The sequence below is a fragment of the Lactuca serriola genome, chromosome 6 (genome assembly GCF_051521515.1).
Source record: "Lactuca serriola cultivar US96UC23 chromosome 6, Lser_US96UC23_V15, whole genome shotgun sequence".
NCBI lineage: Eukaryota > Viridiplantae > Streptophyta > Magnoliopsida > Asterales > Asteraceae > Lactuca > Lactuca serriola.
The window spans coordinates 184835014-184907102 of record NC_136413.1 but is presented as its reverse complement, the minus strand read 5'-3'; the positions used below and the strand labels follow the sequence as shown (position 1 = coordinate 184907102).

General features: G+C 38.5%; 1 protein-coding gene and 1 long non-coding RNA gene across 2 annotated transcripts; both read right to left on the bottom strand.

Moving 5' to 3' along the window:
* Nucleotides 1-42834: 42834 nt before the first annotated feature.
* On the bottom strand, nucleotides 42835-44686 carry LOC145059217 (uncharacterized). The gene is made up of 3 exons (XR_013686707.1): nucleotides 44544-44686; nucleotides 43927-44090; nucleotides 42835-43127 (listed from the first exon to the last, which is right to left on the bottom strand). It is a non-coding gene; the product is annotated as an uncharacterized LOC145059217 (long non-coding RNA).
* Nucleotides 44687-61820: 17134 nt separating this feature from the next.
* LOC145060474 (uncharacterized) lies at nucleotides 61821-62647 on the bottom strand. Its single transcript, XM_079008129.1, has 2 exons — nucleotides 62265-62647; nucleotides 61821-62160 (listed from the first exon to the last, which is right to left on the bottom strand). Exons 1-2 carry the CDS (start codon nucleotides 62645-62647, stop codon nucleotides 61821-61823), a joined length of 723 nt encoding a protein of 240 aa, XP_078864255.1.
* Between the last annotated feature and the right edge of the window lie 9442 nt (nucleotides 62648-72089).

Genomic DNA, 72089 nt, shown 5'->3' with positions numbered 1-72089 from the left:
GGATTTTGATCCAACATATCTACCACTAGAAAAATGGACAAGAAATCATACAAAAGAACAAGTCATTGGAAATCCACATGATGGAGTATTGACAAGAGATCAAATTCATGCAAAGAATGAGGTACTTAATGCTCATCAAGAGTTTTGCATGTTTAATGGTTTTATTTCGAAAATAGAGCCTAAGACAGTTAAGGTTGCAATGGAACACTCCGATTGGGTTGTTGCTATGCAATCTGAACTAGCTTAATTCGAAAGAAACAAGGTTTGGAGATTAAGTCCTAAACCTGAAGATGTTTCAATTGTTGGTTTAAAATGGATTTTTAAAAATAAACCCGACAAATATGGCAACATTGTTCGAAATAAAGCTAGGCATGTAGTTAAAGGCTATTCGCAACAAGAAGGTATCGATTATGAAGAAACCTTTGTCCCTGTCGCAAGACTAGAGGCTGTTCGAATATTTTTATCCTATGCAGCTCGCACGGATTTTGATGTATATCAAATGGATGTCAAATGTGCTTTTATCAATGGCGAACGTGAAGAAACAGTTTACATTGAACAATCTCCAGGCTTTGTAAATGAAGAATATCCTGATCATTGTTATATCTTAGATAAAGTTGTTTATGGGTTAAAACAAGCACCAAGAGCCTGGTATGCAACTCTTACCAATTTCTTAAAATAATCGAAATTTAAACAAGGATCAGTTGACCCCACTTTATTTTGAAAGAAAGTTGGGAATCATCTAATGCTTGTTCAAATTTATGTTAGTGATATTATTTTTTGGCTCTACTCACCCTACTTTGTCTAGTGAATTCAAAAATTTAATGAAAAGTCAGTTTGAGATGAGTATGATGGGAAAAATTAACAATTTTCCAGGGTTAAATATTCGTCAAAGCAAAGAAGGCATCTTTATCAATCAAGAAAAATATACCAAGAATTTGCTTGAAAAGTTTGGATTGACGAATAGCACAAAGCTAAGAGTGTCAATGGCGGTTGTAACAAGGCTTACACCTTCGTTAGATAAACCTGCTGTTGATCTTACTTTATATAGGAGCATGATAGGTTCGTTCCTTTATCTTACTTCTAGTCGACCTGATATCATGTTTTCTGTTTGTAATTGTGTTATGTATCAAGCAAATCCTAGAGAACCTCACTTAACTGCTGTGAAAAATATTTTTCGATATCTCAAAGGAACAATTTCGTTAGGATTGTGGTATCCTTCGAAATCAGGCTTTTTCATTCAAGCATACTCAGATTCAGATTTGGGAGGTTGTAGTCTTGATCAAAAAAGTACAAGTGGCGGATGTCAATTATTAGATGAGAAGCTTGTTAATTGGCAATCGAAAAAGCAAACATGCGTTGCAATTTCAACTGCTGAAGCAGAGTATGTTGCGGCTGCTACTTGCACTTCTCAAATCTATGGATCCAAAGTCAATTACATGATTAGGCAATAAATATGAAACAAATTCCATTGTATTGTGATTCACAAAGTGCAATACGCATTTGTCATAATCTAGTACAACATTCGAAAACGAAACACATTGCACTTCGTTATCATTTCATAAAAGATCATGTGGAAGATGGAAATGTCGAAGTTTATTTTGTAAAGACAACTTATCAGCTAGCTGATATCTTTACAAAACCATTGGATGAAAAGTCATTTGTTAGAATTTTAACAGGTTTGGGAATGATAGAAACAAGTTCTGTTCCATGACTAATTTCGAAAGAATGAAAAGCTGGTGTTGAGGAAAAATGTCGATTCAGAGGTAATGGTTAATCATTCAGAGGTTACTAGGGTTAATCATTCAGAGGTTACTATTCACTTTCAGCACTTCGACACGCTTCACTTTCGACATCTAGAATGAAAAACTTTCGCAAGTTTGGTATATTTAAATTTTCGAAATTTCTTTGTTATTTTTTTCGAAATAGTTGAAAACCACAAAAATATTTTCGTTATTTGTTCTTTACTATTTTTTTGTTGTTTGTTTTTTATTTTCGAAAAATCATATATACCAAAAATATTTTTTTGTTGTTTGTTTTTCTTTTCAAAAAATCAAAAATCACAAAAATATTTTCTTCTTTAATTTCAAAAATATAAAATACAAAAAGATTTTTGTCGTTTGTAGTTTGTTTCTAATTAGTTCATGCAGATTATAATGAAGATTTTCAGGAATCATGCTTGCACTTCTGGGGTAAGGTATTCTTTAAAAAAAATTTGAACTAGTTAGGTTGTCTCTAGAAGCATGTTGCAGCATGTCGATCCAAGCCTCCATTGACTCAATGTGTATTTTCAAAAGCCTTACTGAAATTTTTCCTTATGAAAATTTCTTCCCAATTAGACTGTATTCACATTAGTCCCCGAGCTACCTTACACTTCTCAATGGAGTTAAGAGTTTACTGCTTGGTCCAAACATAGCAGAGGTACAATCGCTTCGAAAACCAATCTTTTTCATCCAAAATTTCTAACACATTTACACACAAATACATATGTCCAAGAGATCTTTGATCGAAACCAATCAAGATTTAGACATATCAAAAATATGTGTTTATGATCTGGATTCATGAGGCCGTGATGAAAGTGAAACCCTATATTTTGAAATTTTTAAGGAATTAACGGGGAACTTTGTTCCAGATTTTCACGAAACACTTCTTTCAGTACCAATTTTCGATACTCAAAATCATATTCTTTCGTTATGAGTGATCTTGATCAAATGTTCAAAACCCACGACATCTGTTTCCCAACAGGATCCAACTAAAGTTTTGTTTTTTCTGAATATGATTTCTGTATGAGTATCATTCGTTACTTTGTCACATTAAAATGTTTTCCAAAGCATACTTGTCACTGACTACACTGGTCAAACAATTAATTTCGGTTACAATTGACCAACTTATGTTTAGTGCTGAAATGTAACGAAATTCTTAACCACCCATAAAGCCTTATAAAAGAATCCCTTCGATACTTCTTTACAAGTATTCGATTGTAATTCATGGGAAACCAGAAAAGCAGTTGAGTATCTCTCTTGATAATTAACGAAGCAATCTTTGCCTGGGATTTAACTGCATTTATGTCGAAATTTTATTGTCGACATCACAGATCCAATTTTTTTTATTATTGCTTCTTATCTTATTTCATTCGCACACTGCACTCACGAAATCCTTAAGGTTCTGAGTACTACCAACTCAGGCTGAAGATTTCGAAAGTCTGGCATATGACTTCGATTCTAAACCCAAAAGCGAAAGATCCCAACTTCTATGCCGAAGGTTTTGGTTCTTATCTTCTTGGTACTCACGAACAGTCTGATGTGACCGTTTGGCAACATGGTGCGAGTTTCAAGGCTGCTTTATCTTATGTGGCGGTAAAAATGGCTAGTGGTGCAAGTTTCAAGGAGAGACGTGGCTAGTTCTTTGATTAAATCGTTTGGTATTCAAATGAGGATACATATAAAAGGAAATTGGTTTATCATAAATACTTTACGCGTTCAAAATTCTCTCAGACGATTTAAGCCCTAATTTCTCTATGTTCTTCAAAGCTTTCAAAACCCTAATCAATGACTGCTGCTCAAACTCATACCACCGAAGATGTTTCATCTCTGCCAATCATGAAGCTTCAAAGCACTAATGAGCAAGTTGCAGATGATGTTTCAATGTACCCATATGAACTCAAGATGTTAATTGTCTCTCTCAAACACCTAGGCTTGTCAACTGTGATGTTCAACTATTTTGATGTTCCTATGTCCTGACTGTCAATTACGGGTTCTAATGCGACTTATAGCAAGGCCATGGATGTCGTTACCTTCAATCTGGTAAATGACAAGAAGATTCGTCTCACCAAGAAGTTGTTCACTCAAATTATTGAAATCTCTAATTCTCTGCCATTCTACAAGGTTACGAATTCTCAGGTCATTCATATGTTCAATGAGATGGGTCATCAACCACCTCTTACCAAGATCAATGACTTCAAGAAATCAAGCCTGTCCTGTATCTGGAACTTTCTCTTCGGCATTTACATTCTATTCTTAACTATTTGAAGTGTAGGGCTTGACAAGGGTCGTTTGGAAGTATATGCTATGGTGGCTGGAATATACTATGATCTGAATGTTGATTATGCTTCGCAGATGTGGAAGGAGTTTCTTAAAAGCATAGAAAACACGAATGTGGTTCAAGATATCATGTGCTCGGTATTGGAGTTTGATCATACGTTATGCTTATGAGAAGAAAGGAATTCAAGTTCCAGTTGATGAACCCAAAGCAGAATTCTTGAAGTATCATTTTCCGAAGACAATTGAAGAGAATGCAGAGGTATTTCCAAATATTGCAAGAATTTTGGATGCTATGCTCAAAAAGATAGATCCGTCGAATCCTATTTTGGTGGTGTATTTGCAGAAGATTAATCCTTCAATGGAAACTAGAGTTCTTTTACCAAGAAGTGATGAGGGGTCTTCCAAGAAGTCCAAGAATTCAAAGAAGGAAACTAAAGCAATTCCTTCGAAAGAAAGTCCTAAGAAGATCTTGACTAAATCACCAAAGAAGCGTACTGATGATAAAGAAAAAGTTTCGAAGAAAGTGGTCAAGAAAATTGAAGTGAATACAACTGGTTCTTCGAAGGAATTAATACCTTCGAAATCAGGGGTGTTTAAAAGATTGAAGAAGTTTTCACACAAGTCCAAAGTATCTTCTGATGATAAATCTCCTTTAGTTCGAAAAGCGCAAATGAATAGGAGGGGAGTTATTGTTCGAGAAATCCCAGCACCAGTTTCTCCATCCTCAAAGAAAAGAAGAGCTGAAGGTATTGCGAAACATATAGCTGATAAGAGAAAGAAGAGAAAGCTGATCATTCACGAAGAGTCATCAGAGAGTGAGATTGTCCCAGAAACACCTTTGGGATCGACATCACCAATCAAAACATCTACTCCTACAATATTTGTTGTAATTCCACCCAAAGTTGTGATAACTAAGTCATTTACTGAGGAGGTTCCAACTTCAGGCATTCTTGTAAACATATCTGATACGGGTGCAATTGTCAACATGGGTGATGATGTCACGAAGTCAGCTATTTCTCAAGGTATAATCACTTCATCTACTTTCGAAACCACTTATGTTCTTAACACTTCACTTACACGATTTAGTTCAAAATTTCTCACCACTACAACTTCAACCACTTTCGAAAACATGTTACAACAACCCTTCACTACTTTGTTCACATCACAATCCACTAATCCACCAAAGCCTAATTCTGATGATGAAACTGATGGAGGAGGTTTTGGAGGAATATTTGCAGGCTTAGAATTTGATCCTAAGGAAGAAAATATTCCACATCATATGCTAATGCCTGGCAAACAGTTCAAGATACTTAATCGAAAGCTCAACTCTATTCTTCAATCCCAAGCTAACTCAGGGGTAAAACATTCAGTTTCGGGTATAAAGGTAGATGTAATGCTCAAGGCACAGGAGTTACGTATTCAAAAATAGATGGATGTCATGGATAAAAACAATAAGCTCAAAGTCAAGGCTCAAGCTGACTAATTCAATGGCGAAATTAAAGAGCTTAGGATGGTAGCAAAAGAACGTCATGTTCTATTTGTTAAAGATGTCAAGACTGTGCGAGAGGATGTGAATCTCAAGCTTGAGGAAATGAAGGTTGACGTTTCGAAAGAAATTCAAGAGTTGAGTACTAATTACTCTTCTCTTCATTCGAAAATTAATACCATTGCTGGGGCTGTTACGAAAGTTGTGGAATACTATTAGTCATTAATTTCTAAGGATGAAGCAAAGGCGAGTGAAGGTGTTTTGAATTGTGAAAAGATAGGAGTCTTACTTGGAGAATTGAAGGAAATTGTGTCAAAGCCTACTACAACTTCGGCTTTAAGTCCTGAGTTTTTAACTCAGAAATTCAATTCCCTTGAAGCAACAATAACGAAAGCAGTGGCTCCTTTATCAAAATTTGCAAATCTCTTACCATCTAGTGCCCCACCTGTTGTCATAGGGGTGCAACGGGGAGAAAAGGAGTTAGTTGGTAAGGAAGTGAAAGTAAGCAAAGGAGGAGAGGAGAAAGCAAAAACAGTTGGCAAGGTGATTTAAACTCAAATCCCAACTCCCATTGTCACAAAAGTTACTACAACGATGACAATAAAAACAACGACAATACCTATTCAAAAGGGGATTTTTATTGGCTCGGAAGTTAGAGTGAGTTCAAGCTCTTCTAAACCAAAAACAACTGAATCTGATAGAGGAAAGAGAAACGTGATTGTAGTTGAAAAGTCAAAAGATGAGAAGAAGGCAGAAATTGAAGCAGAAATGGAAAAGCAAAGACAGATACAAAGTATTCTAAGGCTTCGCGAAAATGATCCACCAACAATAGATAAAGGAGATCCACAGAAACTTTACAGCTATGAAAATATCGAAGCCATATTGTCATACAACCACATGTATGCATCCGAAAAGAAGCCAAGAAGAAGCTATTCTATCGAAAATACTGATATGAATCAACTTGATTTTCCGATAAATGAAATGATGTTCATCACAACACTATACAAAATTATTGAGAAGTTTCAGAATGAATATGATTTTACCCATATGAAGTTAAGGTTTCATTCTATGGTTGGAAAAAATCAGGAGGAGGTATGGCCCCTTATCAAGACAGTTCAAGTGATAAGCGCGACAAAGGATGTTATGTTCGAAAACATGATCCAAAAATTTTCGGTATCATGTGGTAAGGGTGAACAACGTCGCATGTGATTTTTCTGTAGCTGATTTCCCATTGATGAACTTGAATGATCTTATTCAGGTTGCATTAATTCTTAAGGATATGAATGCTTCAAAACTTCAAGGAACAAGCAAGGAAATTTTGAGACTTGGGCTTGGTCACATCAAAATTTTCATAGACAATTACTATGGATGTCTAGCGTTGACCGATATAGAGCTATCTACTGCATTTGAAAAAGAAGTAAAAGTGGATACGGAAGTTGTGAAGTCTCAAGCTGAACTTTCAAAGTTTGCTGATGGAGAAATTTGTTTAAAGCCATTGGGGTTAGTCTTTTCGGGAAAAAACAAGAAGGGAAAAGCAAAGAGATTTTTATTTCAAGCTTCGGAAGTTGAAAGATATACAACAGCTTAGTATACAAACTTTATTGTTCGTATGAACAACTGTAAAAAGAACAACGAAGGAGATAAAGCCGAATTGATGAAGGTGATGAGCTAGTACACCAAATTCAAAGGATGATGCATTTTGCTACTCAAATTCTCACAAACTAAAGTTCGACACTGATTACAAAGGGGGAGAATGTTGAGTCAAATATGTTGTAATGTGTCGAAGTTTGTTGAGTTAGTTTCGAATATTATATAATATATTTACTAAGGCATTTTAGTTCGAAGTTTAAATGTCGAGTCCTTAGTATTTTTTGTATACTTTCAGTTCTCCTATAAATAGGGGATGTACTCTGAGATAGATAGAACTTTTGGTGTAATTCTGTCTAACACTCTCTTTGTATGTTGAAAGTATAAATGAGTTGAAACAAGATCTTATTTACTTCTCGTGTTCCAATTACGTTGTTTTACTCTGATTTCTTTCATACACTCGATTAATCACTTCTACAATTTGTGAACCAAATACCCAAATTACTTTGGATTTCATGCAAAGTGTTATAAAGGTCTAAATTAGATTCCCCCATTAATCTCTTTTTAATCCCAAAATAGCAATGTACTTTCATTATTTCATTTATTATAGTATACTACATTCGGACAAGTGTTGAACTACTGGGACAATGAAAAAGAGAATGAAAGCTATTCATATTGACCATGGAATAAAGAAATATCATGATGCAATTTTTTTTAATATAGTACTGAACTATGTGCAGATTGTGGATCTCTAATTCCCAGATTTTCAGAAGATAATATGCCCAACAGATAAAGATGGAGATTCTATGCACGATGACATAACGATATAGCCGAGGAAAAGTCGTAGACATGATCTTTCGTTAAAATTGATTTTTATTTTCATATATGGTTTAGTTATTGACTCATTAGTTAGTCTTTTGGTTTATTGTTTAAATTTTGGATATGATGATATCTAAATTACAATTCATTTATTTATTACGGGTTCAGTTCATGTATTTTGATTAATTCGATTTGCATAGTTTAGCAACTATAGTATCTAGTTGGGCATTTAAATATAGTCTTAAGTTGTATCATTTAAATTGCAACTAATTGATATTTCTAAAAGTTTGTATCAAGGGTTGATTATTAGTCCTAGTGAGCACATATTAGGGGCCGAAATGAATTGGTATTAGTAAGCATTAGTTTGTCCCAAAGAAATATACTTGAGACTAAATATATTGTATAATTGTATTTGAGATTGATATTCGGCTCAAGTTAGAGACTAAATGACATTGTATATACTAATATGGAAAATTGTATTAGCGACTAAAAGAGATAACATGAAAGACTGATATTTACTCCCAAAATGATAATACTAAAGACTAATATGATATAAATGGGGCCTTGAAAGAAAGACATCAGATACTGGACACGATAGTGTCAAAGACTGATATTCAGTCCCTAAAATGTAGTATCATGGACTAATATGATATAAAATACATATTTGAATCAAACATATTGTCGACTAAATGATGTAGTATCAGGGAAGACTGATATTTAGTCCCTAAAAGATTGTAACATCGCAAGTCCAAATATACCTTATAAGCCCTTGTTCTTTTGGTAAGTTGTCAAATTTATCCCTTATTGAGAAAAGGTGGTAAGTGAGTACGCAGGGCGTACATGAGTGTACGCTCAGCATACTCATATGCGTGTTTGTGAAGCGAAATCCACCTAGTACGATGGGCGTACTAGGCCCAGAGTGGAAACCCTAATTTAGGGTGTGTCCCTATATAAAGGATATGATGGCCTCAGTTGTGGCCACCATTCTCAGTCAAGCAACCCTATCAAACCCTAATCCTCGTTCTTAAGCTTGTGTGTGTCCATTTGAGAGCATTTAAGTGATTTTGTGTGTTCTTGAAGTGAAGAAGGAGCTTTGAAGAAGAAGGAGTGGGATTCCAGGATATAGATCTGAGCATATCTGTGTTGGGAGCTTCATTTGGAGGTATAAAGCTCAAAGCTTTCTCACTCTTTTGTTTTGTGCATCATATTAGACCATTTTAGAGTTTTGGTCACAAAAGTTACATGCTTTATGAGAAAATGAGCTCCAGAGATTATAAGCAGCTCCTTTGAGTGTCTTTAGGGGTATAGTGTCATAAAAATCGAGACTTGGACGTTTAAATCAACCCATGCATTAGATATGAGCATTTTGAGATAAGAGAATGAGAGTTTTGGGTGTTTGTGACTTTATCAGCCATGCAAAGGCTTAAAGTCACTGACTTTATGGAGTAAGAGCCTTTAAGGAGTCCAGATCTATTATATGAGCCAAGGTCTTAACTGATTAAGACCAAAAGAGTAGAAAGAGAAAAATTAGGGCGTAAGCCGAGTGTAATCCTAGTACGCACGGCGTACTCGCTGGCGTTGACTTTTGGTTAGCTTTTAGGGTTTGGTCAATTCATGTACTATTAAGGTTATTGAGGGGTAAAATGGTCTTTTACCCTTCTATGAGTTTGTAGAAGGGTTAGTTAGCTTCTTGAGAGCCGTAATTAATTAGGGATAATTGTCGTATGTGTTAGGCGGAGGCTAGACTGATGATTTGAGTTCGAGATTATCCAATTTCTTGCGAGGTGAGTCTTCTCACTATACTTACCATGAGTGGTATCTTTGTGTGACTGAGATGACTTATGTGTTAGGCGGAGTACCAACGTCCACATGGTCCTTTGCAGCCTTTAGAGATTCCCTAGTGGAAGTGGGAATAGATTTCTATGAACTTTATCACCAAGTTACCGCGAACTGTGCGTGGGGTTGACGCGATATGGGTGATTGTGGATTGGCTGACGAAGAGTGCTCACTTCCTCACTATCAGTGAGAGCTCTTCTGCAGAGAGACTGGCCAAGATTTATGTGAGAGAGGTGGTAGCTCGGCATGGAGTGCCGACCTTGATAGTTTCAGATCGAGATGTGCTCTTTACTTCCAGGTTCTGGAAGAAATTTCATGAGGAGTTGGCTACCCGGTTACATTTCAGTACCACATACCATCCACAGACGAACGGGCAGAGCGAGCGGACGATTCAGACCCTTGAGGACATGCTCTGTGCATGTGTTATGGACTTCGGAGGAAGTTGGGACACTTATTTGCCCTTGGCTGAGTTTTCTTACAACAACAACCATCATCCGAGTATTGGTATGCCTCCCTTTGAGCTTCTATATGGGAGGAGGTGTCGGACTCCCATTTATTGGGGAGAGGTAGGGCAGCGAGTGATGTGTGTCACTAAGATAGTGTTGAAGACAACCGATCAGATTCAGCAGGTCAGACAGAGGTTACTGACAGCCCAAAGTCGCCTAAAGAGTTACGCGGATCGACGACGATCCGAGCTAGAGCTCCAGGTTGGAGATTTTGTCCTCCTGAAGGTATCCCCATGGAAAGGGGTGATCCGATTTAGGAAACGGGCCAAGCTAGGGCCTCGATATATTGGTCCTTTCAGAGTGACCGTCAGAGTAGGTAGGGTGGCCTACCGGTACGCTGGGCGTACTAGGCCTAGAGTGGAAACCCGAATTTAGGGTGTGTCCCTATACAAAGGATATGATGGCCTCAGTCGTGGCCACCATTCTCAGTCAAGCAACCCTCTTAAACCCTAATCCTCGTTCTTGAGCTTGTGTGTGTCCATTTGAGAGCATTTAAGTGATTTTGTGTGTTCTTGAAGTGAAGAAGGATCTTTGAAGAAGAAGGAGTGGGAATCCAGGCTATAGATCTTAGCATATCTGTGTTGGGAGCTTCATTTGGAGGTATAAAGCTCAAAGCTTTCTTACTCTTTTTTTTGTGCATCATATTAGACCATTTTAGGGTTTTGGTCCCAAAGTTGCATGCTTTATGAGAAAATGAGCTCCAGAGATTATGAGCAGCTCCTTTGAGTGTGTTTAGGGGTATAATGTCATAAAAATCGAGACTTGGACGTTTGAATCAACCCATGCATGAGATATGAGCATTTTGAGATAAGAGAATGAGAGTTTTGGGTGTTTGTGACTTTATTAGCCATGCAAAGGCTTAAAGTCACTGACTTTATGGAGTAAGAGCCTTTAGGAATCCATATTTGTGATATGAGCCAAGGTCTTAACTGATTAAGAACAAAAGAGTAGAAAGAGCCAAACTGGGGCGTATGCCAAGCATAATCCCAATACGCACAATGTAGGGTTGAGAATCCCTGATGCATGCGTGGCATCGGAGTACGCCCAACGTAGAGATCTTGTACGCGCAGCGTACTCGCTGGCGTTGACTTTTGGTTAGCTTTTAGGGTTTGGTCAATTCGTGGACAATTAAGGCCATTGAGGGGTAAGATGCTCTTTTACCATTTTGTGAGTTTGTAGAAGGGTTAGTTAACTTCTTAAGAGTCGTGATTAATTAGGGATAATTTTCGTATGTGTTAGGCGGAGGCTAGACCGGTGATTTGAGTTCGAGATTTTCCGATTTCTTGCGAGGTGAGTCTTCTCACTATACTTACCATGAGTGGTATCTTTGTGTGACCGAGATATATGTGCATCGTGATATTCTGCATTATGTCTTTGTGATTTATGTTGAGTATTATTATTATAGCTTATTGAGTTAGGACCAGAGGGTCCACCCGAGTTGTGGGACCAAAGGATCTCCACTGAAACACATTGACCGAAGGGTCGTATTGAGTTAGCCTCAAGTGGCTAATGTGATGTGTGTGGTATTTTAGGGAACTCACTAAAATCCGTGCTTACCGTGTTATGTGTTATGTGTTATGTGTTTCAGGTACCTCTCAGGATCACTGGAAGACACCAACTTGATTGTACACACACCCGAGTTGGATATATGTTTTTGGAGGATCCTGAATTTGTGTTATAAACAGTTTTGGGACATGTATTTTAAAAACTTGATGTTTGTGGAATTTTATGATTTTGAAATGAGATAATTGTTTTTTTTTAAATGAAAATTTTTGTTGAAAATTTACGGTGTTAAAAAGATAGTACCGGAGACCAATACGACATAAAATCATGAATTTGAAGAAAACATATTAACGATTGAATGAGATAGTATTAATGTCTAATTTTCAATTTTTGATAATTTGATGTATTAAGGACTGATTTTTAGCCTCAAATATAAGAGTAGATCTCAGGCACTAACTGGGGATTAGCTAAATCAATTCCCTATTGACAATCAGAGACTATTATTGACGAGTTGTTCATACAACTCGGCGAGTCATAGACTGGACAAGTTCTTAAGTTGGAGATGAACTCGACGAGTTCAAGGAGGAACACGGCGAGTCGGATGAAGATGGTCCCGATGTTATGATTGAAGGAGAACCCGTCGAGTTTTTCTAGACTCAACGAGTGGAGACGGGGTTTATGTGGGATTAGAGGAGCATGGACTCGACGAGTTGGTAGGACAACTCGGCGAGTCAGGTGAACTGAATGTTGACTTTGACTGAATTTGGACTGACCCTGTTTAGAGTTGTATGTGATGTGTGTTGACTTGAAGGTTGTCGTGTAGGGATCGAGGAATCGTAGGGAGTCGACTTGTGCGCCGGGGATAGTTCAGACACTTCACGACATTGAGGTGAGTTACCTTCCAGTAGGAGTGGGTCTAAGGTCACAATACCGGCCCACCAAAAAGGGGTATTTAGAAGATAATGGTCTTTGTGATGATTATCTTGGTCTGGTTATGTATTGGTAGTATGCTATGTGTATGGTAGGGATTAGTTTCCCTAACAGTGGTCCTTAGGACTCCAAGGGTAGGTCAGTACTCGGATATGCCTGACTGTATGCTTATATATGTTGATTGTATGTTAGTAGTAGGGGGTGAAATAGTCCCCAGTTACCGGTTGAAAGATACCGATGATGGTTACCGGTTGAAAGATACCGATGTTGGTTACCAGTTGAAAGATATCGATGAAGGTTACCGGTTGAAAGATACCGATGAAGGTTACCGGTTGAAAGATACCGACGATATTGTGTGGTATGTGGTATGATGGGGGAGCTCAGTAAGCTTTGTGCTTACAGTTTTGGTTTTGGTTTCAGGTACCTCTTCATCAAAAGGGGAAAGAGCCGGCGGCGTAGCAGTGCGTCACACACACACATGTTTCCGCAAGAAGTTTTTTGGACTGTACTCTGATTTTCTATACTTTTAATGTTATGGTTTGAAATACAACATTATGATTTTGTAATGAATGTTTATTGACAATGTTTTGGCAAAATGTTTGCTAAACACGTTAACTCAAAAACGAAATTTTTGGCCTTGAAAATTGGGTCGTTACAAGTTGGTATCAGAGCCCTGGTTTGAGGGATTCGGACACACCCTCAGGGTTGTCTGGACTCAAATCGAGGGACTAAAAGGTCTTTCAAGGAAAAATGGTTTTTCTGAAGTTTAAAATGAGAAATTTTTAAGAAAGACGAAGTGTGTGATGCGTGCGACCGGACTAGCTCAAGTAAGTTTTCCCCAAGATACCCATACTTGTTATGTTATGTTATATGGTTTTGATTCAGAGAACTGCATGCTAGAATAGGACTAAGGATCTAGGAGGATGCCTTGTGTGCCTGATATATGATTATGAGAATTGCATGCTAGTTAGGGCTAAGGATCTAGGAAGGATGCCTTATGTGCCTGTTGTATGAGTTGTATGCTAGGACTGTTTAGTTGGTAGTAGGATGGCATGTGTAGGTTATGCCTGGTTCAGTTACTCAAAGAACGAATTCCTCTTGCTTTGTGCTATGGGGGTTCTGACCAACTTCAACTAACTAAGGAGTGGATATGTAACAGTATCCGCAAGCTAGTTAGGGGGAGGGGGTGAGGATTCCTAGTGCAGCTGATGGCTGAGAGTAGGTTGGAGAGTGCCCTAGGGAAGCCTATGATGAGGTCAGTGAAAAGGGTATCAGTAAAAGGGACTTGGTGAAGTCGAAGCAATTCTTGAGGAAAGTACGGACAGATGTGGAAGGTAGTATGGGCCCGTACTACTGGAAGCAGAGGATCCGTACTCGAACCAAGGAGGGCCTAGATGGAACCAGGAGACTTGGAAAGTATATGTGGCCCTGACATTCGTATGTTTATTTTGAGAATGGTGGTCACGCGACATGGAGCAGGAGGTTCAAGATCCGAGTCAGGATCGGGCTTGGGGGCAGGATCCGAGCATGTAGATGATGGGTTACGCGAGTTCATTGCGTCTGATATCACGAGGGGTATCCTTGATGCGATGCTCGTTATCTTCGGGTCGATCAAGGAGGGGATCATTGAGTTGATGGAGGATCGCCTCAGGGCGTTCCGGAGTGACATGGTGGCTAGCTAGTCCGGGCCGCGCACACTGTCCTTTAAGGACTTCAAAGAGAGTGGTGCGCCAGATTTCCACGGGGCGAAGGACCCCATTGCTTCCATACGATGGATTGCGGACATTGAGTCTGCACAGCTGACCAGCTTCTGCCCTGAGGGGTCGAAGGTACGATTTCTAGCAGGGTGTTTGAGGGACCGGGCTAGGGACTGGTAGGATTCGGTTGGTGACTCTTTGGGAGCCTCGGTTGTTGAGGCTATGACATGGTCGGATTTTGTGACCTGGTTCAGAGCAGAGTTTGCGCCAGCTGTAGAGCTTCAGCAGCTGGCCAGGGAGTTCTTGGATATGAGACAGACTACGGAGACTGTGGCGGAGATCACCGCCAAGTTCCAGGAGAGGGCTTTGTTGGTGCCCCAGTATGTGGGTGATGAGGACATGAAGAGGACCCGCTACCATGACATGCTACGAGTTGACATCTGGGAGCATGTTAGTTTTTCAGCTTGCCGTACCCTAGATTCCATGATTTCCAGGTCTAGGGAAAGGGAGATTGATCTGGTGCACATCTAGAAGAGGAAGGCAAAGGAGGGGCAGACGACGGGGGCTTCGTGGAAGAAGCCCAAGGGATCCGATGGAAGGCCGAAGGGCCAGTCAGGGCGGGACCGCTGCGGAAAATACGGTCGGTCACATGAGGGAGCTTGTCGCACTGGGCCGGGTTCAGGCTGCTATAAGTGCGCAAAGGTTGGGAATTTTGGCAGGGATTGTACTGCCCCTACCCCTGCGATTCAAATATCTGACCTGATTTTCTTTCATTGCAATCAGAAGGGCCACAAAAAGGCCAATTACCCTAAATTGGCAGCAGCAGCGGCGCCGGTAGTGGCGCCGACTCCAGCGACAGGTCGGGTTGTGGATGGCCGGAAGGTTAAGATGGAGGCTCCAGTGGTTCGGAGCCGAGCATTTCAGCTAACATCCGAGGAGGCACGCGCTGCACCCGATGTGGTGACGGGTATGATTTCTTATCCTGATGATTTTATATTATATCACTGTGATTTTGATATATCATGTGCCTTGTTTAGGATCGTTCAATGTGAACGGAATCCCAGTTCATGTGTTTTTTGATTCGGGTGCCACCTGATCATCTGTCTCTCTTGCGCTTAGCAATAAGTTTCCGGAGTCTTCGGGCACGTTGGATTGCCCTCTAGAGGTCGAGATTGCAGACGACCGGTCGGTGTGAGCGTCGGAGGTCTATCGGGATTGTGTTTTAAGGCTGTTCGAGGAGCATTACCTGTGTGACATCCCCATTTTTCACGGCCAGAAAAGACCGATTTTGTTTATGCTTTATAAAAATCAGATTATTTCTTTTAATAAAAATGTTACTGAATTTGTTCCCAATAAAACATGATAAATATGTTATCAAAGCATTTCTGAAGAAATGTATTTTTATTCATTTTGAAAAATTTGGGATGTCACCGTCAATATAGAAACATAAGCATAAACAGAAATTACATTCATTATCACTAGTGATTTATATCTTCTTAATCTCTCAGTGTAATGTGACTTCATATCAACACCTGTGATATAAATAAACTGAGTGGGTCAGGTTGGGAAACCTGGTGAATACATAGGGTTTTCAACCCACAATAATATAATTATTATGTTTAATCGTCAAACAGTTAACCCAATTACCCATCCCCATTATCTTCTTTACTCTTAAGGGTCTACCCTAAGAATCAGCTACTCCTCGTTAATTCATTCCCAAGGATCATCCTAAGGAATCGGCACGAAATCCATCGTTGCCAGGTTTTACTCAACGGGCACTAAATCCATAGCTGCCAGGGTTTTCTCAACAGGCACTAAATCCATAGCTGCCAGGGCTATTTCGTTTATCGACAATATCCACTCGCAGTACATGTCAATGGGTTTTTAGAGTACACCGGTGAATACATCGTTCACAACACCTACAGGTTGTGAGCCTGCTAGTGTTCCACTGGACTGTCTAGAATAGTCCGTGCTTGTCATCCATACTCTGTTGAATGACGGGGCCATCATTTGGGAAAAAGGCATCTCACATCGTCCACCTCTCACCCTCACCTCACGCTCTATTTCACCTCTCAACTCATCATCCAACTCATACTCCATTTATTACATCTACCCATGTTTTACCCCAACATTATCGTAGATATAAAATACATATACAGTTTAAATAATTTAAAACATGTATAAAATCGTTCATCCAGCATAGATAGCAATTATACAGATAATACTCACACATAGCACGTACTTTATATAAAATACTTCATATCTATGTGTAAGATGAAAGGGACCATGTACTCACTTGGTAAGGTGGTGATTCCGAATTTAGACAACGATTCGTTACTCTTAAAACAATTTCCTTCGACAAAACCTAGTATCAATACCACTATGGTTTAGTCTAACGTTAACCGCGACTAATTAATAGTCTAGCTATTATTATTATTATTATTATTATTATTATTATTATTATTATTATTATTATTATTATATAAGCGTTAAACAACACTCTTATATAACTCATAATAATATCCCAAATAATTATTTTAAGGTCCAAATAATGTTACTATAATTAATTAGAAGCTATATTAAAAATAGCGTAGGCGTAGCTCACTTACAACGGGTTTTTATTAGAAACAGGGCTTCGCTGGAGCAGTGTTTCCGAGCAGAAAGCTTTTCTTCTCGGAGCCGTCGGGCGCTCCAGGTCTTCCTTCTCGTTCTAGGGAGGTTCCCTAGACTTGGGAGGGGTTTAGGGAGGCTAGAGAGAAGTTAGAGAGAGAAAGAAATGCTTATGGTGTGAAGAAATAATGAAGGGTTCACCCTTTACATATAGAGATTTTATAGTAAAGTAGCCGCTAAGTTTCGTCCGTATCTTCCGTGTACGAGCTTGGTTTTCTATGTTCTTTATATCCACGCGTTGGTATTTACGATGACTACAAATTTCATTTAGACCTCGTCGGCTAATTCTCCTTCTATCTCAGATTTACAAAAACTGTATCGTATTTATCGCGCTCGAAGAGTAGCGACTAAGCTTCGTCCATATCTTTCTCATACGAGCTCCATTTCTGACTTTATTTATATCTACGCGTTGGTATTTACGAGTACTACAACTTTCATTTAGACCTCGTTGGCTAACTCTCAATCTATCTTGGATTTACAAAACTGTATCGAATGTCGCGCTCGAAAAGTAAAGACTAAGCGTCGTCCATAACTTTCACATACGAGCTCCGTTTTTTACTGTCTTTTTATCGTTTAAGTCCTATTAACAATATCTTCATTTCTCGTTTAGATTATTTTGGCTGAAAATCGATCGATCTAAAATTCGAATTTTCGGGCTGTGCATTGCTATGCTAAATTTTAGAAAAATCATAACATCCTCATACGAAGTCAGATTTGGGCGTTCTTTTTATGGACACTCTCAGTTTAAGATTTTCTATGAATTTTGTTTAGATCGTTAAGGCTAAAATTCGCTCTATCATAAATTCACTATTTACACTTCCCGGTGCTGTGCCGGTTCCATCGCGAAACTTCGACGGGTCATAACTTCTTCGTTATAACTCGGATTTCGGCGCTCTTTATATGTACGGAAACCTTGTAACATATACTAAAACTTGGTTAAGATTATTTATTCTTAATATCATTTGCCGAAAAGTCATTTTTGACCCCTATTATCTCTAAATTAACTAGCCCAGATCTACGGGTGTTACAACCTGGTAGACCTGGTTCCTATCCCGCTGAGGGGGGAAAAAAGTGATCATAGGCATGGATTGGTTGAGCCTAATGGGGCAGTGATAGATTGCGCGCATCAGCTGTTTCAGATCAGAACTCCAAGTGGGGGAGAGTTGGTAGTTCAGGGCGAGAGGCCGCATCGAGGACCAGCGGTATGTTCAGCAGCGAGAGCTAGGCGTTACCTTTAGCAGGCTTGCGCGGGATATATCGCCTATGTTATGGACACCCGGGAGGCGGGTAAGGCGATGGTGGGCGATGTACCCGTGGTGCGTGAGTTTACGGACGTATTCCCCGAGGATTTGCCTGGGATACCTCCGGAGAGGCAGGTGGAATTCAGGATCGACCTAGTCCATGGTGCGGCTCCAATAGCCAAGACACCGTATCGGTTGGCTACTCCTGAGATGTAAGAGTTGTCTACACAGCTGCAGGAGCTGTTAGACAAGGGATTTATTAGACCGAGTAGTTCTCCCTGGGGAGCCCCGATTCTATTTGTGAAGAACAAGGACAGGTCACATCAGATGTGTATAGATTATCGGGAGCTGAACAAGGTAACGGTGAAGAATCGTTACCCACTTCCATGGATTGATGACCTTTTTGACCAGCTACAGGGAGCATCTTGGTTCTCCAAGATTGATCTATGTTCCGGATATCATCAGATGAGGGTCAGAGAGGAGGATGTGCAGAAGACTACGTTTCGGATGCGCTATGGCCACTACAAGTTTGTGGTGATGCCCTTCGGGCTCACCAATGCTCCTTCCACTTCATGGACCTCATGAACCACGTGTGTAGACCGATGTTAGACCAGTCTGTGATAGTGTTTATTGATGATATCTTGGTTTACTCCAAGACGCAGGAGGAGCACGAGGAGCACCTGTGAGAGGTTGTGGAGACTTTGAGGAAGGAGAACTTATATGCTAAGTTCTCCAAGTGTGAGTTCTGGTTGCGCAAGGTGCAGTTCCTTGGGCATCTCGTCAACTAGAACGGGATCTCAGTGGACCCGGCCAAAATGGAGGCCGTGATGAGATGGGAGGTTCCGAAGTCTCCATCCAAGATTCGGAGTTTCCTAGGATTTGCCGGCTACTATCGGAGGTTCATCCAGGATTTCTCCAAGATAGTCATACCCGTGCCTAGGCTAACAAGGAAAGTCATGGTCTTTCGTTGTGGACCTGAGCAACAGGCCACATTCGAGACTTTGAGGCATAGATTGTGCGAGGCGCCGATATTAGCCCTGCCAGAGGGCATGGAGGATTTTGTTGTGTATTGCGATGCGTCCATCTCAGGTTTGGGCGCAGTTCTGATGTAGAGAGGGCATGTCATCGCCTACGCATTAAGGCAGCTGAAGCCTCACGAGGCGAATTACCCGACGCATGATTTGGAGTTGGGGGCTGTTGTTTTCGCCCTCAAGATTTGGCGTCATTACCTCTATTAGGTTCACTGTATTATTTACATGGACCATAAGAGTTTGAGATACCTCATGGATCAGCCAAATCTAAACGTGAGGCATCGTCGGTGGATGGACGTGGTAAAGGATTACGATTGCGAGATCCTTTATCACCCAGGTAAGGCCAATGTGGTAGCCGACGCGGTTAGCCGTAAGGCAGCGCCGATCAGGGATATCTGCCTGAGGATGATGGTGGTGACTCCGCTGTTGGAGCGGATTCGGGAGGCTCAGCAGGAGGCCATGAAGGAGGAACATCAGAAGAGCGAAAGGATTGTGGGTCAGGTTTCCTCCTTTGACTATGACAGCCGGGGGTTGTTGACTCTGCACCGTAAGGTGTGGGTCCCGTATCTTGGGGGTGTGCGCCAGGTATTGATGGAAGAGGCGCACAAATCTCGATTTTCCATTCACCCCGGGGCGATGAAGATGTATAGGGATCTTTGTATGGATTATTGGTGGCCCTTCATGAAGCGGGATGTGGCATGGTACGTAGAGCGGTGCTTGACCTGTAGGAAGGTCAATGCCGAGCATCAGAGACCTCACGACAAGATGCAACCGTTGGATATTCCGCTGTGGAAATGGGAAGACAAAACAATGGATTTTATCACTAAGCTTCCCAGGACTGCGTGGGGAGTGGATTCGATATGGGTCATTGTCGATCGATTGACCAAGAGCGCCCATTTCATCTCGATTCAGGAGAGCATCTCGGCTGAGAAGTTGGCCGACATCTATATCCGGGAGGTGGTGGCGTGGCACGGTGTGCGAGTTTCTGTGATTTTAGAAAGGGGTGTGCGGTTCACTTCTAGGTTTTGGAGGAAGTTTCAGGACGAGTTGGGTACCCGTCTGCATTTTAGCACCACCTTTCACCCACAGACATATGGATAGAGTGAGCGAACCATCCGGACTTTGGAGGATATGTTGCGGGCATGTGTCTTAGACTTCGAAGGTAGTTGAGATACTTACCTTCCTTTGGATGAGTTCTCGTACTACAACAGCTATCACATGAGTATTGACCGTCCTCCCTTCGAGATGTTGTATGGGAGGAAGTGCAGGACCCCGATATGTTGGGGTGAGGTTGGTCAGAGGGTTATGGGGAGTACCGAAGTAGTAATCCAGAATACGGAGAGGATCTAGCTGGTCCGGAGCAGACTTCAGACTGCTCAAAGTCGGAAGAAAAGTTATGCCGACAAGCACCGATTCCGACTTGGAATTCCAGGTCGGGAATATGGTCCTCCTGAAGGTGTCACCTTGGAAGGGTGTCATTCGATTCAGGAAGCGGGGCAAGTTGGGCCCTAGGTATATTGGACCTTTTAGGGTTGTGGCCCGGGTGGGCAAGGTGGCATATTGGCTGGATCTGCCAGCCGAACTCAGTCAGATTCATAACACCTTTCACATTTCCCAGTTGCAGAAATGTTTGGTGGACGATTCGGCAGTAGTGCCTTTAGAGGACATTCAGATTGATGACAGTCTGAGCTACATCGAGCGGCCAGTGGCGATCCTTGACAAGAAGTCAAAGGATCTGAGGAACAAGAGAGTGGAGCTGGTAAAGGTTCAGTGGCAGCACTGAAAGGGATCGGAGTGGACTTGGGAGCCGATGGATGAGATGATGGAGCTTTACCCAGAGCTTTTCCAGGAACAAGAAGCAAACTTCGAGGACGAAGTCTAAAATAAGTGGTGGAGATTTGTAACACCTGGTTCCTGGTAAGTATTTTTAAATTAAGGATCTTGGCATTTTGACCTGAGACTCGACGAGTTGGTGGCCCAACTCGTCGAGTAGAAGCGAATTGGACCTGGGAATTAAGTGACTGACTCGGCGAGTCAGAGACCGGACTCGACGATTCCGTGCTGTCTGGACAAAAACCCTAAAATAAGGGTTTGCACCCTATATAAAAACCTTAACTCGGCCTCCCTTGTCCCTAAACACTCTCCTAGAGCTGCATATTGAAAACCTAGCCATTTGTGTGTGTGTGTTAAGGTCATTTTCGTGTTTTGGGGACTTGTGAAGCTTGGAAGGAAGAAGAAGAGCTTGAGTATTCGACTTAGGGCTTGTAGATCTAGAAATCTCATTCCATCTTCAACTTAATCGAAGTAAAATGCCCCTGCTTTGGTCTTTCTTTTGGTGGTTCATCTTTAGATTGTCGGTCTTGGGTGCATTTAGGGCTTTTCAAGCCATTTTCGAATTTAAGGAGTGTTATATGGACTCTAGCTTCAGATCTGGGCCTTAAAAGGGGTCTCATGGCATAAAGGTGCCAACTTTAGGGCCATGAGAGCCCCATGCACATTGTAGGACCATTTATATGGGTTTTTGAGCTAAAAACCCCATGCATGTGCATCAAGTTTGGAACTTTACGTATAAAATGGACATTAGGAGGCCAGATCTATGGTTTTGGTGTGTTAGACCTCATTTAAATCAACTGTATGGAATTGGTCAATTGTAACGCCCGCGAATCCGGGCTAGTCAATTTAGAGGCAATAGGGGTCGAAAACGACTTTTCGACAAAAGATTATTTAGAATAAATAATCTTAACCAAGTTTTAGAGTATGTCACAAGGTTTCCGTACATATAAGGAACGCCGAAATCCGAGTTATAACGAAGAAGTTATGACCCGTTGAAGTTTCGCGACGAAACCGACACAATACCGGGAAGCGTAAATAGTGAATTTACGATAGAGTGAGATTTAGCTTTAGCAACCTAAACGAAAGTCATAGAATATGTTAAACTAAGAACATCGATAAAAAGAACGCCCAAATCTGAGTTCGTATGAAGAAGTTATGATTTTTCGAAGTTTCGTACTAGCAGTGTACAGCCCGAAATTCGAATATTAGATCAAGCGGTTTTTAGCCGACACGACCTAAACGAGAATCAAAGATCTCGTTGAGAGTAGCGTAACGAGAAAAAGATGGGCGAAAACGGATGTCGGATGAAGAAGTTATGAGGATTTAATGGACCAATCGTGTCTCGGCCCGTTAATAATATAAAATTTAAAATCGAGCCAAAATTAGCCGACGAAGTCTAAACGAAAGTTGTAGAGTACGTTCCCACCTTCGCGTGGATATAAAGAACGTCGAAAACGGAGGTCGTACGCGAAAGTTATGAATTTTTAAAGATGGGCATGCAATTTGCGAAATCTGATGCGAGATAGATGACGTGGCCTCATCGCAGCCGTCCATCGTCGATCAACAGAGCGCCCTTCGGATCTCGCCACGTCGCCTCGCTTCGCTTTACGCCCCGCATCGGAGTTCGGTACGCCCAGCGTACCCTCGGTCCTTATCCTCTTCCGAAGTGCGAGCCAGCTGGTGCGAGCTGGCGACCCAATCCGAGATTACGCCCAGCGTAGCTGCTGGACGCGCCGCGTAGTCCGAGGCTGCTGGGGCTATAAATAGCATGCGAGCCATTCCGAGTTTTTCACTCCAAATCCACTTCTTTCTCTCACTAGTTTCTCTCTCTAGCTCATCTAAACCCCCCCCCCCCCCCTAAACCCTAGAAAAACCCCTTAGCACCCTAGGGAAGCCCCGAGGCTCCCGGAGTCCCGAGAAAAAGGAGTTTTTCGGTTTCGAAACGCTGCTCCAATTAAGTCCCGGTTTTCGATAAAATTCGCTGTAAGTGTGCTACGCTTATGCAATTTTTTATATAGCTTTCAAATAATTATAGGAATGTTATTAGGTCCTTAAAATAATTATTTGGGCTATTATTATGAGTTATATTGAGCGTTATTAACGCTTAATAATAGTCAGACTAATTAATTTGTCGCGGTTATCGTTAAACTAAACCCTAGTGGTATCGGTACTAGGTTTTATCGAAGGAATATCGTTTTGAGAGTATCGAAGCGCTGTCCGAGTGCTGAGTCACCACCTACTCAGGTGAGTGCATAGTTACTTTCAGCTTACACATAGATATGAAGTATTTTACGTGCTGTGTGTGTATATTATCTGTATACTTGCTATCTATATTGGAAGAACGTTTTATACATGTTTTCAGTGATTCAAACTGTATAAGTATTTTATATCTACATAATGTGCGGGGTAAAACACGGGTAGATATAATAGTTGCTGTGTGACAAAATAAAATAATGAGAGGCCTCATTATAGCTGTTCTTGATGATCTAGTCATCTAGCGGAGTATAGATGACAACCACGGACTATTCTAGACAGTCCAGTGGAACACTAGCAGGCTCGCAACCTGTAGGTGTTTATTCGAACTGTGTGTTTAACCGAACTGTGTGTTTATTCGAACTGTGTGTTTATTCGAACTGTGTGAACTGTGTGCTCACCAGGTATACTCCATCCCAATGATAGTCCTTTGACTAGGTCCCTTGTGTTAGATGTTTTAGGGACGTAATGTGAGGATAACGGGAATGGGTAATTGGGTTGATTGTTTGATGTTTAAAAATAATAATTATATTATTGTGGGTTGAAAACCCTATGTACTCACCAGGTTTCCCAACCTGACCCACTCAGTTTATTTATATCACAGGTGTTGATATGAAGTCACATTACACAAAGAGATTTAAAGAGATGTAGATCACTAGTGTAAATAATTGTAAGTTCTGTTTATGCTTATGTTTCTGTATTAACGATGACATCCCAAACGTTTTAAAATGAAATAAATACGTTTCTTCGAAAATGTTTTAATAACGTATTTACCATGTTTTTCTGGGAACAAATTCCGCAACATTTTTATAAAATGAAGTACTCTGATTTTTATAAAGCATAAACAAACCGGTCTTTTCTGGCCGTGATTTCGGGGATGTCACAGTCAAGGGTGGACTCGTCGAGTTATTCTTGGCACTCGACGAGTCAGTGACCATTGTGCACCAAACCCCTCCTGTGAATGGGTAAATGTTAGGAGGGAAGTCTCTTGTGGGTTTAGAAGCGAAAAGGGGCCTAGAAGTCATGGGACTTGGCGAGTGGTATGAGAAACTCGGCGAGTCCATAGCAATCTCCCAATCTTTGAAGATGGACTCGACGAGTTGTTCATACAACTCGGCGAGTCATAGACTGGACAAGTTCTTAAGTTGGAGATGAACTCGACGAGTTCAAGGAGGAACACGGCGAGTCGGATGAAGATGGTCCCGATGTTATGATTGAAGGAGAACCCGTCGAGTTTTTCTAGACTCGACGATTGGATACGGGGTTTATGTGGGATTAGAAGATCATGGACTCGATGAGTTGGTAGGGCAACTCAGCAAGTCAGGTCAACTGAATGTTGACTTTGACTGAATTTGGACTGACCCTGTTTAGGGTTGTATGTGATGTGATTTGACTTGAAGGTTGTCGTGTAGGGATCGAGGAGTCATAGGGACTCGACTTGTGCACCGGGGATAGTTCAGACACTTCACGACATTGAGGTGAGTTACCTTCCAGTAGGGGTGGGTCTAAGGCCACCATGTCGTCCCACCAAAAAGGGGTATTTAGAAGATAATGGTCTTTGTGATGATTATCTTGGTCTTGTTATGTGTTGGTAGTGTGCTATGTGTATGGTAGGGATTAGTTTCCCTAACAGTGGTCCTTAGGACCCAAGGGTAGGTTAGTACCCGGATATGCCTGACTGTATGCTTATATATGTTGATTGTATGTTAGTAGCAGGGGGTGAAATAGTCCCCAGTTACCGGTTGAAAGATATCGATGATGGTTACTGGTTGAAAGATACCGATGCTGGTTACCGGTTGAAAGATACCGATGAAGGTTACCGGTTGAAAGATACCGACGATGTATGATGGGGGAGCTCACTAAGCTTTGTGCTTACAGTTTTGGTTTTGGTTTCAGGTACCTCTTCGTCGAAGGGGAAAGAGTCGGCGACGTAGCAGCGCATCACACACACACACATGTTTCCGCAAGAAGTTTTTTGGATTGTACTCTGATTTTCTATACTTTTGATGTTATGGTTTGAAATACAACATTATGATTTGGTAATGAATGTTTATTGACAATGTTTTGGTAAAATGTTTGCTAAACACGTTAATTCAAAAACGAAATTTTTGGCCTTGAAAATTGGGTCGTTACACACACACACACACACTCTCTCTCTCTCTCTCTCTCTCTCTCTTCTCTTCTCTTCTCTCTCTCTCTCTCTCTCTCTCTCTCTCTTCGATCTTCCTTCTCGTCACTCCTTTTTTTATCGACTCCTAAATACCAAATGAACCACCGATACCTAAATCAATCACAAACCGACGACCGAACACCATGGCTCCATTCAACCCTACGGTCTGGAAATCAAACTGTCACTGTGCCCCGACACATGATTCTTCGACTATGTGCTGCGATGATTCAGCACCGACCCTACAACTTGAACAGATCTTCACCTACTTACAGCCACTCGACAACTCTGTCATCGGTTATAATTAGCAAAATATAAAACCACATCTACTTATTATCAATATCACAGTCTATTTCCAGAAACCTAGACAAGAATCCAATTAAAACAAACACCTAAAAATTTAGAACCGATACTCAATAAAATCATGATCAAGATCTAGAATAATACCGATAAGAGACTTATCGGCAAGAAATAGAAGATTGAGTTGATTTAGAGAGCCAATTAATGGAGAAATTGGACCGAAGACTAAGCTAGACATAAGGTCGAGCACCTGGAGTGCACCCGTCTTCTTCCTCACGAACATCATCATCTTCTTCCTCTCTTCATATTCCAACCAACACCACCACCCATCTTCTCCTCCGTCGATAGCTGGGTGCTCTAGAACCCTAAATTTGATATAATTTGACACGATGTTGTTGAGCCCTTGCTACTTGAAGTCGATCAGATCTATCACCTTTCTTACTCTGCTTCCCTGTTAATTACAAACACAATCTAGTCAATAGATTCATATTGGAGCATGCTTCTTGCTAACAAGAACCAGAGGAGATAAGTTGAAGAACGAGGGACATGGCGGTGACGATTGATGTCGCTGCTAAAATGATATTGGCGTTGGAGGTGGGTTTCAACGAGAAAAGGGGCGGCGGAGCAGGAGGACCACGATGGAGGTGGAGGCTAAGAGTTTCTTCTGGGTTTTTTCTTTCTATGGGTTTTTCCCTATTTGTTCTAAATGGAGATTCAGTATCAGGTTCATGGTAAAATTGAGAGAGAGAGAGAGAGAGAGAGAAATTTTCTATTTTTACTGTTATAAAAATTATATAAATTAAATAGAAAAAGAAAATTTCCTTTTTTCTTTTTTCTTTTAATCTGAAAAAATATTTAAATAATAAAAAAAATGAAAAATAAAAAGTAAGGGTAAAATCGTCATTATGAAAAAGTTAATAGTAAATTGGACCAAATTCGTAAAAAGACAAAACTGCAAAAATGGTCCATGCGGTTTCTCATTTTATGTGTTTACGGTCCAAACGTTTGAAAAGTTGCAGATATGGTCTTTTTCAACAAGTTTTGTTGTGGTTTAGGTCCCTCATCCGTTAGTTGGCTGTTAACCTTCTTAAAATGACAATTTTACCCCCAATGACCATTTTCGCAGTTTTGTCTTTTACCATACTATAAGGACCATTTTTGCATACATTCTTTTTTATTTTATTGAAGTATTATATATTAATAGATATTATTTTTAATATATAATATTATATATTAATAAATATTCTTTTATTGGATTATTAATTTATTTTAGTTGATTTCGTTTAATTTTTTTTGTTGGAGTAATTCTTTTTTATTGAATTATTATATATCTGTTGGGTCGTATTTTGTGTTGTGTCTATTGGGCTCGTTAGCTAGTCCAATATGTATCTCCGGTATGGGCCTGTACATCCGTGAGTTTTGTAGGGTTTAGTATAAATAGATGCTTGCATGCATTCTAGAAAGAAAGGACGATTAGTAACGATTAGAGATTTATTGTTCAGCAAATTTATCATTCTTGTTTTGTAACCCTAGAATCCTTTACAGTGGAAGTTCTTAGTCGAGCTCTGCTGAGGATCGAATAATCTAATCATTCGACACATCTTGATTCATACTTGTGTTTTGTTTACTGTTTTTACGTTCATCGCATACCTGTTACAAAGATCTAATCGATCAAAGAGTTAATTAATAACTCATCAATTGGTATCAGAGCAGGAGGCTGTGTAATTCATACACATCTTTTCTGTGAAAGAGTTTGCGATTAGGGTTATTCCGCATTAACTAATAATTATTGAGCCGTCATTCCATTATTGATGTAACTCAGCATTTATTTGTTTGCCCTAATATTAAATATTACAAGTCTGATCTTTCAAACAGGTTAAAAATGATCAAGCATGGACGAGTCACAATCTAATCCCATCAACATCTCTAACAGCATTGGATCGACGACGAAGATTCCTATCCTTTACACCAAGGATTACGAAGTCTGGGCACATCGCTTTGAAGATTATGTCATCGGATCGGAAGACAATGGATACCTTATTTGGGAAGCAATCGTTTCTGGACCATTTGCTCACTCTGGAACGTCAAAAATCATTAAAACTCAGAAGGAGTACAATGATCTGTTAAAGGACGTAAAGGATACTGCTCAAGACGAAAAGGAAAAGTTTCAATGCAACATTAAAGCATTGAGACTGATTCGATTCGCTCTGCAATCAGATACATTCAGGCTAGTGAGTTCATGCAGCACTGCTAAAGAAATATGGGATAGGCTGCGAGAGCTATATTCCACAGATGAAGATTTGGAGCATTCTATTCAGACCTTGCTTTTGTATGAGTTTGGTGAATTTAAGCAGAGTTCAGATGAAACTGTTACTCAGACGTTCGATCGGTTCAATCATCTTCTTAGCAAGATGATCAAAAACGATATTGAAAGGAAGCTGATTGAGCAAAAAGTAACCTTTCTGAATGGACTTAGATCCGAGTGGAGAGCGGTTGTATCCACTGTTAAAGCTCATGAGCAATTTAAATCCTATTCGTTGGCAAAGCTGGTGGGGATTTTGAAATCCCAAGAAAAGATTGTTTTGCAAGAGAAAAATGTTGTCTCCAGTTTAGGGTCCTTGGCACTCTTGTCCAAAAGCAAAAGTGTAGTAGAAGATGAAGATCTCAACTTAGAAGACTATGATCTTACTTCTGAAGACTATGCAATGATGGTGTCGAATCCAAAGAGGTTCATTAAGAAAAGGTTCCCTACCAATAAGAACCGAAATTGGCAGGGAAGCTACAGTTCTGAAAAGGTCGGGGAGGAACTGAAGACAAAGGAACCAAAGAAGGAGGCGAAAGTTGAAGGAGATTCAGGTGTGAACTGCTACTACTGTGGAGGAAAGAACCACTATGACAAGGAATGTGTCCTAAAGAAAATGGCAGAGAAGGATGAGGAAAAGGATGAAGAGGCCTTGTTGATGAAAAAGTTGGAAGAGATCAAGAGAAAGAAAGCTACTGCTAACCCTTCAATGAATGCTTTAATTGTGCAGGGTTCGGCAGCGGATGATGAGTTCGGTGGCGTGCAGGTCTGGTCAACCGACTCGGAGGATGATGAGGTCAGGAAGCCATCTCATGGAAAGGCATATGTTGCAAGAGGTGAAGAAAGTGGTGGGAAGTTCTTGATGGTGACAGATGTATCTCAAATGAGGGGATACAATACGGATGGTGGGAATGAGGACACCAAGGAGCGAGAGGACCTATGCTTCACAGCAAAACCTCTCAGCGTGCAGTTCAATGAGCTTGATGAATTAATCAAGAAGGTACAATCCGTTTTTGTTTCTTTTAAAATCCCACAAAATTCGTATGAAAAAGAACTAAAAAGATTAAATTCAAGAATCTCAAATCTAGATAGCAGTTTAACTCAAACACGGGTCACCAATTCTAACCTAACTAACCAAATAAGCAGGGTGTCTTCCAAGAGTGAGGAACGGAGGATGTGGATAGAGTTGAAGGAGTCGGAGCTGATTAAAACCAAAGATGAAAACATTTATTTGCAAAGAGACAATTTAAAACTTTTGAAACAAAGAAATGTCTTTTGTTTAATTGGTAAACGTCTTTATGCTAACATCACTCAACTTCACTTGAACTATGAAATAGGGCAGAAGATTCATCGCATGATTTTACCCTTCCTTGAATTTAAGGAAGATGAAATCAACGCTGAAGCATATAATTGTGAAACTGTAGTTTCGTCTGATGATGTGAATCCGACGTATATGTATGGTCTGGACAAAATCGAATCTTTTATAAAGTCCAAGGACCATAAGAACATGTTGAAAAACCTTTTGGATGAAAACGACAAACTGAAACTAAAAACCGAAACCATACAAAAGTTTGACTCATTAAATGCCAACTTAAGCTCAGAAAATAAAATTGGTGTTGAAAACGCATCTGAGCTCAATGAGGATGATGATATGAGTGAAATTTCTGTAGAGGATGAAGTCGACTGTTCTGAGTTTGTCAAGAGCGAACCCGAAAACCACAAAAATCTTATTTCTGAAAATTCTGTGGAGTTTTCTCGTTTGTCCCAAAATAAGTCCCCGATTCTAGAAGAAAAGGCAGTTGTGTAACAAAAGGTGGGAACAACACCAAATCAGGTGTATAAGGTCACAAGAGTAACCGAACATCAAACAGCCGAACTCACCGCCATTGTAAACGAAGATAATGCAGATGGCTGTGATGAATTTTTCTGGTCTGCTCCTATAGATAATGCTGACGAAACCGTTGAGCTATCAGAGCGAACGTCTTGGAAAACCAAAGGCAGATATGTGCCAGAGCCACTAAACAAGCCTGACAACTTCGATGTGCCAAGTACCAGTGGTACAAAAGAAGTTAATGTAGAAGAAGTCACTCCTTCAAGCGAAACATCATCAGTTCAAAGTGAACCGGCTAACAGGAAGCAAAAGCAAAAAGCCAACATCCACAGATAGCCGAAGCAAGTGAAGGATCAAAAGAAGCAAAGGAATCTGAGATACAAAAAGAATCTCTCAGAGCGGAAACAGTTCTGGCGATCTCAAAACGCCCATTTTTCTGATCATGACAGAAATTTAGAGAAAAGAGAAGACAAACCGCAAGAAAGGAATAACAACCGAAGGGAAAGGTTCGGTTCAAAGAACACCAGCTACCGAAAGCATAGGTTCGGTTCCGAGAGCAAAAGCTGCCAAGGTTCAAGGTTCGGTCCCACTAATGACCAAAAACAAAAGGGCCACCTAGAACGTCAAGTCAAGAAAACTTCTCAGTCTAAATTCTCTCATTCTAATTCTTCTCAACCCCATTCTAAATCCAATTCTGTTCAAACTCAAAATCCAAAATCTTCAACAGATTTGAAAGGAAAATCGAAGGTTTCTTCAGTCAAGAATGATCAAAAGCATTCCAAGGCCCAAACGCCTGAACCTGAATCCAAACCAACTGTAACAAATCCCAACAAAATTAAAGTTTTCACTATTAAGAAGAAAGATGAAACAACTTTAATCAAAAGAACATATCTAGTTGACATTTCTCTTACTATTCCTGTTCCTGTGAAAGGCTCACGTGGACCCAAGAAACTTTGGGTTCCTAAATCTACTTGATTTTTCTAGGTTATCAGTGACGAGAAGTTCGACGAAGAATGGTATATTGACAGTGGCTGCTCACGTCACATGACAAGAAGGAAGGAAGAGCTGAGGGAATTCCGATCTCTTCCAAACGGTGGGAATGTCAAGTTCGGGAACAACTCATACAGCACGATAAAAGGTTATGGGATGATAACAAATGGAGACTTCACGATTAGAAAAGTTGCATACGTTGAAGGACTACAGCATAACCTCATCAGTGTATCCCAGCTCGTTGGAGGTACCGGTCTTAAAGTTTTGTTTGATGATGAGGGTTCGGAAATAATAGAGAAGAAAAAAAAGAGTGATTCTCAAATCAGAGCGCAAAGGCGAAATTTTTCCTCTCAATCTCAAACCTATCAAAGGAAATCCAGCTATCTGTCTGTTATCCAAAGCACCTTCTAACGAAAGCTGGCTGTGGCACCGAAGGCTCTCCCATCTTAATTTCAAGGATATCAACAAACTTGTCATGGGAGGTCATGTTCGGGGTCTTCCATTGCTCAAGTTTGATCGAGAACATTTGTGTGTTGCATGTGAAATAGGGAAGCAGAGTCATCAAAGTCACCCATCCATAATCAACACTAAAGTCGTTGAACCACTTGAGTTAATTCACATTGACTTATGTGGTCCATCTTCTATCGAAAGCATTGGCGGTAGCAAGTATATTCTTGTTATTGTTGATAACTTTTCACTCTTTACATGGGTGTTCTTTCTGAAGCACAAATCTGAGGCAACTCTCAAGCTAAAGATGTTTATCAAGCAGGTTGAAGTGCAGCTGAGAAAAGTCGTTCGCAACATCAGAAGCGACAATGGGCTGGAGATCAAGAATAAAGAACTTGAAGACTTTTTGGCAGAACAAGGAACCAGTCACAACTTCTCAGCCCCTACACCCCTCAACAAAACGGAATTGTCGAACGACGAAACCGATCTTTGTGTGAGGCGGCCCAAACCATGCTAAGTTTCGCTTCTCTACCTCTATATTTCTGGGCTGATGCTATTGCTGCAACATGTTTTACGTAGAACAGGTCCTATCTCAATAAGCGTTTCACTCTTACTCCATATGAGATCATCAACAACAGAAAGCCAAACGTCAAATTCTTCCACGTATTCGGCTCTCGATGCTTTATCTTCAATTCTGAAGAACATCGTAACAAGTTCGACGTTAAAGCCGATGAAGGAATTTTTCTGGGATATTCTCTCACTTCGAAAGCATACAGGGTTTTAAACAAGCGTTCGACGAAGATTGAAGAAACGTATTATGTGACTTTCGATGACTGCTATGTCAAGAAGCTGAAGGCCACGGAAGAATCAGTTGGAGAAATCTTTTCTCAAACAGGCCAAGTCACAGCCTCGATTGCAAATTTGTTTGAGCAATTTGTGGAGTTATTCGATGAACCAGAGAAGGCTACTCTCTCAGAAGCCAATGCAGCAGACAACAAAGTTGACCATCTGAAGCAAATCGTCGATGACGCTGCCAAACGATTGGGTGAAGGAGAATCAGCTCTAAATGAATCTTCTCAGCACGGTGCTTCAGTTGAGGGGGAGAATCCATCTTCATTAAAACTGACAAGTTCACAAGTTGAGGGGGAGAACTCTTTTCCAGCTGCACCCGAAAGTACTGTAGCTCCCAAAAGCTCAAATGCACCCAAAAACTCTACTACACCCGAAGGTACTGTTGCTACCGAAAGCCCAAATGCTCCCGAAACTCCTGTAGGACCAGAAAGTCAAGATACCCCTGAAAGCTCATCAGTCGAGGGGGAGAATGCCGATATGTTTTATGATGATGACAGTCAATCTGAATTAGAAGAGATGGTAAACGCTGAATTGGATCCATCCTATGATCCAAATTACCGTCCTCTTGTCAAATGGACCAGAGATCATCCTGTTTCACAGGTTGTAGGTAATGTCTCTGAAAAGGTCCTGACCCGATCTCAACCGAAGGCAAAACAAGCATCTCTGTTCTCAAAAGTAGAGTTCTGCATGTTTAACTCTTTCGTCTCAAAAGTTGAACCAAAGACAGTAAATACTACTCATGATCACTCTGATTGGGTTCAAGCTATGCAAGACGAACTTAATGAGTTCGAAAGGAATAAAGTTTGGCGCCTCATTCCAACTCCTCAAGATGCCTCGGTTGTTGGTCTCAAATGGGTCTTTAGAAATAAAATGGACAAGGAAGGCAATGTAATAAGAAACAAAGCTCGTCTGGTTGTGAAAGGATACTGCCAGGAGGAAGGAATCAATTATGAGGAAGCATTTGCTCCTGTAGATAGGCTGGAATCTGTTCGAATATTTCTTGCCTATGCTGCACACAAGAACTTTAAGGTCTACCAAATGGACGTAAAGTGTGCATTTCTAAATGGAGAACTTGAAGAAACGGTGTACGTGGAGCAACCTCCGGGATTCGTGAATGAAAAGTACCCCAGTCACTGTTATATTCTGGACAAAGCGGTATACGGACTGAAACAAGTACCTAGAGCCTGGTATGAAACGCTAACTAAGTTTTTGAAGATGTCTAAATTCAAACAAGGTTCGGTTGACCCAACCTTCTTTCGTAAGAAGGAAGGTAACCACCTTATGATTGTTTAAATTTATGTCGATGATATCATCTTCGGCTCAACGAATCCTAGCTTAATGGTTGAATTCAGAAAGCTGATGGAGACTAAATTTGAAATGAGCTCAATGGGTCCTATTAACTTTTTCCTTGGCTTAAATATTAGACAGGGACCCGAAGGCATCTTTATTAACCAGGAAGCCTACACCAAGACTCTCCTTGCTAAATTCGGCATGATGGGAGACTCAAAGGTTAAAGTTCCAATGGCGTTCGGCACCAAGCTCACTCCATCCTTGGACAAGCCATCAGTCGATATTACGTTATATCGCCAGATGATCGGTTCTCTAATGTACCTTACTGCTAGCAGGCCTGATATAATGTTTTCTGTTTGCTACTGTGCTAGATTTTAGGCGAATCCTCGTGAACCTCATATGCTTGCAGTGATGAACATTCTCCGGTATCTGAAACGAACTACCTCTCTCGGCTTATGGTATCCGTCAAACTCAGGTTTCTTCGTCCAAGCCTATTCAGATGCAAACCTTGGAGGTTGTGGACTAGACAGGAAAAGCACCATTGGAGGCTGCCAATTCCTTGACGGGAAGTTGGTTAGCTGGCAATCAAAGAAACAGACTTGTGTATCTCTGTCTACCACTAAAGCATAATACATCGCAGCTGCCTCCTGTACATCTCAAGTGATTTGGATCCAAAGCCAACTCCGGGACTATGGACTTAATATGAAAAAGATCCCACTATATTGCGACTCTGAAAGTGCAATTAGGATCTGTCATAACCCAGTGCAACACTCCAAGACTAAACACATAGCATTGAGGTATCACTTTATTAAGGATCATGTGGAAGATGGGAACGTCAAAATTCATTTTGTTCGAACCACTGATCAACTAGCTGACATCTTCACCAAAGCTCTTCCTGAAGCTTCTTTCAACAAAATTCTACAAGGGCTTGGAATGATGGAATTAGAGTCAGTACCAAAAATTACCTCTCAAGATCAAACGTAAGAAGCGAAATAGACCGAACGTTCGGGTTCGGGTCTTGCTCTAGTGTACCAAAATAGACCGAACGCTCGGGTTCGGTTGTATCATCTGATTTTCGCCTATCACTCAAAGATAGTTTCTATGGTTGTAAATCTTTTGTATTATTTTTCTTAATTCATTTATCTTATTTTCAAAGTTCTTCTTTTTTCCCATCTTATTTTTTTTGGCAACCGAAATAGACCGAACGCTCGGGTTCGGTTACAAAATTTTTCTCACCCGAAATAGACCGAACGCTCGGGTTCGGTTCCAAAGTTTTCTCAACCAAAATAAACCGAACGCTGGGGTTCGGTTCCAAATTTTTTTTGTATCAAATTTTTTTGTCTTATTTATTTTGATCAAAAATTCCAAAAATATTTTTTTCTCGTAAAATCAAAAATTCCAAAAATATTTTTTTTCTCGTAAATTCAAAAAACTCCAAAAATATTTTTTTTGTTTTATTTAGGCTTTTAATTTTTTTTACTCTTTTATTTACTTCATTGTGGTTACCTTATTTCACTAGCTAAGTGTCCCTAGAAGCATGCTATTATATGTGACCAAAGCCTCATCTGATTCTGAATAAAAGCCTTACTGACTTGGTACAAACAAACCTTGTCTTCCCAATTAGGCTCTCATATTTATTCTAATCATGAGCTACCTAACTCTTTTCTCACATGAGATAAGAGTTTTCTGCTTAGTCCTATTTTTCATAGCAGAGGTACTTTGGGTTTCTTTACACCATCTACATCATTTTTCTCCATCTCATTCGTTTCACAAACGTAACCCTTGAGACTCTCAGACATTACCACTGAGGTTTATGGTTGCACAATTTCTGTGTTCATGATCTTAGCTTCGTGTCACTACGTGCTAAGTGAAACCCACAATTCAATACCTATTATGCATTGACGGTGAACAATTAACTTGCTCTAGCTTTCACTAATGAATTGACGGACTTATCCATGGGAGTACAACATGAAATCTCTATTTTTCTTTTGAGTTATTCCTATGAAATTGTTAAATCCAATAACATTTCTCCCCTTGGGATCCAGTTTTAATTTTTTTTTTGAGATTTCACATACATTAGTTTACCTTGCCACTTAAATTATCTCCAACCTACTTGTTCAACAGACTACATTGGTCTCACAAGTACTTCGTTCGATTTCTATCTTATATCAAGATCAGGAATTATGAATAGAAGCGAAAGCCACCTCTTAAGCCTAATTAAAAGATGCCTTTCAACACTTCTTAATAAGTGTCTGATCGTTATTCAACGGGAAACCACACAAACACTATAAAGTCTCTCTTGACTTTGAAGGAAGAGATTCATGCCCGAGATCCACTGTTTCATGTCTTTATTGACATCACACAATCCCTCAAAAGTGTTGCCTTATTTCTTTTTCTTTTACACACTCAGCACGAAAAACTTTTTGATTTTCCAAAATTCTGGTTTCATTAATTCTAAGGAATTTTAATTGGGTTGGCTGTTATAAAAAGTTGTGGTTAATATTGATCCACGTGACGATTTTACTTTTAAAAGATACCGTTAATCTCTAAAGGGATAAGATGACAAAATGATTTCAAACGACGGGAGTCCAATCGATTTGATTTCAAACGGCGCAACGGGGAAAAGCGTGGGAATAGGAACCGTTTCATCTCCAAACGGTGCCTGATGGGAAGGCGTGTAATTAGGGACTGACACTCTCTCTCCTGCATGATCATCGTCAAACCCAACTGTCACGCGTCAGTCACCTCCGAAAAACCCTTCGTTTTTCAATTGAAGATTTGGGAAAGATTTTTCTCTCTCCTTTACCCATAGTATAAAAGGTAATAAGATCCACCGTTTACCTCTTTACTGCAACAATATTCACAGAGCGCAAGAAAATTCGCTAAACCTCTACTGTTCATCATCTCTCCCACTTTCATCTCAATAATGGCGGATTCTTCATCTGTTCACGCGACCTCTCACATTTTGCCCATTCGTCCCTAGCAGAGTTTGATCATTGATCTCACTCCTCAGGCGTACGACGCTTTCATGTTTCCCATCATCGAATGCCTGAAGTTCTCGCCAATCACTCCTGCTCTTACCAGGGCTGAAACTGTTCCAATGGAGTTCCTGTCACAAATCTTTTCCACGGCTCACTACGACAAGGTTGTCGACAGGATTTTCTTCGATGTCTTTGAGCACAAGGCGTCGATTTCCAAACAGAGGTTCTGTACGCTGTTAGGGTTTGCCCCTGATTCTTCGAGGGTTAATCCGGAAACCATTCCAATGGGTCATCTGTTCAGCATGTTCTAGAACATGGGGTACACTGAGGTGCTCACTACTATCACGAAATTCAAGAAGTCGTTCCTGCCCCCCAGTGGAATGGGATGTTCACTGTTCTTTTCTAAGGCTTATCTGAACGAAGTGCTGGATCCGATGGGGCAAGTCGTTTATTTCTCTCCATCATGTACGGGATCTACAATGGCATCAACATGGACTACGGGTCGGTCCTATGGAAACAACTCATTCAGAGTCTCTCGTCGACTTCTCGACACTCAGAGATTTCTTATGCCCGGTTCTGGACTATTGTCACGAAATGGGTGATGGACAAGTACCACGTCCCCATTGTTGCTGGTGCTCCAATGTCTTCGATTGGTACTTTCCATACCACGAAGATTATTGTGTCGGATGCTTCGACATTTCCCTTCAACGGGTCTATCCCGACAACGATGTATGGTGACGTTCCTGCTGACAGCCAGATCATTCAAACGTATAAGGAGTTCAGACGTTCTGGTCCGAGGGATCTTACTCCAGAGATGCTGAAATCAATTCATGACGCTGACAAGCCTGCTCCTAGAGGCAAGAAAGCTGATAAGGGAAAACAGGTGGCAAAGGGAGCAAAAGGCCCATCTCCCAAGAAAAGGAAACCCACTAAGGCTGCTCAGTCTCCACCGCAGAAGAGGAGAAAAACCCAACCGCGACGAAAGTTGATTATCGCTTCATCCTCAAGCGAATCTGAGGACGAGGGTTCTGATTCGGATGGATCTCCACGTGGCAACACTCCACCACGTTCGCCTACCCCAGAGATACATATTTCTACCTCTCCTATCTCTTCTCCACCCGTTACAATTCCTATTTCTATTCCCCCCATAACCTCCACCACTCAAATACCACCTACTTCCATCCCAATACCACCACCAATCTTTACTGAAGCAACAACCACCACCACTGCAGATGTTAGAACCAACGTATCTGATACGGGGGTTCATACTGACACACCAAAAACCACCTCAGCACCCGAACCCACACCAACAACCGAACACACCACCCAACCCGAAACTACTACTACTACTGAGCCTACAGTTTCACCACCACCATCTTCTCCTGCTCATGCTTCAGAGGAAGAAGAACCACTCCTTGGCGGGGAGAATATGACTTTTGACTCGGTCTATTATAGTCCGTTTCAAGTTCAAAGTGACGACGATGACGATGCTCCTGTCACAAAGAGGCATCTCAAGGAGCTACATGACAAAATCGGTTCGCTCATCGCTTCGTCTTCCACATCTCAGTCCTCCATATCTGAAGCTGCGATTCAGAAAATTGTTGAGGCTTTTTCCAAAGCTCATCAAGTTTCCCTTGACTCCGCCACTGCAGCCATAGATGCCTCAACCAAAGCTTGTGAGGCAACGACCGAAAAAGTCGATAAACTATTCACTGATGCTTCTTTCTTGTTGAAATCTTTACAGGAAAGTGCTGAAGCCACCAAGACTATGCTGGAACCCATTATCAACCAGTTGGCTACATCAGTCGCTTCTGAGCTGAAGTAGTTCGCTTCGCTTCGTCAAACCATCTCTGATGATAACTCAGCTTTCAGAATCACCATTGAGGAGCGTCTCTCCAAGCTTCAAGAAGACTTAGCTGCCGAGAACTCTCTCATGGATGCTCTCGCAAGGAAGACTACCGCTCTGAAGGTCAAGAGTACTCAACTCTCCAATTGTCAACAGGAGATTGACTCTCTTCGATCTGAAAGAGAGGTGGTTAAGTCGTGTGTTTCGGATGTCCACTCTGCTATCTCAAACATCCTTGAAGCACATGACCCAATCATCAATTATTCAGTAAGCCGTACCCTTGCAGAGAAGCTCGCTCCCGCCCTTTATTTACTTAGCAAAATTGAGGGGCTCCTTGATTTCGTGTCCATTCCAAAACAAGGGGGAGAAAAAGAACAAGTGTCTCAACCACCTCCTACTTCAGCAACTCACACAACCGAACCTCCTCCAGTAGGCCAAGCCTCTGGTTCTGGTGTGAAAGACAAAGGCAAAAACATTGTTGAGGAGAGTGATGATGATGATAAAGAGACAATCGCCGACCTTCTGAAGCGACAAGGTCGAGATAAAGAGGCTGACATCAGTGCTCGTGTGGCTAGAGAGGCTGAAGAAGCCGAAAGAAGACAGAAAGAAGCCCACGACCTTCTTGAGAGTAGGAAAACTCTTTTACCTCCGTGGACTCTTGAGAGGCTGATTAAAGAAGCCATTGACACACCAAGTATCTTGTGGCTAGAACCTGTGATCTCTTTAGATCGTTCTAATACTGTCGACTCACAGTTCGACATGCCACTGACCCGAAAGGCGTTTGTTTTTCATTCCTTTGACAACATTGCAGAGTTCCCTCATCCTCATCCACAGGTTGATCGGGACTTAATCGAATTTTATCTGAAGGCCGCTCAACCCCAATACCAGACTTGGAGCGCTCAGAAAATTATCAATGTTCGGGTCCTGAAGCCGTACATGGAAGGCAACTTCACCAACGTTCGGTTCAAGGTACTAAGGGGATCTGCCAAAGCCGAACATGCCATCTCACTTGCAGATCTTCCCAACCTTAATCCCCATGATTGGATTATCTTACACAACATCCTTCTTACAAACGAAGCTGAATATGGTCCGATCATCGACCACTTTAAGAGGATGCTTGTATGCTATATCATGGAAGTTGCTTTGATGGATCAGGAGATTGCGAGCGTATTTAAGAAGAAGCCTACCATATCTCCTGTTGGCTCTGCCAGTGATCTCAACATGATGTAGATGGGGAAGATTGACCCAAAGAGAAACTCCGTCATGTTTACCAGGAACGAAGGACAAAAATGCCTTTTCGCCTTGGCAGACAAACATCTCTACACCACTGCATGTTTGGAACATGTTTTGGGGATCATCCATCTATGCAAGCAGAACACAGCGGATGATATCAAGTACTTTGATGTTATGATTCAATGGTACATTCGGTTCAGACAGGCTATCCTTGCTCTTATCACACGTCTGTTTGATACTGTAAAGAAAGCTTCCGCTGCTGGCCCAAGCAAGAAGAAGAAGTAGTCTCGCTCCAATTTGACGCAAAGGGGGAGATTGTTGGGTCGTATTTTGTGTTGCGTCTATTGGGCTCGTTAGCTAGTCCAATATATATCTCTGGTATGGGCCTGTCCATCCGTGAGTTTTGTAGGGTTTAGTATATATAGATGCTTGCATGTATTATAGAACGAGAGGACGATTAGTAACGATTAAAGTTTTATTGTTCAACAGATTTATCGTTCTTGTTTTTGTAACCCTAGAATCCTCTACAGTGGAAGTTCTTAGTCGAGCTCTGCTGAGGATCGAGTAATCTAATCATTCGACACATCTTGATTCATACTTGTGTTTTGTTTACTGTTTTTTACGTTCATTGCATACCTGTTACAAAGATCTAATCGATCAAAGAGTTAATTAATAACTCATCAATATCAATACATATAGTTTTTAATAAATAATATTTATATCATAATAAATATTATATTATTGGATTTTAGTTTATTTTAGTTAATTTTTGTAATTCCTTTTTGTTTTTTAATTATTTTTCATTGGATTATTACTTTTAATTTATTATTTTATTCATTTACTAAATCTTGTTTTTTTGGATTATTAATTTATTTTAGTTAATTCTATTTTGAACTTTTTTTGTCGAAATAATTCTTTTTTATTGAATTATTATAAATCAGTACATATAGTTTTTAATATATAATAGTTATATCATAATAAATATTATATTATGGGATTCTTATATATTACAAAACATTATTTTTTTGGATTATTAATTTTTTTTAGTTGATTCTTTTATAATTTCTTTTTTGTTGGAGCAATTATTTTTTATTAGACTATTATATATCAATAAATATTATTTTTAATATATAATATTTATATTATAATAAATAACACATTATTGGATTATTAATTTTTGTAATTTCTTTATTGTTTTTTTGAATTATTAATTTATTGAATTATTACTTTTAAATTTATTATTTTTTTAAGATAATAAATATTATCGTATTGGATTTTTATTTTATTTTTAATGTATACTATTAATTGTTTTTAATTTTATCAGCACTACAAAGTTGCCGAAATACATAAAAGTATCAATTATCATAGTCAAAAATTGGCAGGATCACCTCCAAACACATACATCGGAGGTTCAATAGATACCCTACCCTATTCCACCCAGCGTTGCTGGTAGCCACCTGCGACAACCTTCATAATCCACTGGAATCCTTCATATCCCACATAATGCACAACAAACCCTTATAACAATTATAAGTGGTGGTGGTGACCGAGTGATGGTAGTGATATTTTCCCTATGGTTTCTCATTATAAGCTACATGAAATGAAGATGTCTGGAAGTGATCCTAACGATTTCGATGATGAGAGACGACGATTTTGTGGTAGAACAAATAAAATTAACAAGAAGTATTATTATAAATTAAAAATAAATTAACAATCCCATAAAAACAGTTTAAAAAAAGAAATTACAAAATTAACTGCAAGAAAATAATAATCCAATAATCTAATATTTATTATGATATAAATATTATATAATAAAAACTATATTTACTGATTTATAATAATTCAATAAAAAAGAATTACTTCGAAAAAAAATTAAAAATAGAATTAACTAAAATAAATTAATAATCCAAATAAAACAATATTTAGTATATGAATAAAATAATAAATTAAAAGTAACAATCCAATAAAAAATAATTAAAAAAAATGAATTACAAAAATTAACTAAAATAAACTTAAATCCAATAATATAATATTTATTATGATATAAATATTATATAATAAAAACTATATTTACTGATTTATAATAATTCAATAAAAAAGAATTACTTCGAAAAAAAAATTAAAAATAGAATTAACTAAAATAAATTAATAATCCAAATAAAACAATATTTAGTATATGAATAAAATAATAAATTAAAAGTAACAATCCGATAAAATAATAAATTAAAATTAATAATTCAATAAAAAAATAATTATTCCAACAAAAAAATAAACGAAATTAACTTAAATAAATTAATAATCCAATAAAAAATATCTATTAATATATAATATTATATATTAAAAATAATATCTATTAATATATAATACTTCAATAAAATAAAAAAAATGTATGAAAAATGGTCCTTATAGTATGGTAAAAGACAAAACTGCGAAAATGGTCCCTAGGGGTAAAATTGTCATTTTAAGAAAGTTAACAACCAACTAACGGACGAGGGACCAAAAACACAACAAAACTTGTTGAAAAGGACCATATCTGCAACTTTTCAAACGTTTGGACTGTAACCACATAATATAAGAAACCATAAGGACCATTTTTGCAGTTTTGTCTCGCAAAAAAATCAAAAGTTTGGACCTCTGGTACTAGTCCAAACTTTTTTGGACCAAAGTGACAATTTTTGACAAACCACAAGGACCATTTGTGCAATAATACATTGGTCAAAAGTTTTTAAATATTTTTGACAAACCACATGGACCATTTGTTCAGTAATACATGGGCCAAAAGTTTTTAAATATTTAGACAAACCACAGGACAATTTTTGACAAACCACACTGGCAATCTTATAAATCAAAAGTTCTTAAATATTTAGATCTTAATATTTAATTTTTTTTTAATAACTCATGTAATACATTGGTTTTACACCTAGCAAATATTATAATAAATTGCAATTAATATGTTTCTTCATTCCTTATTTTAAAATTTTATTTTCAAAAAATATTTATTATTTATATTTTAATATTTTATTTTTTTAATCAATCCGTGTAACAAACGGGTTTTACATCTAGTATCTAATTAAGAAGCTTGAATCGACCTTGTAATATGCTCTAAATTAATAAAGTTTATTATGATAAAGAAAATATTTATATTGCTCCAAATACAAAAGATGCATAAGGAAAATCTAATTTTTATTAATGTACTGGATCTGGAACATAGCATAAGTAATAGTGATAAAAGTGGTGCTTTTGGCAGTCATCCCGTGAGACCCGGGCTATCCATATCCATGTTCCCTTGGCTTTACACAATTATGGAGAAAGACAGATTCTTACAAGTTACAACACACGACTTCCCCACCTTTTTAGATCAAATACCTCACCTGGATCTTCTTTTTGCTCCATCTCAATTTTACCTTTGCATTTTTTCGAATTCTGGAAACCTCTTATTTTCATCCATCTTGTGTAATCCTTGCATCCAAAGTTTAAAATAATCAATATCTATATACATTATCACTGTAAAAAATATGATGGAAAAAGGATAACATAATATCATCTCGAAGTCTGTTGATATTCGAAGTACTTTTTGAGTTTTATAATTCATGATTTGTAAGCTAGAAACGATAAGCATTTATTGAATATTCTTTTTTACTTCATTAACAGTCAAACATACATTTAAAAAAAAATGGTTAATCACAAAATGACTAAAGACGAAGGGTTTATACTTTATACAATAACTCAACCAACTTTTTAACATAAATGATAGCATCCGTGAAATACAAATTTCTATACAAATTACTCCCCAAAGAACTGCTGGTCAACACAATTAACGAATATTCCACACTATTTTCACCTTCACCATGCCTTAATTTTCACCTTGGAAAGTTCCAAGTTGAATCGTCATCATCTTTTATTCATCAACACCAGTTTCACAATCAAATACTAAAAAAGTTTTCAATGACATTTTTAACATTTATAAAGTCAAAAATAATAAATATTGAAATGTCATAGAAAAGATTGATAAAATGATGCTTGTTAAATGTAATCAAGATTTCAACATTTTGGGAAGATAAAATTACAAGGTTGATCCATGTAGTTTGCCAGAATTAACAAGGCGAGAAGAATTATCAAATCTTTTATGTTTTTATCAATATGGTTTTAGTTTCTTGAGTAGATAGTCATTGATGCATGTAAAATGATTTGTACTCTTTTTGTTTTAATTTTTCTTTAACTAACTTCAATAATAAAAGAAAATAAAAAAACACCTCACCCTTTTGTCTCCATTTTTCCGTTAGCTTTCTACCACTGACCTTCATTTTTGGAATTTGTTAGACAAACATATCATCGTCATAAATTTTATAAACAATAAGAATCCTAGCAGAAGAAATATCGAAGTATCTTGGTATGCCAAAGCTTCTAAAAAACAGCACATACCTACATATAAGAAAAAAAATGGTGAGATGGTCTTGTGAGATCCAAAAAAACCTTACAGACATATTCAAGTAAAATGAAAAAATCGTCTCAAGGAGGAGGTGGCCACATTTTACAAAGGAGAAGCTGTTGGAATTAACCAATTTGCTCGATTTTATTTTTTCTGTAAGCTTATAAACCCTAGATCCTAACCATTTACTAAAATTTAAACATGGATTTTGAAATCTCGAGCAAGAAAAACAAGAAAAACTCATCACACTTGTCTGCTTCAACGAATATGAAATTAGGTTCAGCACAAAGATATAAAGCTAGGTGCTCATCATCTTTGGTAGACACACATCCCACTTGTCCGGCAACCACAAGACGGGAATGCCATGAACTCGACAAAATAAAGAGAAATGGTGACAACCGACAAGTGATTGGAGTGGCTTCGATTTCAACAAGAAATTGGCACACCTCAATCTGTTTCTCCCTCTAACGTTTGGGACAAGTTGAGCGAAGCAAGCTTCATCGTTAAAGGGAAGCAACCATGGTGTTGGTTTGTTTTCCGTTGAAGTCTCCGGTGGTGACATCTTGTGGTGGCAAAAGTGCATTGAGACCATGCATTACTAAGCAAGGGAGTCATTATTTTTATGATTAACCCTTTAAAATATTATTTTATTTTTGGGTATTATTTAGGGTATCCACGATGTATTAAATTTCATCAAGTTCAATGAATTATTACATCATCAATTTATATTCCATATAATTTTATTAATTTTTTCTATAATGCATTTAGCTCTATAAAATTCAATGGACCATATATAAATATTTATTTAAGTATTAATAAACTTTTATTTTTCCATTGAACTCCCAAATGATCAATTGAATATATCAATGTGACATCTCACAATAATAAAATTACAATTAAGTTTGTGACATCATTCAATTCTCTAACTTAACTCTCTCCCTTATGAACGCTCTTACTTGCGGAGACATTATTTTGAATGTTCTTTTTCTCGGAGAAAAAACACGTAAATTTAATGGGTCGGCTATAGTTATTGATGAATTAATCATGATGATTTGGTTGATCTTCTAATGCTTACAAAATAATGAAATGCTTGTAATGATTTGGAATTTTATGCTTTATTTTATAACCCACTACTAAACAAGGGAAAAGTTGAAAAGTCGGCACAATGATCTCTTTTATTTTTTAACTTAAAGGGGAAAGCATATTTAGATAATCAGATGAATAGGTAAACTGCACTAATATTTCAACATTGCAGATTATATATTGATTTTTTTGAGTAAATAAAATCGAAATAGCCTTTTTATGAAGATAGAAAGTTATGGTGTATGTTTGATGATAACAAATTAAGTATATATCTGGTATCATAAAAAACAATTGGTCTCGACAGAAATCTAAGAACAGTAAATCTTGTAGTTAGAACTTATAACGAATCTTTAATTAGCTAACTTTTTGTGTTATGTGTGCGGCTGTTTTATATGACCTAAATAATTAAGTCTGTGATTAATATGGATCTGGTAGTACATAATTACATATACAAGTTTAAAGCTTCCCTTGTGATATTTGTTTTGTAATATTAAATCGTTAAAGGACGTTCCTGTTTGTTCTCTGGTACAACATGTGATGAGTGAAAGCAGCAAATGGAAAATATCTTTTCCAATATAGAACTTGCTTTGCTGTCAATATTTATTACATAAGAGAATATCAAAGCTTTAAATCTCCTTTACTTAGAAAGAAGCACTATGATCTTGTCTGCATGCCCTTATCCCGACATCCACAACTTAATTAATTCACCATGCATACTAATCAAGATCATATAAAGCCAACAAACCTTTCATTTCACTTTTAGTTATCTTTTGTGTTGGATAATAGTTGTGCAAAAATGGCTCTTAAAACTCATCAAGTATCTTACAGTGACTTTGGAGTTGAAACAATATCTGATACAACGTACACCACGCTATGCAACCAAATGAGGCCATCTTTTTTCTTCCAACTACTCACCCATAAATACAAGAGACCAGAGTCAATCTCATTTACTAGGAGGGAATGTGACTTAGGCTCAGAGGAGTGGAGTTTAGATATGTTATTTAGTTGGTTTTATCGGGTTTAGCTTATTCGGTTTAGTTTTAGTTTTTAACATGTCTAAATTTATCATAACCAAACCGAGATTCAGTTTAATCAGTTTTGGGTTATCATATTCAGTTTAACGATTAAACCAAATAATTAAGGTTCCCTTTGTTTTAGGCCATTTTTTTACTTTACTTTACAAATGATAAGAGTCGGTCCTAATCCTGAGGCACGGATCTGAATCTTGTTTGTAATTCGAGGAACACGAAATCTCCAAAAGTTAGTGACTTAGACTATCGGGTATGGGCAACACCCTATTCTCTTTTTATGAGTTGGCAACCAATAAACGCCGTTATAATGGCTGCAACACCACCCCCATCACGTTTTTACTTTTTAGGTGTTATGTTGTTGCGTGTTTTCATGGCAACAACTTGAAAGTGACTTGCAATCGGTCACAATTTAGAACGTTGAGGAGCACTCACAAAGTATTTTTGTTTTTAAATTTAACTCACATATAAATACATCAAAACAACACTAATTTTAACCACTTTTTTTTTTCTTTCTTTCTATTTCATATAAACTTTCAATATTTCAAAACCAAAAATGGATCCGTTTGATCCGTTTCAAACGTTCAATGATGATAACCACGACGACGATATCTTTGTGAATATGATATACCGGTATTCTACAAGCATGCTACTACAACCAGATCCTGGTCCATTACTCACATGACGTGCGACGTTAAACAGAGATTACGAAGAAAGGCACAAACATCTCGTTAACGATTATTTTGAAGATAATTGTGTCTACCAACCTAGCAATTTCAAAAGAAGGTTTCGTTTGCGAAAAAAATGTATTTGAAGAGATAGTTAACGCATTGGAAAACAAATATCGTTTATTTCAAGTTTTGTAAATTATAATGTAGCTTTTAAATAAAATAAATGCACACTTTTACCTATTAAATATATGTTTAGGTATGAATTTTTTTCAAATGAGGTACGATGCTAAAGGTAAGCGTGGTTTCACAGGGTTACAAAAATGTATTGCAACAATTAAGTTTATGGCTAGATGGGAGTCAACCGGTTCTATTGACGATTATATGAGAATGTCCGAGAGAACTGTCACACCCCCAAACCAGAACGGCGGAATCGTTCGAGGGCGGATGACTTCATGTAGTATCATAACAATTGAATAAATAGTAAAGAAAGCAAACATAACCATCATAAATATAATTTAAAAAGTTACATTGTTGATTGTAATACATGTTTCAAAAGAAATTACATTATGATGATATAATAAGTTTGAAATTGACGCCTTAGCGTCCCTTCCCAAAAGCTGTTGTTTACCTGTATTACTGAATCCATGAGAAATACAAGTAGTTTTGAAAAAGTGTCAACAATTAAGTTGGTGAGTTCATAAGTGTTTTTGTATAAGAATTATATGCCTTTCTGTATAAATAACCGTGTTTGTTTCTTCGAAAATCCAATATTTTCCATAAATGGGTAGCAGTTTTATAAGTTCCAAAAACCAGAATGCATAAGTATTTTTCCATACCTAAAATATTGTAAGTAGACTTATATGTGTATATATAATCACTAACGCGTTTGATAGCCTCGTAAATCAAATGTCTTAATACTTCATGTGAGTTTTATAACCGTACAATTAACCAGACTGCCTGTCACAACGTTCTTCAGGCGTTGGAATGATATGACGTTTGTCACCCCAGACCTGCCGGTCCAACTGTAGCTAACAATTTAGGTGTGAGATTTTCAATCCCATATAGATCTATACACAAGTATCACGCTCTCCCTACAGGATATTATGGTTTATAACACAGGACATTAAATGCGTACTTGAAGCTACGTGAAGTTAAATGTCTCACAAAAGTTTGTATCAAATAGATATACGTATGAAAAGTCCATTTTTCTTGTAAATGTAAGTATTTCCTTTCTACAGTGTTCATAGAGTGTAAAATATCATGAATATCTCGTAAACTATACCTATTATAGTTTTTCAAAAGTGTGTTTCATTTGAATGATAAACCTTAGTGAGTTACCAACTTTGCATGCAAAGTATAACATTTGTAATAATGTTATATTACGTATTTAACATTTATACACTAAATGTAGATAAAGTATTTGAAACTGTATGTAACGATTTTCGTTTTAACGTATGTTTTTATTGTGTTTCACTTGTATCCCCCCCCCCCCCCCCCCCTTAAAATATAGTAAAAACATGAAAATATAGGGGTATGAACTCACCTGGTAAGTGTGATGATTTGAAGAAAACGAGACTTTTCTCGGGCAACACTTCGACCGGGAAGTGGGAAATTTCTCAGGATTTCTAGACCTTCGACCTTCGTCGTAGCTTGGATACGTAACTGGGGCGTCGGGATAGTTTCGGGAGGCTCAAGAGTGATAAAATATGGGAGAAAGGTTGTGAATTGGCAAAAGTAGCTGGAACCCTCACATCTTATTTATAGGGCTGGGACTAGCCCTCGTACGCTGGGCGTACGTCATACATGACGCACTCTTTGGACTCCGGGCTTCGGATGGGACATGCTAGAGGGTAGCGGGGGACATGGTCGATCCTCGTACGCTATAGCGTACTCACCTAGGTTTGTGTACCCTAATCTTCTAAAATGCATAACTTTCGCGTACGAGCTCTGTTTTTGATGTGCTATATATCCACGCGTAGGTGAGAATATAATCTACAACTTTCATTTAGACTTCGTTGACAAATTTTGATTTATTTTTAATTATATATTTTTAATAGGCTGGGACAGGAAAAGACCGTTAAAAATTCATAACTTCTTCATCCGATGTCCGTTTTCGTCTGTCTTTTTACCATTGTACTACTATGGTCGAGATATTCAATTCTCGTTTAGGTCGTGTCGGCTAAATATCGCTCGATCTCTATTTTGAGTTTTTAGCTGTCTACCGCTACTCCGAAACTTAGAAAAATCATAACTTCTTCATACGAAGTCAGATTTGGACGTTCTTTTTATGTATGTTCACGGTTTAATGATATCTACAACATTCGTTTAGATACTTAAGGCTAAAAAGTATTTTATTGAAATTTTGCGTTTTACGCTTAATAGTGTTTTACCGGTTTTCCAGTCACTACAAAAAGAATGTCATGAAACCATGAACGTACATAAAAAGAACGTCCAAATCTGACTTTGTATGAAGAAGCTATGATTTTTCTAAGTTTCGGAGTAGCGGATAGACAGCTAAAAACTCGAAATAGAGATCGAGCGCTATTTAGCCGACACGACCTAAACGAAAATTGAAGATCTCGACCATAGTAGTACAATGGTAAAAAGACAAACGAAAACGGACATCGGATGAAGAAGTTATGAATTTTTAACAGTCTTTTCCTGTCCCGGCCTATTAAAAATATATAATTCAAAATAAATTCAAAATTTGCCAACGAAGTCTAAATGAAATTTGTAGATTATATTCTCACCTATACGTGGATATATAGCACGTCAAAAACGGAGCTCGTACGCGAAAGTTACGCATTTTAGAAGATTGGGGCACACAAACCTAGGGGAGTACGCTATAGCATACGAGGGTACGCCCAACGTACTCAGTGCTCAGCCTCGGATCGACCACGTACCCCGCTACCCTCTAGCCTGTCCCATCCGAAGCCTGAAATCCGAAGAGTGCGTCATGCATGACGTACGCCTAGCGTACGCGCGTACGCCCAACGTACGAGGGCCAGTCCCAACCCTATAAATAGGATGCAAGGTTTCTGGCTACTTTTGCCAATTCACAACCTTTCTCCCATATTTTCTCACTCTCGAGCCTCCCGAAACTATCATGACGCCCCGGGTACGTATCCAAGCTACGACGAATGTCCGAAGGTCCCGAAATCCCAAGAAGTTTCCCACTTCCCGGTCGAAGTGCTGCCCGAGAAAAGTCTCATTTTCTTCAAATCATCACACTTACTAGGTGAGTTCATACCCCTATATTTTCACGTTTTTACTATATTTTAGGGGGAGAAATACAAGTGAAACGCAAGAAAAACATACGTTGAAACGCAAATCGTTACATACAGTTTCAAATACTTTATCTACATTTAGTGTATAAATGTTAAATACGTAAAATAACATTATTACAAATGTTATAATTTACATGCAAAGTTGGTAACACACTAAGGTTTATCATTCAAATGAAAGACACTTTTGAAAAACTATAATAGGTATAGTTTACAAGATATTCTTGATATTTTACACTCTATGAACACTGTAGAAAGGAAATACTTACATTTACAAGAAAAATGGACTTTTCATACGTATATCTATTTGATACAAACCATTGTGAGACATTTAACTTCACGTACCTTCAAGTACGCATTTAATGTCCTGTGTTATAAACCATAATATCCTGTAGGGAGAGTGTGATAATTGTGTATAGATCTATATGGCATTGAAAATCTCGCACCTAAACTGTTAGCTACAATTGGACCGACATTTCTAGGGTGACAAACGTCATATCATTCCAACGCCTGAAGAATGTTGTGAGAGGTAGTCTGGTCAATAGTACGGTTATAAAACTCACATGAAGTATTAAGACATTTGATTTACGAGACTATCAAATGCCTTAGTGATTATATATACATATATAAATCTACTTACACTATTTTAGGTATGGAAAAATACTTATGCATTCTGGTTTTTGGAACTTATAAAACTGCTACCCATTTATGGAAAATATTGGATTTTCTAAGAAACAGGCACAGTTATTTATACAGAAAGGCATACAATTCTTATACAAAAACACTTATGAATTCACCAAATTAATTGTAGCCCTGTCGAAAATACCCGTTACCCGAATTACCTGCCCGATTTTTTCGAGTATCGGGTAAATATTTTCGGGTATTTGGGTAACCCGATTTTTTTTCAGGTCCGGTAAAGGGTGTATTTCTTGGGTTTCGGGTTTACCCGATTACCTGATTTATCTTTAACAACTAATGGGCCATTTATCCCTTTATGGTAATTGGTATGTCTGTGAGTGTCCTTTCTATTTCTCCTCCCAATTCCCCTTGTTCTATTTTCTGATTTTCTCTACGTCTTTGATTGTTTACGTAAAAAAACCCTTGTTGTTCATCATCGGTCATCAATCGTCGTCTCCAGTCATCAATCGTCATCGTCGGTCAGCATCAATCGTCATCGTCGGTCAGCAGGTAATCGTCTCCGGTCATCAGCATTCAGCTCGTCGTCCTGTCATCATCTCATCGCCGCAGGTTAGTTCTTGTTCTATTGATGATCATCAATTCTCGCCCTATTCTTGTTTCTTCTTCACTATGTAGTTTTATTGACACCCTTTTTGGATTTTGACATAGAAATAATCACATAAACATAGAAATAACCTTTTCATTCTTCAATATCTTCTTGTGATTTTTGATATGAAGACTCCAAAAGTTGAAGCTTTACCCCTCGCTAGAGCAAGATAGGGAGGGCTGCGGGTGACCTCCCTTACAGAAACATAGAATTAACATTTTCCTTCTTTAATCTCTTCCTGTGACAGTGTGATTTGTTCATATTCTTTTTTCGTTTGTGAAGCTGATAGTATATATCAAAGACCAAATTCTTGAAGCCGATTTGTTCATATTCTTTTTCCTTCTTGCGGTTGACCAAATTCTTGAAGCTGATAGTATATCAAAGACCAAATTAATAGGTTTTAACTTAAGCAATTCAGTCATGTGATAATTGATATGTTTTAATTCTTTTTTCGTTTGTGATATTTTACATGTGTACATGGCTGCATATTTCGTGGGGCACATGATATTTTACATTTGTTGCTTGTTTCTCTCACATTTTACTCAAGTTTGGCAAACAGAAAGCCAACATGTTTTTCTTTTCTTGTGGCCAAATCTTTGCATCTAAATCAGATGTCATTCTGAAAAACCACACATTAACATGACACATAATACTCAACAAGTTTTGTCACTTCTGTTTTATGAAGGCCCTGGTTTGATCACTCCTGTTCTGTGATATTTTCCTGTTTATCATATTTTTTCATGTTTTCTTTTTTTCTTGATTTTTATGTTTCTTAACAGTTTTTTTTTTCTATTTTAGATGTCAAAAACAGATGATTATATTGAAGTGGAAGATGAGACGATTGAAGTTGAAAACCCAACAAATGATCAAGTTCCACGAGAAAATGTGAGAAAAACTAAAGAATTCAACCAACAATCGAAAGTTTGGAACGAATTTGAAAGATATAAGGACGAAGCTGGTGTTCAAAGATGCAAATGTAAGCATTGTGGTGGCGGGATATACAAGTGCGAATCAGGCGCTTATGGGACCAAAAATATAGGTTATCATTTAACTAAATGTAAAGTTTACCAGGCTAAACTTAGTGGTGGGCAAACACAACTAGCTTTCCAATATGGTGATGAAAACAAATTGTCAACTTGGAAATTTGATCAAAATGACAGTCAGAAGGCTCTAGCCCACATGTTAGTAGTTGACGAACTTCCATTTAGCTTTGCAGAAGGTGCGGGCTTTAGATATTACAATAGTGTTACTCAACCATTGTTTAAAGTTCCATGTAGAAGTACAAGCACAACGGATGTCTACCAATTGTTTGTAGAGGAAAAAGAAAAAATTCGTGACTTTAAATGTTGGTAGAATATGTTTGACTATTGATACGTGGACTTCTAAACAACAATCATGTTATATGTGTCTCACCGCTCACTTTATTGATAACGAATGGAAATTGAAAAATAAAGTGTTGTGTTTTTCTTCTCAAGAGAGTCATCGTGGGGTTGATATTGGAAAAATGTTTGAGAAGCGTTTAATGGAGTGGGAACTAGAAAATGTTTTTCATAATTTCTGTTGACAATGCAAGTGCGAATTATGTGGCAATTGACTTCTTGAAAAAAAGTTTTCAAAACTCCAACAAGTGTCTTTTAAATGGGAAATGGATGGACATTCGATGTGTTGCCCACATTTTAAATTTAGTGGTGCAAGATGGCATAAAAAAGTTGATAAGGCGTTTGAGATAGTTCGATGGGCGGTTAAATGGATTAGGCAATCGCCTTCTAGAATTCGTAAGTTTACCGAGTTTGCTAAGGTTACTAATCCCGGTATAACAAAACACTTGAAAATAAATGTGCCAACAAGATGGAACTCTACTTACCATATGTTGGAAATTTCCCAAGCTTACGAAAAAACTTTTGAAAGATATGATCTTGAGGAATTTGATTTTCGGAACGAAATTGAAAAGGCGGGTTTGTCGATACCTTCATCAAGCGATTGAGAAAGGGTTAGGAATGTATGCCATTTTTTAAAACCTTTTCATGATGTTACTTTGAGGATTTCCGGGACACTTTATGTGACATCAAACACGTGCATTGAAGACATATATTCCATTCGTAAGCCCTTGGATGATGCTATTTCCGATTCTAGTCTTTGTGATATTGCATTGGCCATGAAAATAAAGTTTGACAAGTATTTTGGCGACATAGAAAAAATGAATTTATTTCTCTACTTTGCTTTGATTTTTGATCCAAAGAACAAAGTAAAGTATTAGGTTATACTACTAGAGGATCGTTATGGAGAAAAAGGGATGGAGGCGAAAAAGAAATATATCATGGATTCTATGTATGAATTATATAATGATTATATTAGAATTCATTCTCCAAGTTCTACTTCAAGTACTACCGAGTCTACCACTTCATCATCGATATTAAGGAAACGCGAAAACCCGGATTTTACGGCACCTAACCCCCCATTGAGAAATAAACTAAGAGAAAAGATGCAGACGAACATATTTGAATCAATTGGGGAGTTAGAAAAGTATTTGCAAGAAAGTGTTGAAGACGACTCAGAAATGTTTAGTATTCTAGATTGGTGGAAAGTGAATAGTCCAAGATTACCGATTCTATCATTGATGGCAAGAGATGTGTTTGCCATTCCCGTCTCAACCGTGGCTTCGGAATCCGTTTTAGCACTAGTGGGAGGGTGTTCGATCCGTTTAGGAGTTATTTGACTCCTAAGATTGTTGAAAGTTTAACTTGTATACAAGATTGGATTCGGGGTAACATAAGTGACACAATCGATTATGAAAAAGATTGAGAAGAAAATCAACAAATTGACAAAGGTAATTATTTATCGTTTATTATTTTAATTATTGTAAATTTAAGATCTTTTCCCTTTAATACTAACATTATTTGACTTTTTTTATATAGAATTGAGCAAGATGAAGTTGTGAAGGTGCAAGAAGAACGAGTAGGTGCAAGAAGACGAGTATATTTATGAATGTCTGTTGGAACTTGGTATGTTATTATTTTGATACTATGTAATGGTTTCTATGTTTTCTAGATTTAAGACTTGAGTTTTTTTGGTAAATGCAAAATACATGCATATACATTGATATCAAGTAATTTAAATGGTTGACTTTGGTTGTTATTATTTCTTTAAGTATTTGTTTTTTAACATCTTATTAGATTTGATTAAATTGTTAAACGAATACTTGATATCTCAAATATTATTGCATAAAAAATCTCAATGTATAAAGTTTGAGCACGACATAATTATTTCATTAAATTTATTTTTAGGTGGCATTAAAAAAAATTAAAAATTGGGTAATACCTGAAATACTCTTACCCGACCCATTACCCGAATTACCCAAACCCGATTTACCCGAATTTAATTTGGGTAGGGTAACGGGTAATTTTTTGTTATATGAAAAACCTGAATTACCCGAAACCCGAAAATTTTACCTGATCAACACCTCTACTTAATTGTTGACACTTTTTCAAAACTACTTGTATTTCTCAGGGATTTAGTAATACATGTAAACAACAACTTTTGGGAAGGGACGCTAAGGCGTCAATTTCAAACTGATTATATCATCATAATGTAATTTCTTTTGAAACATGTATTACAATCAACAATGTAACTTTTTATATTATATTTATGATGGTTATGTTTGCTTTCTTTACTATTTATTCAACTGTTATGATACTACATGAAGTCATCCGCCCTCGAACGATTCCGCCGTTCTGGTTTGGGGGTGTGACAAGAACTACACGAGAAAGTTTTTATAGATTGTCAAGAGGTGTTGTTAAAACCTTGGTGACAAATACTTGCGGAAACCTTCATTGAGTAATATGCAACAACTAATGCGACACGTAAACAAAGACATGGTTTTTCGAATATGCTTGGAAGTATTGATTGCACAAAGTGGACTGAGAAATTATCCTGTGGCATGGAAAGCCCAATACATACGTGGTCATTATGGAGCACCTTCATTGGTATTAGAGGTTATTACTTCCCAAGACTTATGAATTTGACATGCTTTTTTTAGGGTTGTGGGTTCCAACAACGACGTATACGGTCTTGATCAGTCACCAATATTCGATGATCTTTTGTTAGGAAAGACATCGGATGCTCCTTTCACAGTGAATAGACATGAGCATAAGTTTGGATATTACCTTACGGATGAAATATATCCACCGTATCCATGTTTCTGAAGACGCTTCGACACTTGGTAGACCTAAGAGACAAATTTTTCAAGAAAAGACAACAAGGAGCACATAAGGACGTGTAATGTGCTTTTAGAGTTCTAAAATCAAAATGACACATAGTTCAACATGCGACAAAACCATATGAGTTAGAAACTCTACGAGATATTATGTATGCATGTATCATAATGCATAATATAGCGATGGAAGATAAATGATGAAATATTGTGGAGTATTCGGCTACGGAACCTAGACATATGCAATTTCAACAAGGATCAACGAAATATTTACATAAAGTCATTGATATTCAAGATCAACGAAAACACATGTAACTTCAAGACTTGGCAGATTATATATACGATGGTAACGTAGATGAATAATTTAAGGAAAAAATGTATTTTTTATTTACTTTTAATGTTTTTTTAAAAAGATTTTTAAATGTTTTCGTCATTTGTTGTATTTTTTTAAAGATGTTATGTTTAATTTAGGATCTATTAAAATATCATGTTTTATTAGTTTATTTGCTTTTGATTATTATTAAAAGAAACAAAAAAATAAATGATGACATGATAATTAGATGTCGTTATAACATGTTATTTGGTGTTGCAAATTTCCATACTTAGGGTTATAACATCATATATGACTAGGATGATGAGGTGACAACTTTTGGGTGTGATAAGATGTTGCCCACATCCACCAACCTTATATTTCATTAAAAACATAAAAACATCCTTATAAATATTGTTTCACCAAACCCTACTTATTAAAGATAAAACATAACAAAATCAAAGAGATATGTATGACCTATTTAATTAAAAGACATGAAAATAAATAAATAAAAGGGAAGAAAAAATTATTAGTTTATCAGCGATGTTGATAAACCCTTCCAAACCGGCTAGGTTTATTATTACTTCACTAACAAACCTGAACATTGTCCTAAAGATGAAATTTTGGAAATTGATGGTTAAGATTATCAAATGATTCTCATGAAGCTTCATATTCAGGTAGATTTTTCCAACATATCCACACTTCACAACCAATAGTCTCATCCACATGAACACACTTGAACCGATCCGGCTGCAACAACACCTCCATTTCCTCAGTCAACGTAGCTACGTAGCTGGTAACTCCGAAGCGACATCACAACTGCCAATAACCTTGCGTAACCGTGATACATGAAAAAACCCATGTACACGAGCAGTCTCCAGTAACTTGAGTCAATAGGCCACCTACCCAATCCACTTTAGCACTTCAAAAGGACCGAAATAGCTTAGAGCTAGCTTCTCATTCTGACAATAGATGACCGTACGCTGATGATATGGATTTAATTTTAGATGGACTATGTCGCCAACCTCAAAAGACAACTCGAGTCTATGCAAATCAACACTTGACTACTTAAGTTGTTGAGTTTGTAACAAATAACCACATAATTCCAGTAAGATATGGTCTCTCTTAGTCAAATATTGATCCACTTCAATAACCTCGGAACATACACTCCCATATTACAACATATATGGTGGATCTCGAACATACAATACACTAAATGGGATGGTGTTGATTGAGATATAAAATAAAGTATTGTACTAATACTCATCCCAAGGCAACCATTTAGCCCACTTCTAAGGCGAGTCACATACATAGCAATAACATCATAAATAAGTTTCCAAGCAGAGATTTACCACCTCTTTGTGACCATCAATCTACTGTTGGTTAGTAGTACTTTGCTTCAGAGTGGTACCATGTAAACAAAATAGCTCTTTCCAAAGGCGACATAAGCAAACCCAATCACGATCTGAAACTACCGACTCCAGAATCCCATGTAATCGTACCACTTCTTACAAGAAAGTCGCCATAATCGTAAACTTTGTGTAGAGATGAGAAAGTGGGACCAATTGTGCATACTTACTTAATCGATCTACCACTAAAAAATAAGGTATATCCACCCCAATGGGGAAACCCATCAATGAAATCCATCGTCACCTTGGTCCCTACCTTCGTAGGTAACGCCAATGGTTTTAATAATCCGCTTAGTGTTAGGGTAGAGTACTCGTGGTGCTGACACAATCTTTGTAACATCGGTTCACATACCTACCCAATAGACTTCCTTCGTTATGTGTTGGTAAGTTTTGTAAAACCCAAAATGTTCGATAATAAGATTGCCATAAAACTCCTTAAATAAGTAAGAAATCTAACATGATTCACGAGTCAAAACAATCGACCATGATACATGGGTTGATCCTGATCATTCGTGTACCTGAGTGGTACTATAATCCCTTCCCATAGTTGTTTATGAAGATACTAAATTACTAGATGCGTTTCTAAGTCCTTCTACTATTCCTCCCAACTGAATATCTGTAAAGCTGTCAAAATCCCTAGCCGTGGTTCCTTCAAAAGCATATCGACAATACTATTTTCTCTTCATAGCTAGTCGATATTGTATATCGAAGGTGTACCTCAACAACTTAGATAACCACTTATGATGATCTTCAGTGACCATGTATTGTTCCAGTAATTACTTGAGACTTCATTGGTTAGTCTTTACTACAAAACACTGACCTTTCAGATACGGTCTCTATTTTGTATTGCCAAAATAATGGCCATTAATTCCTTCTTATAAAACAATTCATATGAGTCTGTGGACCGAAAGCATGGTTGGAATATGCCAAGGGTTGGTCCTTCTGCATCAAAACTGCCCCGAGACCATACCTAGATGCATCCATTTCCAAGAAGAACTCCTTTGCGAAATCCGCTAGGGCTAGAATCGGCACCAAGATCATTGTTAACTGTAGCTTCTAAAAGGTTGTGATGGTCGTCATTGTCCACAAAAAATTATATTTTTTGAGTTGTTTCACCATGGGGCATGCATTTTTTCCATAAACTTTCATAAATTTTTGGTAATAGTCAGTCAACTCTAAAAACACCTGAAGTTCGCATAAGGTTATGAGAACCGGTCACTTCAGTATCGTTGTGATTTTCGTTGGGTCTGCTGACATACTCTTCCCAGACATGATGTCCAAGATATTTAGTCTTTTCATGTGCCGCCGAATTTTTTTTGTTGGCATACAATCGATTCTTCCTCTACACCTCCAAGATAGTCGCTAAATGTTCCTAGTGCTTAGTTGCCGACTAGCACAAATCGCCTCAAAAACGGTTGTGAGACCTTGTTCATCAATGACCGGAAAATAACAGGTGTGTTAGTCAGCCCGATCACCCCAAGCTTAAACCTAACATGTCTTCAAGTTAGAACAAGACTAAAATGAGCTCGGGATGAGCTAAACTAAAAAGGAAAAAGAAAGGTACCATAGAACTTGGTCAACATCAGTCAACATGGTCAGAATTAGTCCTTCAATGGACCCTACGCATCCTCAAAATGTTCCCCGCTTTAGAGCCATAAACCACATTCTTAACCACTTGATGGGCGAATAGATCATGGCTGGATGCGGTCGCGGTGTGCAACACAAAGGAAACAGAGATGCGCACAGTGGAGGCACTTTAAGTCACCAATGTAGACCATAATGCATGAAGGAAAGACGCCTCTTCACACACTATGATTCCTACATTTGTCAGGCTAAAGTGTATAATATGAAATAGGGTTTTTTGCAGCACGGCCTCCGGGCAAACATCCGGTTTCAGAGGCTTCTCCCTTGTACTGTCCTTTACAGTCTACCGTCTCATCATCGGGGCCTTTTCTCACCAAAAACCAAAAATAAAATAAAATAATAAAAATTCTACTTAACCTAAATCTAAACCTAACAACCTAAATCTTCAATATTGAACTTCTGTTATTGGGTCTTCAATCGCATTTGCTTCTTGACATTAAGATTTTTTTTAGAATGAATATATATTATAACATAAGTCTTGAACTTGGAACCTTGTTCTTCTTTTCGTTTTTCTCTTTTTCTTCATTTTTTTTCTTTTTTTTTGTTGCTTTTGTTGAATCATCTTTTATAGGCTCTTACTGTCTTCACTTTTTCAAATTTCTTCATTTTTTTGTGTTTTCTTCTTGGCTTTCTTCTTGGAAGGTCTAAGGAATTTCACCATGTAACATAGGATGGAGGCTAACATGAACACCTAATAATCATTGACAATGTGCCAAGATCAACTAAAAAGGATGGGATATGACTCAAAAATGGGTGTTACCGAAAAAACTTGGTCCCAAAAGATGTGAATTAGGGGACTCACTTCAAAGTTCATCAAGCACCTCAATGCAAGGTGTGATAAACAAAATCTATTTAACTATCTACTCTAGACCCCTAGAAAAATGATGACCCATCTTAAAAAGGTGGTGATAATCTAACTAAGCAAGGCTCGGACGAGACTCGGGAGTACTAAGGGGTACTCCCCCCCAAAACCAAGATGCGAGTCTTCAATATCTTCAATGTCTTCAAAATACCTTATTGGGCTAATCTTTGCTCGCACACATTGGCATGACCAACCACATCCCTCCGCACCTAGACCCAATCAAGCTACCTGCATCTGACCCCCACACAAGCGGTCTCAAAGTGGTATGTGAGGCTCAAAACGTGTCCCATTCATCAAATACAAGGAATTCCATATCAAGAACCGAGACCAATCTATGATTCAATACTTATGACTCGACGCTATGGTACCTGTAGGGATGAGAAGACAAGAGAGAACAAAAATGCATGAACTTAACCTAGAATGCATCTAAAAAGTATGACAATTAGAAAAGAAAGAAACAAAATATGCAAAATTTTGAAATTTTTATGAATGGCCTAAATGACTTAGTCTAGATGCAACTATATACAACCTAAATGCAATAAAAACAAAATATACGAAGTACCTCACCCCAAGCTTAAAATGAAGCATTTTCCTCAATGCTTAGGATGAAAGTAAGGAAGGATCATACCGGGATCAAGGTGGAGGAGGCCCGCGAGGACGGTACGGAAGCAAAACATGGGTCGTACAATGATGTGCGGGTGGAGTTCTTGGCCGCCTAAATACACATGGATGAAAGCTTGGTCGCGCAAAGAAAGCATATGAAATGGCTCAAAATTTTCTTATGAAGTGGAATATTTGCACGGGTACCCTCGCAAAATTTGCGCGGGTGATGGCTGGGTCGCACAAATAAAGAATTAACATCATTGGTCTCGCAAAGAGGAGGAAAGATTTGGTTTTGGCCGCACGAAAATCTGCGAGGGTGGAAGGCAGTCGCGCAAGTAGGTTGCGAGGGTGGCAGTCAGTCGCGCAAACATTTGCGCGGGTGAGGAACTGGCCGCACGTAACAATCAGAGAGCACCTCATGTTGGGGTAATTTAGAACTTGGAATCTGCGCGGCTGGGGGTCGGTCGCGCAACGGCTGCGCGGGTACTCGTGCAAAGTGCAAATTTTTGGCATTTTTCAAACTTCACCAAGATCATTGCTATCTTCAATATGCTTATTTTTAGACCAACTTCAAGCTTAGAAACACGCAAAACTTCAAGCGGATATTATTTATTCACAGTGCATTTGTTTAACGTCTTTGCCAACACATAGTCCCGCTTCCTTCAACGTTCGTAATGTGGAGTTTCCAATGTTATGTTGTCGAATTCTCCTGTGTCAAAGCCTTTATAAAATGGTTTCAAGCGGTGCCCATTCACTTTGAATATTTGATTTGTTTCCAAAATCTTAATTTCAACCGCACCGTGATCAAACACTTTTATAACAATAAAAGGTCCGTGCCATCGAGATCGCAATTTTCCTGGGAATAGCTTTAACCACGAATGATAAAGAACTTTTTGACCCGGAATAAAGTGTTTTTGGGTTATGTGCTTGTCATGAGATGCCTTTTTCTTATCTTTGTACCTTTTGAACCTTTCAATTATCTTCTTCTTGATCACTTCCATCATTGGAGGATTCAATCTTCTTTGAGCTTCCCTATTAGGCTTACAATCATCTTCCATGAGTATCTTGTTTGTGCATACATTAGGGCTTATCTCGTTTATTGGCTCAATCACATCAACCCGATACAATGGAGAAATGTTGCTAGGGTACCTCATTGCTTCAAAGATGTTGAAGTGAATGGTTTCTCCATCAAACTCCATAGTTATCTTTCCTTTATGGACATCAATGATTGTGTGAGCGGTATTCATGAAAGGTCTTCCAAGGAGGATCATAGATGATTTGGAAGGAGTCTTCTCTTCAAGATCAATGACATAAAAATCCGCCGGAAAAACAAGTTAATTAACTTGTACTAAGACATCCTCCAACACTCCTCTTGGAGACACACTTGACTTGTCTGCTAATTGAATTATTACTCCGGTTTCTTCCAAAGGTCCAACATTGAGAGATTGAAAAACCGAATATGGCATCACATTGATCGAGGCTCCAAGATCTAACATGGCCTTTTCGACATGCAAATCACCAATGGTATAAGGGATAACAAATATTTCCGGATCCTTGCATTTGGGAGGTAACTTCTTTTGGATAACCGCAGACACATTTGCATTGACTTGAATCTTTTCATTTGCCTTGAATTTTCTCTTCTTGGTGCATAAATCCTTGAGGAATTTTTCATAACTTGGAATTTGCTTAATAGCATTCAATAGTGGAATGTTGATCTGGACTTGCGGAAAGTTTCAAATAATTCATTTTCTTCCTCCATCTTCTTAGGAAAGGCTAACCGGGAAGGGAAGGGCGGTGGTATGACCAATGGTTTGATGGGTTTGTTGGAAGAGTCGGGTTGATCAACGTTTAGCACAATCGGTTCATTTGGAGTAGCTTCAACCTTCGGAGGCTCAACAACAATAAACTCATCTTCTTCTCTTGAAACTCTTTTAGGGTTTCTTTCTTCAAGTGTTTTGCCACTTCTCAAAGTTATTGCACTCACATTTGGGTTCTTCTTGGTTTGAGATGGAAGTCTACCCCTTTGTTCTATCTTGTTGATAGCGGTGGCCAAGTCTCCAATTTGTGCTTGAATGTTGGAGAAGGTGTTCTTGGTCTCTTGTTGAAATTGGCTTTGGCTTTGGCTTTGAGCAAGAGAAGTAACGAGTTCTTGAAGGCTCATTTGATGGTTTCCACTTGATTGGCCTTGTTTTGGAGGTTGTTGGTAATTTGGAGGGTTAAAAGAAGGTTGTGGATATGGAGATTTTTGAGAGGGTATTGTGGATGTTGAGGTCTCATCAAAATATTTGGTGGGTTTTGCTTTGGTGGATATGGATTGTGTGGGTTGTTCCTCCAATTTGGGTTGAAATTGTTTTGAAATCCCATGAGTCTTGGTTGACCTTGATATCCTCCCATTGCATTCACATCTTCCGGTTCGTTACTATGTGAGGGACACTTATCCGTATAATGCCTCGTCATTGCACAAATGCCACACACCGTCAATTGTTGACCACTTCCCACCACCATTTGACTTAGCACATTAGTCAATTCCAAGAGCTTTGATTTCAAGTGTTGAGTGTTGCTAACTTCACCAACCACTTGTGGAGAATTTCTTTTCATTTAATTTCGGGTTCAAAAGTTTCGTTGATTTTGAGAAATGGTTCCCAAAAGGGATCTTATCTCTTGGGGTGTCTTGTTGAAGATGTCACCACCACTTGAAGCATCAATCATCCTCCTATCTTTTTCATTCATTCCCTCATAAAATTGTTGAAGAAGTAGTTGTTCGGGAATGTTGTGTTGAGGGCAACTTGTACACAAGTTGTTGAATCGCTCCCAAAAATCATGAAAAGTCTCATTCTCCCCTTGACGAATCCCCAAAATGTCACTTCTTTGACTTGATATCCGGGAGGTAGGATAGAACTTGCTATTGAAGGCCTTGAGTAACTCTTCCCAGTGTGAATATGTAAGGTCCAAAAACGGATCTTACCAGTGATCAAAAGCACACAACAATCAAACAAAACAAAATAATAAGCAAAGATGTAACAAACCAAGCTTGCATACGTTTTATAACCTTAAACGTCTGATACGAATTTGTGGGAACCGCAAAATACTAAAGGCATCAACAACCCAATACGTCTGACACAACCCTATATATACATCCGAGACTGTGAGGAGTTTACGGTCGTAAGGTGTTTATGGCCGTAAACTCTATTACAACCGCAAACGTAACATTAAACACTAATTACACACACACATCCCTATCATTAATTGCTAAACCTAGACCAAACCATTATTCTAATCCCTTCAATCTCCCCCTTGGTTTGGACTAGCCCAAGGTCATCCTTTGTTAACTATCATAACATCCATTTGCCCAATGGCTTCGTTTCACATGCGCTTGTTCAGAATTTCAGCTACCATTGTCGTATACACTTTCACACCGTCTTCATAAATATCTTCAATAACCTTGATTTGAAAGTTGCTGAGATAATGAATATCCCACTTCCGGAATTGCAACAGGTCTCTTCGATCTTAAAGTCTGATGCATCCATTTTTGAGCTTAAGGACTGCACTAGAGGTGATCTCGTCAAAGACCCAGCACTCCAACGAACCAAGAGACCCATCCTGATAAACTTGAAGCACCGGAAACTGTTTAACCTGTTTTGTCGCGGGCCACATTACCACTTGCAATGGTTTGTCGGTAGAGTGATCAATAACATCTGGATGTTCAAAAATCACAGATTCTGCAGTCGGCATAGAAGGAAACCCCTTTTTGACTTGATCATCAAGGAAATGCTTGAATTGAGTTACTTGTGGATTGTTCATTAGATTGATGAAGGGAGCTCGAGACAACTCTGTCAAATCAATCCTTGTGAATGAGCTAAAATCATGGCTATTTTTGTACAACTCAGAATTACCACTTTTTCGTATCACAATCCACATCTTAAGGGGATCATGGAACCCCCAAGAAGCAAGTCCCGATCGATCTCCAAAAGTATCTCGGAACCGAACCACTTCAAGATCTGTCATTGTGATTAATGGTTCGTCCCAAGAAGCATTTAGGTTAGGGTTCCTCTTGAACAGTATTTGCCCTTTCTTCACTTCTTCCTCTTGATCACGACGTATGGTTTCTGTCACATGGGGAGCCAGAGGAGGTGCATCATCACCATGACTAGCAGTACCAGATGATTGACCGACAGGCAAATCAATTGGGAAAGCTTGCACATGAAGATTGATCCTTTATTCTTCAACAGATGTTCGATACTTGTCTCCAAAGTCTTCTTCAAGTTTCTTTTTCAGTTCAAAATAACTTGAAGTTAGCAGATTGAAGTGATCTTGTAAGTCAGAGATCTGCTTAGTCTTCAACCTTTTATCCTTTTTAAGCTCAACCACTTGTACCCTAAGACTAGACTTATCAGACTGCAACTTGGAGACTTGAATACTAAGCTTAGCATTCTCAGCGCGAAGTTCAGTCACTTGAATATCTAGCTCAATATTCTTTTGGCTTAGAACTGAAATTTCCTTTTGCAAACCAGAAAGGGTTAGATTGTCGCCCCTACAACCACCTTCTTCAATGGAAACACCCTTTCCTCAAGGATTTGGCGTTAGAAGTTGTTGTTCAGCCATGTGCAACGCTAACCTCTCGGATGCATCATCTCGATTATATATTGGAATTGAGAAACCAGGTGGTGCAAAGGAATCACCGACATTAAACGCTGAGCTTGAACCTGTTGGAAACATTTTGGTTGTTGTTAGTCTGGTGGTAGCAGTAGTAACAGGTGGTGTTGGAAGGCCGCTAATTAAACTTTCCATCAGCTCGGATTGTCTCACATCTCTTCTTTGCCTCTTAGACGGAGGTTGGTCAGACTCTGGAGTAAAAACACTCGCAAACGGTTCAGTAGTAGGAGAAACAGATACAGGAGGGGAACATCTGTGACATCCCCAATTTCACGGCCAGAAAAGACCGATTTGTTTATGCTTTGTTTTTAAAATCAGAGTAATCGTTAAAGAAAACTGTTGCGGAATTTGTTCCCAAAAACAAAAATATGATAACCATTTATCCAAACATTTCTCAAAGAGAATGTATTTTCATTAAATAATAAAACCTTGGGATGTCATGTTCGATACAGACCAAAAGCATAAGCAATATAAAATAGACCTTACAATAGTTATTTATAACTACTGATCTATAATCCAAAATCTCTCGTCAAGTCCACCAACTTATACCCTTGTGCCATTACCTGTAATGAAAAGAAAACTGAGTGGGTCAGGCTTGGGAGCCTGGTGAGCATATAGGGTTTTCAACTTACAATAATATAATTATTATATTTAATCAGCAAACAATCAACCCAATTACCCATCCCCATTATCTTCTTAAGGTTTTACCCTAAGAACCAACTATCCTTCATTCATTTATTCCTAAGGAATTGGCACGAAATCCATTGTTGCCAAAGTTTATTTATCAAGTACTAAATCCATAGCTATCAGGCGCTAACTCCATAGTCAGCAAGGTTCACTTAACAAGCGCTAACTCCATAGTCGCCAAGGCTTACTCAACAAGCGCTAACTCCATAGTCGCCAAGGTTTACTCAACAAGCGCTAACTCCATAGTCGCCAAGGTTTACTCAACAAGCGCTAACTCCATAGTCGCCAAGGTTTACTCAACAAGAACTAACTCCATAGTCGCCAAGGTTTATCAAATAGGCACGAAGTCACGTCGTCGCCAAGGTTTATACAATAGGCGCTAACTCCATAGTCACCAACTATCCCATCTACCCAATTTCTACCCAACATTTTCGTAGATATAAATACTTACACAGTTTAAATCATTTAACATTTGTATAAAACATCAATTCCACGCCCATCTCAAATAGACAAATAATATATAAACACATAGCACGTATTTCATAGCAAATACTTCATATTTATGTGTTAGAAGAAAGTAACTACACACTCACTTGATTAGAAGATGATCGGACAGCACTACGACTTGTAGTAGTAGTATTCTTCGGTAGATCTGGAAAATCTCCACAAAAATCGAACTTCTCGCGGGCAGAGCTTCGGCTCGGGAATCTTACTTCTCGGGATCTTCAAGACCTCGGGACTTGCTTCGGGGCTCGGGAATGATACCGGGGCTTCGGGGTACTTCTGGCACGCAAAACGATGCAAAACGGGAGAGAGAAGAGAGAAAAAGAGCAATTGAGTCGGCTGCCCTCGCATCCTATTTATAGGAGGCTGGAGCCTCGGAGTACGCGGGGCGTACGACGTTACGCGGGGGGTACTGGTCCGAAATCGTCATTGCTTACGTATCTGAAGTCACTTGAGTGCGAGGTGCGTCGTGCTTCGCGGTACGCGGGGCGTACAGCAGTACGCTGGGAGTACTTCGGATGAGTCCGATGACTCCTCTTCGGATAATACCAAGATTTAGAATTAAATTTAAATATTAAATATTTAATAAACTTCGGAAATTCATATCTTCTTCATACGAACTCCGTTTTCGACGTTCTTTATATCCACGCGTAGGTAAGACTACGCTCTACAACTTTCGTTTAGACTTCGTCGGCTAATTTTGAATTTTATTTTTATTAATTATTTTTAGTAGGCCGGGACAGAAAACTTCGTTATAAATTCATAACTTCTTCGTTTGACATCCGTTCTCGCCTAACTTTTCATCGCTTCGATACCAACAACAAGATCTTCGATTCTCGTTTAGATTGATCTGACTAAAAACCGCTCGATCTCAAATCGAGTATTTCGGGCTACATACTGCTAAGTCGAAACTTCAATAAATCATAACTTCCTCATACGAAGTCAGATTTGGGCGTTCTATATATGTACGGAATCCTTGTAACATATACTAAAACTTAGTTAAGATTATTCATTCTAAATAATCTTTTATCAAAAAGTCATTTTTGATGCTTATCGTCTCTAAATTGACTAGCCCTGATCTACGGGCGTTACAACATCCTACAACTATCTCCATAGGAATTGAAGTAGTCACCATTTGCCCTGATGTTGGAGTTTCAGTTTCAAAAACTTCACTTGACTTCCTTGTATCAGTTGTTGGAGGAACAACGTCATTGACATTGTTGAAAATGGTATCAAGGTTCTCGTGTGACACCACATTTGCACTGCTAGCTAAGGAAGCATCAATATCATCATGATCGAAACCTGTGAGGTCAAGATCACCAAAAGAGTCATTCCTGTCTTCCTCAATATTCTCTCCCATCTCAACATTCATTTTCGCATCATCTTGAATATGACCTAACTCCTTTTCATGTTCTGAAACTACTTGAGTGTCAGGAGTTGGTGTATCTTCTTTCTCAGTTCCCTCATCTTCAGAAATATCAATGCCAACATTGTTTGGAGACGACTTTTTCGCAGACGCCGGCTCAGAAGAAGTTTGTTCAGACGAACCATATGACTCTGTGGGTTCATCTAACTCCGTGAACTTTCTGAACTTCTCTAGTGGATACAGCCCCTGAAAAACGACTTTGCCTCTACGGTTTTGCTTGATAAGTCCTAACGTGTGAGGACCCAAAGACTTCATGTCGAGAGTTTCTACTTCCTTTCTTACATCTGGAAACTGAAAATTGATAAACATCTGAACAAAATGAGGATATAAGAGGAAAGGGTCTCGGGTGGAGGCTATGATGTTGATGACTAACTCCTCCAGGATGAATTTAGAAAAATTGAACCTCACACCAGCAGCAAGAGAGACGAGAGCACCAGTTGTGCGTTGAGAAATCTCATCCGCTCCTGACCTTCTACCCGAGATGCAACTAACAAACATGTGCGCCAGAAACCTCCAATACGGATGCAATAATTTTTTCAGTGTTGGTGGAGAAGTTCCTTCATAGCTCATTCTTCGAAGAATTTGTTGAGTATCCCCAATCCCAATTTCGGTTGGGAAATTAGGTTGATCATCGATGAGCAGCGCCTCTCGAATGAAACCTTCATTGATCACAATCTCACGTCCTTGAACCTTAGCTTTCACCGTGAAGTTACCATCATCATCCATGTTTGTACTTGCGGTCACCCAAAATTCTCTGATCAGGTTCTGATACACGACCGGGTTGACAGTGATAGCAGACGCTAAACAGCATTCCCACAATCAGTGAATCATTGAGCACATATCTAAATGAATCGCCGGAGGATCTGCAAGCACGATGGCGAGATTGTGCATGTCTGCAAACTTCAAATTTGCCATTATCTGCACTAAACCACAAACTGTAAGAAAAATGATTTAAAAATAAAATAAAATTTTATTTTGACCCAAAAAATACTTTAGTTAAAAAATATGATCAAAACAAAATTTTCTTAAAAAATGATTTGAAATGATGAGTTTACGGCCGAAAAGAAGCAACAGTTACCAAATTAATTCAATTTTAGGCAGTAAACTATTTGTTCTTGGGCCGTAAACTCGAAGTTTACGGCCTAAGAATCACGATAAACACATTGCACCGAAAATAACACATGTATTTAAACCAATTTTCGAGGGCAGTAAATTGAAAGTTCTCGGGCCGTAAACTCCTAGTTCACGGCCTAAGAAGGGTTTACGGCCTATGAAGTATTTTTCAAAAAAATCACAAAAATCACACCAATACACCTAATTGACAAACAACACCCTAAGAGATGCATATGAATGGATTAATCGCAATAAAATAACGACGATTTAAGGCCAAAACGGAGTTTACGTCCCAAGCTTACGGCCGTAAGCTCCGTCGGAGTTGTTTTCTCAATTTCCGATCAAATTACACGGTGAAAATTGTAATAGAATACATATATGTGATCTAGAAGTTATTACCTACATGATGGTTGAAGCAGTTTTCCAAAAATCAAACAATTTTTTTTTGAAGGTTGAGAGGATTTGGGTGGGGTTTGCAGTCGGAATCTTGTGAATGAGGAGATTCCAGCAGTGAACTCTTTATTTACCATTTACCTATAATTACCCTTTTACCTGATAACTACCCAGTATTTTGCAACTTCCAACACAATTAAAAATTAGAAAAAAACTTTGAGGATTATTCAAAAATAATTTCGAAAAATAAAAATAAAAATAAAAATAAATAAAACTAATAAAAACTAAAAAGTCAATTGTTGAAAAATTAAAATGAAGTAAAAACTAAGACAGTAAAAATAATAAAAATAAAAGTAAAAATAAAATTCAAATTAAAATAATTTGACAAACCAAAACTTAACCACTATAACTCCTTTTGTGATGCTGGGATCAAAGTTGTTGGACAACCTTATTCCACTTATCGGTACCCTTATCTTCACATCTTCGTCTGATCGATTGCCAGTATTGTGGTCCACTTAAACACGAAAAATTTGTGACAGTTTTGGACATTTTACCAATGACGTGATTCAGGCATATATCTAATTGTAAATTTCTGTTATTATGATAACTCCTAAATCTTAAATAAATTTACCTTATGACCATTTAACTGACTACAACCAGGGATATTGTTGTCCACTTAAATCGAGCAGCGAGATCTACAGACAATCTGTATGTGTTCAATTTTAAGTGTACTAGAACGTGTTTCCCGCTTCCTGATATGCCCCAGCCATCAAGAACTTCTAGAGTACTCCTTACACCGGGTGAGCAGACAACCATTCAGAGAGAAGATAGATTCAGAATTCTATAACTTATTACTTCAGAGGGGTTGTGAAGTATAAGGTTGCATATGCTGTATACCATCTCGAATTAGAAGTAACGAAAATGAGACAACATATGGCTAACAGATAAGAGGAATTTCATACATATAGCCTGCAGAGAAATAGAGTTGCATATGTTGTGTACCAGGTCGGATTGGAGGTTGCGCAAAGAAGACAACATATGACTAACAGATGGAAAGAAAGAAAATGCTATTCTACAGACCTAATTTATCGGAATTTACCAGTCGCCCCATCCAACCGGAATTAAGGACAGAATCCGCACATCGAGGAAAAGTGAATCCACAGTTCTAGATACAAGTTATTTAATGTGACCGATAGATTCCCATGTGTATCTCCCTGCTCAACCTATCCGAGCGTCGTGACATCAGGTTAAACGGATCTAACTAGGTCAAAGTTTGTCAAGTCCTTAGAATTCATTAGGTTCAACTTTTCCTAGTCAAGTCCATTTAAAATCTTTCGGGCCTACCAGCACATCGAGTACAGAGCATAGACGATTCAACTTAGGTACGTTACGCCGATTCAGATTGCCCGTTATCACTTGTTAATTTCATTTGCCAAAACATCTCCCACAAGCGAAATTGTTGACAATATAATTTTTTTTTATTTTCTGTTTTTTTATTGTTTTTGGATTTTCTGATTTTTGTTGATTTTGGATTTTTATATTTCTCCCCCTAAATTTGTGCATGGATGAGAATAAAAGTAAAATAAAAAACGATGCGCAAATTTGATCTATCCTAAAAGAACAAAATTTTAATCTAGCCTAAAAAACAGGAAACCAAAAGAAAATAAAAAATAAAAGAAAGTTCTTAAAGAAATTTAAAAAAAAATTGAAAACAAATTTGAGATGATAAAAAAATAAAGTAAAATAAATAAATAATAAAAAAAAACTTAATCCTCAAAACGTATCATTTTTAGAAATCCGACAAGCACATCGAAGCAAGCTTTGTTAAATGGCTTTGTGAACAAGTTCGCCACATTATTATCAGTGTGGACCTGTTCTAGCCGGATTAATGATCGTTCATAACAGTCTCTGATAAAGTGAATTTTAATGTCGTTGTGCTTGGTTTTAGAGTGTTGGACTGGGTTTTTAGCAATTTGAATTGCCGCTTCATTGTCACAATAGATGGGGGTTTCAAAATAATTCAAACCGTAGTCCAACAGCTGATGTTGGATCCAGATAACTTGAGAGCAGCAAGCTGATGCAGCAACATATTCTGCCTTTGCTGTGGAAGTCGAGACAGTGTGTTGCTTCTTGCATTGCCATGAAACTAGCCTGTCACCTAGGTATTGACATCCTCCTGAGGTAGATTTCTTGTCAAGCTCATAGCCTCCATAATTACTGTCAGTAAAAGCATAAAGATCAAATTCAGAATTCTTCGGATACCAAAGACCCAATTTAGGGCTTCCTTTATATACCAAAAAATTCTTTTGACAGCAATAAGATGAGAGAGTTTAGGATTAGCCTGATAGCGTGCGCATTGACAAACCGCAAACATAATGTCAGGTCGACTTGCAGTAAGATACATTAGCGATCCGATCATTGATCGATAATGAGTTTGATCTACGGATTCGCCTATAGGATCTGGAGTCAAAAGAGGTCGTTCAGCCATCGGTGTTGATGTAGATTTAGCATCGTGAAACTCAAACTTCTCAAGAATATCTTCCACATACTTGGCTTGATGTAGCAGGATTCGGTTGAATTCTGTTTAACTTGAAGCCCTAAAAACATGGTCATTTCTCCCAACAAACTCATTTCGAATCGTTTCTTCATTACACCTTCGAACTCCTTGTAAAGTTGCTGACTGGTTGATCCAAAGATAATATCATCGACATATATTTGTACGAGTATCTGGTCCTTGTCGACATGCTTTATGAACAAAGTCTGATCGATAGTTCCACGAGAGTAACCATGTTCGAGCAAATGCTTTGTTAGTGTCGCATACCACGCT

What these genes read in the sequence shown, in the direction of transcription:
- LOC145060474 (XM_079008129.1), bottom strand. Translation starts at nt 62,647, where the DNA reads ATGAGCCTTCAAGAACTCGTTACTTCTCTTGCTCAAAGCCAAAGCCAA. An exon ending in CCACCGCCCTTCCCTTCCCG is followed by an intron (nt 62,161 to 62,264) that starts GTTAGCCTTTCC and finishes GCAAATTCCAAG; the next exon opens with TTATGAAAAATTCCTCAAGG.